This window comes from Miscanthus floridulus, chromosome 14 (assembly GCF_019320115.1).
Source record: "Miscanthus floridulus cultivar M001 chromosome 14, ASM1932011v1, whole genome shotgun sequence".
In the NCBI taxonomy this organism is placed as follows: domain Eukaryota; kingdom Viridiplantae; phylum Streptophyta; class Magnoliopsida; order Poales; family Poaceae; genus Miscanthus; species Miscanthus floridulus.
In genome coordinates, this window is record NC_089593.1 from 84,823,448 (window position 1) to 84,895,536 (window position 72,089).

Consider the following 72,089-nt stretch of genomic DNA (forward strand, 5'->3'; position numbering starts at 1 on the left):
CTAATACAATACCCACCCTTGACAATTGTAATCACATTCATATTATGTTCAGATGCAAAAGTAGAACTCACAAAGGAGTGCGAAGCACCCGAATCAAAGAGTACAACTGCAGGGTGATCATTAACAAGAAACTTACCAGCGGTGACCACTTCACCAGCAGGAATTTCCTCCACTGTAGTATAGTGAACACGCCCCTGACGGACGTTTCCTTGAGCATTCTTGGGAGGATGGGGACATCTGTTTGCCCAATGACCAGGTTGGTTACAGTTCCAGCACGGCCTGTTTGATGGTGGAACATTGGAGCTACTTTGCCCAGATGTATTCTTCGGCAAGGAAATGGTATACCCCTTGCGGAAACCGGTTTTAGCTTGGTTCTTCTTCTGCGGTGGGCGGTACCGGATATTAGCATTGGGTGGACGGTATGGGGCCTTAGATACCATTGGAGCCTTGGACTGGGAAGCACTAGCCTCAAAGTTCCTTTTCCGGTTCTTGGAAGCAGCATAAATCTTGTCATTGTTCTCCTGGGTCAGAGTGTCACTGATAAATTCATTGAAGGTGACACACTTGCAGTTGCCCATTGACTTCATCAGTTTTGGGGAAAGTCCCCTCTTGAAGCTAGCTATTCTTTTGGCGTCAGTATCGACGAACTCAGGGGCATATCTTGCCAGGTTGTTGAATGCCTGGAGGTACTCATTGAGACTCTTATTGCCTTGGGTGAGCTTCATAAACTCAGTATGCTTGATGGCCATGAGACCGGGAGGGATAAAGTGTCCCCTGAAGGCTACCTGGAACTGGTTCCAGACGATCTCAACATTAGCAGGGAAGGTGGTCCTATGATGGGTCCACCAAATACCTGCAGGGCCTTGGAGCTGATGTCCTGCATACGTAGCCTTCATGCCTTCAGTCAAACGGAGCAATCCAAATCTTTGCTCTATCGTGCTCAACCATTCATCTGCTTGTAAGGGTTCTTCTGCCTCACGAAAGACAGGAGGCTTTGTGTCCATGAAGTCCTTAAAAGTGCTATACTGATTCGGCTCGGGTCCCTGGCGGACATGCCGATCCTCACGGTTAGCCATCTGGCGCATAGCCTCAGCTAGCATGCGCTGACTTTCCACCACAGTCTGCATTAGCTCAGCTGGTGTAGGCGGTGGTGGAGGAGGTGTTTGCTCCTCATCTCCAAGGTTACGACCGCGACGAAGATTGTAAGCCATCTGCAAAATGCATAGCCAATGAGCACTGACGATGTGGAAATTTTGTAGATGAAATGTATAATTATGCCAAACTGACTCCAATGGAGAAAATGAATTCGTACTATCAACAGAGGCACAATCATCCATCACAATCACACAACTCATCAAGTGCATCAATTGACACATTAATTCGATGAACTTAACCAACAACGAGATCCATAGACCGCAAAGGTGAAATTCATCAAAAGCTCACATACGTGGAGCATAATACGTTCGATAGGTTACAGCCAAGCCATAGTGGTTTCAACTTACATTAAAAGTAACATAGGGTTCGATATTACATCCCACGATTAACTTGCTACTCGTCCATGCATGGGATCAACAAAAGACTAGATCTAGCGCATTAGCTAAGTAGTAAGCTAAACTACGCATCGTCCTCGGAGTCGGTGTCGAAGATTTCTCCTCCATCTTCATCACTAGGAGGCTCTAACTCCTCATCTTCCTCCTCATCAGGTGGAGCGTCCTCAGGTCCATTGACTTCCATGTCATCATCACTTTCAGCCATGATGACACCAGAACCCATCTCATTCTCATCATCAGGTGGCAGGATAGGGTGAAGTTGGTTGTGCAGTAGGTGAACCTCCTCATGGAGATTGTCATTGTACTCTTCTGCAGCCGCCAACTGCTGCTCTAGCACAACCTGTCTCGCTCTCAACACATTCTCCTCGTGCCAGGCTTCATTCCGTTGGTTCAGCATGTGAACCAACATACGCTCACAGTTGCGGTGAGCAACTGTCAACCTTTGAACCTCAAGGGTCTCTTGGTCCCTTTCTTGCATGACTTGCTCCAAACGCTGCTGAACTGCAGTCCTTTCAGCAGTCACCTGAGCCAGCTCTGCCCTCAGCCTTTCCGCCTCAGTAGGCTCAGGACGGGGCTCACGAGGAGCTAAACGGTGACGAGGCGCCCTACCTCCAGCGGACTTGCGAGCAGTGCGTTTCGTGCGCGCCATCTGTAGCAAAAAGTTACAACGTAAGGGGAGCATCATTTATGGGATACGAAAATTTAATTAGCCGGGACAATCATATTTTAAAGGAGGGAGTAATGCAAGAAATGCCATGTATGCTTGAACATGATGCATGCACGATCCGTACGTCCTCACCATCCTAGAAAAATTTAAAGGCTAGCGAATATACGGTGGCATACATACGTTCTCTCATATACGATAGCTAGTCGATCTACAACGATACGTTGTTAGTGTACCTGCAGAAGATTTCATTTCAGCCCAATAATTTCCCAAAAAGTATAAAAGCAAGCAGTACATTAAATACTCTCATACATACATCCCCTGATGCATATACTCTAGTATCACAGCTACCCGTCAGAGATACCCACAATTAAGTACTCTCATAGATACATGATCAAACATGTAAGTATGCGAGTAACCACAACTACTCTCCCCTAGACCGACGGTTGGACGGTCATGCCCTCACAACTCACACTTACCCAAGCGTAGAGGTATTTTGATCCATACATTACCACCCAAGCGGATGGCATCCATACAATAGCACGCCGTATGGACGACGAAACAGAAACAAGCAGGAACCCCCAAGTTAGTACTTTAATAAGCCACCTAAGAGTCCTTATTTGGGCATAAGGGATATGACCACTGGCAATACTTAGTATTTAATTTAGGATTTTTACAAATACTTTTGTTTTAAATACACAAATGACGTGTTTAGTGTCAAATCTTGCTCTGATGCCAGCTGTAACAGAACCGACCAAATCATAAGAACGTAAGTACAAAAACAATCACCGAAGCGATCAATTCCTGTACTTAAGCTCCCATAATCCCGGTAGTCCGGAAATCACGAAGGATTTCAACCAACTCTCGACATACAAACCAAGATCGTAGTGATTCAACACAACACATCATCCGTTACAACATTTCATAAGTAGCATTCGGATTACATCCATCAGAGTTCAAATAAATATTACAAACCAAGTTTGAGTGTGCGGAAGCAACATAGTTTAGTACAAAACATCATAGTTTTCAAATACATTGCCAAGATCAGAGTCATGTCCCACAAAAGCATTAACAGGTACGAGAACTAGTAGAGACCGTGCCCAACGGTCTAGTCTTCATCCCCAGCAGGGAGAAGGCAGTACTTGCAGCAACCAAAGAAGAACTGGTCATCTGCAACAGGTGGGAAATAAACCCTGAGTACGAGAAGGTACTCAGCTAGACTTACCCGTCTAAAACCAGAAATAAAAGACACCAAGGATCATGCAAGGCTTTTCAGGTGGGCTAGCTTGACACAATTGCATAAAAGAGCTTATGACTTTAGTAACCAATTTAAACTGATTATCAAGCTTATCATTAATTACCTGTCCACTAGATTAGCACCTGTACTAGAGCACTCACTTATTAGGAGCAAACAATATTAACCATAGCAGGTATAATAAGGCTGTCATCATCATATCATCATTTCCGAACCATTAAGTTATTTAGTATATCTACATTGGAGATAAGCCCGTCAAGTTCTCACTAACCGGGAGAGACGGCGATTCGAATCGAATTACAACTCAGCTGAGGGGATATTCCTAACTCTCACCCTGGCATACTTTGCAAGGGTAGCCGTGGGTCACCTTTGGAACATCTCAGGAACCAAATTCGCGGGTTCGATCAGCGCCAGCACTCTCAGGGATTACCCTTCTGCCAGGACGATCAGGACTTTTAAATCACCTGCCCTTGGACTCACGCCTACGGCTCCCTTCCGAGGCGCACTTTATACTTATCGACTCCCGGCCTGAGGTGAGCTACTCGGCTTCGTGGTCGGTCTCCAGACCCGGCCAACTAAGAGAGAGGCATGCGTTCAACATGAACAGGAAAGGCTCCAAGATCCAGTCCTTAATCGACACAGACGGAGTCACTGCAAACCGGCAAGCCTCCGTCCGGTCTTCATTTCAAATTAAGACTGGTTCTTTTCCACGATAGCAAATATAGCCAACCGTGCCACATGTATCTTCCTATATCTCGCAGGTGACAGGAAATCACCCGACTTCTACCGCGTTAAAGCAGGGCTAAGCACTACTCGAACCTGAGCTACATAGGATTCAGGGTAACAATATCTGGACAAGGAATGGGTAACAAATGCAGCAAGTGTTTGCATCCAACACCTAAACTTAATGCAACAATATATGTAATAAATAATACTGTAACTGCAGTTCGGAAAAATAGGAGGCTTAATATGCTCCGGGGCTTGCCTTTCACAAAGTTGCAAGGACGGTGGTCAGGGCACTCAACGGCGACCTCGTCTGGCACTTCTCCTGAAGGCTGCTCCTCCTGAACCTCCGGTGTCGGCTGCTGCTGCTCGTTCAGTTCCTCGAATTCCAGCAGGGTCACTCCTTCCGGTACACCTATTGCATGCCGATGCAAAAGATAAATACCATGGATGCATAAGGTATGACATGATGCTCATGATGAATGGATCGTAGTAAGTGTTTACGAACGCATTACTGGACACTCGTTTACCGAGTAAGACTAGCCCTATTCAAATCACTTTAAGCATATTTCTAACTTAACTGAAAGAACAAGATTAACTTACCTAACTTGCATAACCTAAGATAAAGATGCTCATCTTCAGTTAAGGGCCTAACACCTAGGAACAGTACCATGAACTTAGAATAGTAAAGGCATACTTAAAATAACAGTGAAAGCTTCATATGCAACAAGTAGTAACTTAATTCTATCATAACCAGAGTTCTATAACTCCAAATGACTTGCAAGAGGACATTCTGGAAAGCTTATGAAATTCTCTACAATTTATTTGTAAACATCAAAGCATGATTCTGAAGTTGACCAACTCCAATTCCAGAAAATCTAGAATCTGTCCAGAATTGACAGGTTTACTAACTTAATTATTTAATGATGATGCAAAAGCCCAATTTGACCAAACAAAGTTTACCAACTTGTTTTTCATACCTAAGAAACATCAGAAAGTATAGTGCTAACTTCTAAATAAATTATTTAATATCCTTTTCCAATTTATTTAGTTAATTAGGTGATTTAAGCAATATATATTAAAACTATTCATAAAAATCTATAAAAATTACAGTAGCTATCTCATGCTTCACATAGACTACCATAAAAATTTCAAAGCCATTGAGTAAGTATAACAGTCTACACAAAAATGATAAGGCATACTAGCTTAAAATGGCATAATTAAGAAATCCTAATGAAAAGTGTCAAGCAACAGATTTCACATTTTTCCTAGCATCATTATAGCATAATAATAGTACCCATAAAATTTTACCTTCACTAGATCTATAGAAAAATTATAAAAATTCACACAAGATCCACCTATTAATAAAAGGAAATTCTATAACTTAAAAACTACACATGCACTAGCTCTGAAATTTTTACCAGAGCTTCAAATAAACCAAAATAGAGGACCCACAAAATTTCATAATTTTTGGACCACAGAAACTCAAGATAAAATTCAAACAAGTTTGCATGCTTCTAAAAACACATTTCAAACTCCTATTTAATTCATCAAATTTTTCTAAAACATGTGCTCATATAATATTTTTGTTAAATACTAGACATGACCAGGAACTTAACAAAATTAGAACCATAGCATTTGGATCTATATACTAGGAGCTACATATTTTTCAAGATGTACATCAATCTGTGAAATAAATAAATAAAACAAAATCGGAAAAACACTCAGCCACAGCTGGGCCAGCCCACGTAACGGCGGCCCGCGAGCACACAGGCGCGGCCCAAGACACGCGCCAGCGGCCCAGGCTGGACTCCCGCCTGAGTCTCGGCGGCTGACCGCCGGGTCCCGCGTGGCAGCGAGACAAGCAGGGGAGCGGAGGAAGGCGACGGCGTATCTCGCCGTCGGTGACTTCTCCGGTGAGACCAATGGTGCCTCCGGGTTCGCCTCAACCTAGCGGACCTAAGGAAGCCCTTAGACGCAGCTATTGACGCCACTAGCGGTGGTGGCGAAGGCCACGGCGGCGCTCGGCCACGGCACGGCCGGCTCCGGCGAAGCTACGACGTCACGGCCCTAGTGACTCACTCACTGAGCTTCAGCGCCCTAAACCGAAGCTAGCGCAAGAAAGAGAAGGAGCGATAAGGGGCTTGAGCGGCACGGCCACGAGCGAGCTCGGCCGGCGGCGGTCATGGCGACCCGGTGGAGCCGCGCTCGGTGAGAGCTACCTGAGGCGAAAAACGGAGTGGCGGTGGGGTCGGGGACGTGGAGAGACTTACGAAGGAGCTGTGGTTCAGAGGAATCGAGCAATGGCGCTCGGGTTTGGGTGGAATTTGCTCGGCGGTGCTCGGTGCTCTGGTCGCCGTGCGCACGGAGGAAGGAGGAGAAATGCGAAATGGGACGGCGAGTGTGTTCGGGCAGGCGCGGGGCGGCTTCAAGGCGCGGCTGCGACGGCAGAACGCGCACGGCGCGTGGCCAGCGCGAGCAGGAGTCCGGCGACGAGTGGCGGACACGCGGCGTCGAGTCTCTGCGTCGGTCGGCCACAACGTTACTGAAGGTTTTCTGAAAACCGTGATTCAGTCGACCCTTGTCCCGACTGACAGAGCATGTTTGACGATCATCAACTCCTAATCCGTGGCGATCCAGGTTAAGCCGTAGTTAACAAAGTTGAAGACCTACATGAGTACTACAAGTTTGCTAATTGGAGCTCGAGCTAGTTCAGCTTGGTCAGTGAGATACAGTGCTCCAAACATCAGCTCATGAAACTGAAATCTGCTTGGGACTTAGAAAAATTTGCTAAGTATGAAATCAGCATGTACATCTGACTTGTGGGCCATGTTTGAGCATGTTCTAGCCATTTTCAAGAGTTGGTCATAAAACAACTTTTGTTCCTTGATAAATTAGCTACAACTTTGGTAAAGAGTGCACAGCCATGCAAAGCTTCTAAGTTGGACTTTTGAATCAGTCAAACGATGACACTCCATGGTTCAAATTAAGTCAAACTTGCACTTGAGGGCATTTTGGGCATTTTGGTCTACATGAACAATGTTCCAACAAGTAAACTAAATATAGTTAAGGCGTATTAGACCATAATCAACCACTTTACAAAATTGTTATACCACTTCTAAGGATCACATGTGATATAGAAAATAAAAACAAGCAATTCATACATATGTTTCAATACAATGTTTCATATGTATGTTTCAGGGAAAATGACATGATGAGATAGATGATGCACATGTTTATGAGACGAAATGCAATTAGTAGAAGCCAAACACCGAGGGTGTTACAGCGACCGTGTAAAGACCGTTTACCGTTTAGGAAAACATTGCAGACAATGCATTCTTGACTCAGCAACCACAAAAAATCGCTCCCAAAACAACCAAGTGCTCTATAGGTTCTGTGTAATAGAAATGATGACAATTAAACTTACGCGTAGTGACACTCCATAAAATTCCGAGCATCCAACACCAACGGATAGAAGATGTGTTGTGCCAAAATTACATGACTCTGTTAACAAAATGACCATGAGGAAATCAATGTAAAAATAGTAAAAAGACAAAGGTAGATAGAACTGAGACCACAAACTGATAAATGCAGAGTCCTAAAAATACATACACAAGAAAGCATCCAACAACTCAGGGTCAGCCTAGGGAACCAGTGTATGCAGATGCATACACCACAGAATTCAGAGGTGTACTTGCACTAATTGACACCATCATTAAACTTGGGTCCATCTTTTCCTTAAAACACAGATAACAACCTTGATAGACAAACCTGTCAGTCAAGCAAGATAAAGCTATCAGAAACATCCAATTTTACAAAGGAAAATACAAACACAGGGATCATGGCACCATGCCACAAGTACATGGCACTCAATAGTTGAAGCATACCTCCATACTACCAACACAGGTTGATATCAAATAGTACGTGTACAAAAGTACAATTTATATAACAGGAGTTAAAAACAATCACACATCTAGAGCAGAAATTAAGCAAGGAAGCTGAGAACAAAAGGAAGCTGAGAATGGACATCTTCAAAATCATCATTTTCAAAATCACTAGAGCTAGATAAATCAACTACACCACCAGGCCTTTTCCAAACCATCTAGCAAAGAAAAAAATGAACAAACAAAAACATTACTAAATCAAGCTAAAAAAGCATGGACGCGGCAGCCATCAGCCCACGGCAGCGGAAACCTGACCAGGGTGCCGCAGCTTGGCCTGCCTGCCCACTCCCAGCACAACGTTCTGCACACAGCCAAGGCAACACTCAATCAACCATACGTGCATCACTCAATCAACAAACAGACCTATGAACCGGATCTCATTACCGCATATCAACATACGCAGAACATGGAGGCAGAGAGCACCCATCCGCCCAGAATGAAAACAACGACAACAAAATCCAGAATGAGGAAGGCGCATCCACAGAACACGACGACACAGAGACCACATACGCACTGGAGCAAAACCAACCGAGCGCGACGAGGCTGGACAGACTGGAGAAGGAGTCCGGTATCATGCCCGCGAGGTCGTGATTGCCCCCGGCGCGCAGCGACTCGTGCAGGCGCAGGTCGCCGAGAGATGGCGAGAGCTCACCCAAGAGGCGGTTGTCGAAGAGGAGCAAGTCCCTGAGCGTGGGCGCGAGCGACGCGAGCTCCAGTGGGATGGGCTCGGAGAGCTGGTTGGAGTTGAGCACCAGGGTCTCGAGCGCCGGCGGGATGGGGCTCATGAGCGCGTTGCCGCTGATATCAAGCACGACGAGGCGGCGGCACCGCCACAGGTCGTCGGGGACACCGCCTGTGAGCCAAACCCTAGAGAAATCGCCAGTCGCCGCCGAGGAGAACGCGAGGAAGACGAGAGAAAATGAAAATGAGGAAAAGAGGGGAATAGACGCTCCACATTCGGGCGCGAGTCCCAAAGAAACTCAAACAGTAGCACCGATAATCAGGACCCACAACACAGAGAACCAAACAAACCACATGGCGCAGAGAGATCGGACACAAGATCGGGCGACAAAAGCAAACACCACGCGTCAGATCGGACGGCTCACAATTCATGTGCCAACAAAACACACATGTGTCCTATAGCATTTTTGTTATATTAACCATCTTTTGCAGCTCTTCTTCTGAGATGTTAATCTCACCCTTGTATAGCCTTTTTAATTTTGGGTGTAAGAATTTTGTTTCCCTGGAGCCAAGCCTACATACAGTTGTTACCTTCTGGCCATACTAGGCTCTCTTTCTTTTTTTAGCATGGACTCCTAAGTCCTAAGTACGGGGTATTTGGGATTGCTCCACTCCTGTTTTTTACAGCTCCGCTCCAGCTCTGCGTTACTAAACACCTTCAGCTCGAAGAAAAAAGTGAAGTTGAGCGCCAACTCCTCGTTTTTTCTGGAGCACCTCAAGAGTACTCTAGTTTTTGGAGGACCGCTAGTTTCCATCCATTCGACTCGCTTTCCCGTGCGCTTGACTGCGGCTAGGGAAAATATTTGTTTTCTACGTTTTTTTTGCTTCTCACGTTTTTTTCTTCCCTGTACGGAAATATTTGTTTTCTACGTTTTTTGTGCTTCCCACGTTTTTTTTTCCCGTTTTTGCCACGACGGAAAATATTTGTTTTCGCTTGCCCCATCGCTTGACTGCCGTGACTCCAGTTTTTGCTTCCCACGTTTTTTCTATCGTTTGTTTTCTATTCTTCTTAGAAAATATTAAGTGCCATTTTAATCAGGGGCATAATAGACCATTTACATGAAAACAATCTATTCCTGGAGCTGGAGTTTGGCTGTGTGCCAAACAGTATCACCTGCTCTACAAACTCCATGATAAAGCTATTTTCCATGATAGAGTTGGTGGAGCGGAGCTGCAAAAACGAAAGTGGAGCAGTCCTAAGCACCCCCTATATAAGTTGTGGTATAAACTCCACACATCGCACTCACACTACAAGCACGCACACCCTATATCTACGACCTATGCACACCGAAGCCGCACATGCCTTGTAGACCAAGGGCACGTTAGTAGTTCACGTTAGTAGTTCTCATTGTGGTGCCACACGAATATGTCCACCACCTAAAATAAAACTAGGGGGAAACCCATGCGAAAACCCGCATAGAGCTTGGCTCGAACCCGGGTAGTGAGCGCTAGCGACTAAACCACTGAGCTAACAGCTCGTTCACGGCTCTTTTATTTTTAATATAACATGTAACTATTATTTTAGTCTATTTTAAATAAAGATATGCTATCTCTCTATAAATAAAAAAAATTATCGGATGTAAAAAAGTTATGCATATCATGATCAAGCAAACATTTTTTTTCTTAATCCTCTTTTAGGGATTAAGAAAAAAAATGTTTTTGAAACATCCAACCCAATCTAGTCCAACAACGAGTTAATCTAGTCCAGTCTATTCATTCAAATAATTTCAGCCAAGACCAGTTGTTCTGGCCCTGCATGGTGCACCCAGCCGGTTGACACCTAGGCTACGACTAGAGGGATGACACCATGTATCACATCAGGGCTTGTTGGGTTAGGATAGAATACAACCAGGAATAGTTCCAGGTGATAAAGGCTATATAAATTAGTGAAACAATCTAGGCAGAAATTATTCCAGCCTAGCAATCCCTAACAACCGAACAGCTCTAGAGGATCTATAACAATTGGATGTGCACGTTCCTGGAAGGATTACTTAAGGTATCAACAAAAAAAAGAATTAACATAGTGAAACAAAGCTATAATCAGAAAAACACATGGAAGCTCAATATTTAGGGGCAAAAATACAGTACACGCTAGGAGCTAAGTACATATTCTAATTATAATTTTCAATAGAGATAGGCTAAAGTATTTAACAGAGGTAAGTTAAAGTTTTTGTTAGCAAATTGTCCAGAGAATCAGTGATGACAAGTTGGCCCATGAGGAACATCATGCTGATGAATCTGTCCTTGTTCACAAGCAAGCCTTCTTCCTTCTTCCCCTTGATACGTGATAGGAACGTCTAACTAATGGTAAAAAAACCATTATATTGCCAGAGTAAAACATCAAAAATGATTAAAAAGTAGTTTAACTAGATAGTGAACCTTGCTTCGTTGTTGTAATGCTAGCTCTTTTTATTGCTGCAATTATATCTACGATTAAATTTATTATGAAAATAGATTCCACGTCCCACCGCATGCACATTTGGGCAGACCGGAAAGGGGAAGCCATCCTCTCTGCTCAGGAATCCCTCCTATGACTATGAGGCGACGATCCCGCGCATTGGGGGGCTGTTTGGATAGTACCCTGGCCAAAGTTGCCTGGCTTGGACCCCTGCCTGGAAGTTGCCTGGACTCTGTTTGGTTGGAAGTTGGAACCCTGACTATCATTGCCTGGTGGGGGCTGCATGGACCGGTTGCCGGGCACCAGGCGTAAGAAATCGAGCGCCTGGGCCTCCCACGAACTTGCCTGGCTATAATCACGGAGCGGACCCGGTCTTATCTTTTCCCTCCTCATTTTCCCCTTTCTCTCTCCCGTAGCCACCTCTCTCTTCCCCTTTTCATATTCTCCCCGTGCTTGCATTCTTCTCAGAGAAGGCCAAAAAGCAGCAATAGAATCCATAAAGATGGGGGTGATCCTCTTGGTGCAGCAAGGATCTGGTTGCCTCCTCTCTTACTTCGTTTTTTCGTCTTGGTTGATTTCAAGATTTGTTCTCAGATCCGCAACAATGGTGGGAGCAAAATCCCTTTTGCTATTTCATTATTCTATATATGCTGGATTAGTCTTGGTTGTAGTTTACGCAATGGTCCATACAGATCTATTTTTTCTCTGCAATTATTAGTTTCCTTGGTGATATTTGATAAACAGATGTAACTTCCAATTCACTATTTTCTTGCTACACAAACAGATCGCTCTTTTGCCTTGCAGCATGTGAAATTAGGCTTACTTTTAGCATGTGCGTACTGCTATCCTGTCAGTGGAAATAGCTTCCATTATTATATTTTTACATCTTACATTTTTGGAAGAATTAGTAATTAAACGCTTGCCATCTAATAAATTTATTAAAGTAGTAACCTATCTAACAGTTGTTGTACAAAATGACAGACATGAAAAAAATCTGTACATGTGAATTTATTTCGTACATTTTTTTTCACATGATGCTCAGATGGATATAGAACCGATTCCTAGTTATGTTATCCAGCACGGAGCTCGGATGCTCAATGTCTTATCATTTATCAATATTTTTCTTTACTGTTGCTTGCTGTTTTCTTCACTGCAATCTTTTTTTTTTCTGTAGTCCACTACATGGATACAGGAGAAAGCAGCATGAATGCTAAGGGCAAGGGAGGTGAAAATGCTGCAGGATCAAATCCAAGGGCAAAAGCTACAAATTGGCCTGCAGTTATATCTGAATTTGTTACTGGTATGCATTGAGAAGAAGCTGGCGATGCCTCCAAAAACTGTTTGCAAGTCCATCGCAGCTTCCTTATCAATATGGGTCAAGAATATCTTGAGCGTTGGGTGTTTAAATATCTATCTGGCAGTGACCCTGGTTATGACTGACTATGGCTGATTGTAGCTGCATGATCTTTTGATTATGGCTGATGGGGTCTATTTTTGTTGCGCCCTTTTGAATTCAGTATGTACAGTATGACTACCTGCTAATTAGGTGCTGCCAAACTTGACAGTCAGTAGCTGACGCTGATGGAGAAGTTTCAGACTCTTGGGACAGCCTATGAGATATGCTTTTGTGTATCAGCGAATTATTATGTAATCTTAAGTTGCAATATTTGTCAGCCTATAGCTTGAAAACTCAGCGAGAGATTATGAATAGGGCTCATTGTCTGGAACATGAGTTCATGGTTTATTTGTTTCATAATAATGTGTTGTTCCCATCTGAAAATATAAACTTATTTTATATGAGATATTTGGTTTATTTATTCTCACGATGTGAAATGCTCCATATATCAACAATTACTTTATCAAAGAAATACACTTCATGTGAAAGTAATCTTTGCACTCGTACAGAATGGTGAGTATAACCCAGGCAAGCTAAACAACCAAACGATGCCTGGCTTCTTTACCAGCCCAGGCTGACTTCCAGGGCATCAACCAAACAGCGGCCTGTTTGGATACGAACTTGGACGCAAGATGCATGGCTAGGAGCTCGCCTGAAAATTGCCTGTGCAGTGTTTGGATGAAGCCCTGAGAGCTTGACTGACCCAGGCAGCCCTGCGCACGCCTAGGCGATGGAAAACGTCCGCCTGGCTTAGGCTGCGTAGTTTGCCTGGTCTAAACACATAAAGTATCTTTATTGATATGAATGGTCACTTGATTAATTCCATAAGACCATGATTACAACAGGTTCTTCCTCTCCCTTTTTCCATGTATAAACGCTAACATAGTATATAAGATACCATAAATTATTGTATATTTATACAGAAAAATATTATAGTGTAATTCGAAACTGAGCGCCTGGCTCTGGCATGAGTGTTGTCTCGCCTAATCACCATGATTAGCTAATGAAATAGGAGTCACGTAGCGACAATTTTTTTTACTTTCTAAACACAAAAATAATTTTTTGTCTTTACTTATCTCTTTCTACTATAATTAAATACATATAGAGATCTGTCATTAGAAAAAATAATAATTTTAAATTAATATTTTAACAAAGAATAGATAATTAACTTAAGTTATTTATTTAGTAAACACACAATAATAGCGTTCATTAATCATATACAAACAATAAAAAAAGTAAAATTTCACTCGCATAAGCATTCTCAGGCACAGGCATCCAACCAAACATATTTTCTCTGACCTTGCCTCACCAGGCAAAACTCATCAGCTTTATAAGCAACTTCGAGACAGCACTTTTTGCCAAACAAGTCACCCAGGTCTCCCACCATGACGCATGTTTTAGCTTTGCCTGATCGAATAGGCATTCTTGCAAATGAATACAGGCAACTCCTAGGAAGCTAACTAGCCCAGGGTCCTAAGGACGGGAATCTGGCTGTTCCTCCGCGGGTCCCGGCGGCTCCGGCATCCGGACACTCTTGTACGTGGTCGCCCACCGCCGCAGCCAACCGGCGGTCGACAGCCAGTGAGCGCGCAGACGCTACTGTACTCCGATGTCCAGTAGTCGATCCAGTCCCCTCCCCGGCGCCCTGCGTGCTATAAAAATAGCAAGGCTTGGCTAGCACAGCGCTCGGCCTCGGCGGCTTATTCGTAGTGCGTGTTTCTTTCTTTTATATAATCTCGTCTCCAGCTCCGGCCGGCCGGCTGCTGTGCCTGTGCCTGTGCCTTCCAAATAAACGAACACCGGCGTATAGATAGATATAGAGATCGAAGAAGATCAATGGGTCGCGGGCGCGGCAAGGTGGAGGTGCGCCGGATCGAGAACAGCGTGAGCCGGCAGGTGACCTTCTCGAAGCGGCGGCGCGGGCTGGCGAAGAAGGCGCGGGAGCTGGGCGTGCTGTGCGACGCCGACGTCGCGCTGCTTATCTTCTCCGACAAGGGCAGGATGCACCACTTCGCCGCGCACGGCAGGTACGTACGTACGATGCTACATACGTGCTCGCGCGCGTTCAATTCGATCGATCGCGTGCATGCAGAATGCATTGCATATATATTTGCATGGTGGTACTCCTGCAGGACTACGCCCACCATTTCTTATCTGGTAGTGGTGTGGTGTGGTGAGGTGAATCCGTGAGTGGTGGCACGTACGTACTACTACAGTCGTACACGCACGGCAGGCATCTCACTATTTGGCCGGAGGCAGGCACGGGCACCCTACGTACACGCGCTATTTATGGAAGTATAGTACACTCCTGTTCAGGGCCGTGTACGGCACTGTGCTGCCACCACCGTGCTATGTGCACTGCTAGCAAGCTCTCGAGACCAGCCACACCAGCTTTATTTAGCTCCGATCCGGGACATGCATGTCATGTTCCAAAAAAGCTCAGCTCCTGTTCAGATGAGGAAAGGTCGGTGTTGCTGTTGGGCTCTGGCCGCCTCTGGTGACCGGTGTGTGTCCGGCACAGATATGCATGCCCATTGGCCGCCATTGGACGAATTGACACCGAGATTCCGTCGACGAAAAAACATGTCCTGTTCACAAAACGTGACGCTACGGACTCGGACTGGCGCTTTGCTTTCAGCCGCGCGCATCGTTCTGTTTAGGACATTGACTTGACTAATAACGATAACAATTACTCGCTCCATCGCCGTCTAAACCATTTCTCCAAGGAAACGGCATCAATCTCTGTGAAAGTGGTGTCCAATTAACAAGCTATTGTTACGGAAGCTAGGTTGAGGTTCCGGACTCACTCTTGTTTTGCTAGTGTTAACAGCGAATGAATAAAGCCCATCAACCATGCAAAGAAACTAATCAAGAGGATGAACAACTAATCAGAAATATCTATGACCATTCGTTCATGCAAGAAAAAAAAAAGAGATTAAGAAGCTGATATGCAACGAGAGGTGAGATATTTATGGGAGAAAAGAAAAAGTTTAATTAGCTACAGTATGTAAGAAAACTAATCAGTTTAAAGAGTCTAAACAGAAACCATGCGTCGGAAACATGAGCTATAAATAAAGATTGTGCACTGCCATTGTCCCTAGCTAGTTTCTAACCAGTGCAACAAACTTTGTGGTCACCGATTTCTCCACCACGTTTGTTGTGCGCTACAATAAATTTGCCTAATACTAATAAGGTTGACGTGGCAATCTTAGGCTTCAGTGCAACCAAATAGGCCTTAAAACTCTTCTTTACTTACATATCCACATGGTGCATGTGAATGAGCTGTTTCTGGAGTCCAAAAGAACAGAGGCGTGCTTGCTAGTTATACATTTGTGGATCACTCAACCGTTGATTGATCTAATTATTGGACGTGAATTGCTTGTACTGTTACATGTACTCCATGCATTATCCATATGATAGATCTTCTGTCCACAATTTTGATCGCCAGTGATCTTTATTCCTGCATATGTGATATAATAATCCCTCCATCCCAAAACTAAAGGAGTGTAATTCTAGGTTTTTACACTAAATCATTTTTTTCCTTAAGCTTGACCACATTATAGAAAATAGTATTAATATTTATATCTTTGAATAGGTTTTAAAAAATATTTCTTGAGTTCATCTAATAATACCTATTCAGTAGTAATATCAGTACAATTTTTATAGGTTTGGACAAACTTCAAGCTGATTGACTTATGGAAAATCTAGAATTGCACTCTTTTTGGCACGAAAGGAGTGCATTATTCTATACTCTAATTAAGTGGAGAGTGTAGAACTAAAATTTATATAAATGATGTTACAGATAGAGCTCATCAAGTTAACAATTTTCTCCTTTTTGATTGAAAGATATAATATTATTAATACGATGTGTTGCACGGGATGAGGATAGAGAGAAACTTGTAAATTGATAATAGGGTGATATATTATGTATCAAATAAACATTTCCCTTTTTTCTTGTTCTTACAAATAACAGCATGGAACAAATCCTTGACCGATATGAGAGGTACTTACTATGTGAAGATAGGGATGTGACGGAGGATTACCCTGAAGAATCGCAGGTACGGAAAGTGGGAATACTGTATGAATATTTCTATGTGACTAAAAGTTTATTTAACCTATGTGGAACAGCTGTGCATTCATTGTGTTCTTGATCTTACTACCACTTTCATTTGTAACTTTTATTAGGAGAACATGAGCTATGACCACATCAAGTTGAGGTCCAAACTTGAAGCTCTACAGAAGAGCCAAAGGTAACAAGTTGCAAATATTGTCGGACAAAAAACAGCTATTAAAAACAGAAGCTCAATCAATCTGGATATATATATCAAATTAACCAAGCAATCTCTGAAAAAAAACATGTGCATTTGTCAGATAAAAACTCTTGCTCACTCGTCAGTGTTAGATAATTAGGCATTTTCATGGTCAATTTAATCCAGAAATAAAACATCAGCAGGTTCGTGACAACATATATATGTATGTGTATATCACTAACAAATGCTACGGCATGCAAGTATGACATACCGATCGATACAGTAAGTACACAAAGTACGGTAATCAGAGAGTTAAGAGTGTACCCAGCGGAGGGTCCCATGCCGAGGGCAGCGGAGGCTCCATTCGCACCAGACATAGTGCGTTGCTCGAAGTCATGGACCACAGTCGATGCAGGAAGATGTTCGTAGTGCAGTCCTATGAACGGTCACCGGGAAGAAGACACCTTGCTGTTCCGTGAGCGATCACCAGGAAGAAGACGTCTGCGACATGGACGAGCAGTCGCGGAATCGCTCCCCAAAAACCTAATCGTCGCACACCCCGTGCAAGGTTCGCAGGCGGATGAGGGTTCCGGAGGCACCTGCTCTCCCGTTGCTCCGTGCGCGCAGAGGTACGGGACGGGGAAACCCAAGGGCGGATGAGATGTGGTTTCTCAGAAGTGAAGGGAGAATTGGACTGACTAAGAATATCTAATTTATGCCTGCGGCGGGGAGAGAGAAGGCCAGCGGAGGAACTCAGGAGACGGAGACACAAAAAGACAATAATTGGCGCAATCAACTCGCTTCCACCATAAAAGAGAGAAACTCCCGTAATTATGTGGATTAAGTGACAAAACCTGGCCACGCTCGCCCGTCCGCTCGCTCGCCGCCTGCCTACCACGACCACGCTCACGACCACGGCCTCGGCCTGGCCCACGCCCACGGCCACGGCCTCGGCCTCGACTCGGCCCACGCCCACGGCCACGGCCACGGCCATGGCACGCGTGCGTGTGGCACTCTTGTGTCATTTTCTCAGATTCTCAATTAAGATGGATAATTTCCAACCAAATAAGCTGAGTCAACGTTCAGTCAAAATCTCATACGGTATTAAACCATACAACACTTAATGTTACGGACCATAGAGTTTTATTTAATTTATTAAATATTATATGGGCCAGGCCCATAATATATCCAATAATCCCCACCAAACTCTAGGGTTTGTAACAAAGTAGTCTCAGAACCACATTTCTTTTATATACCAGTGTTTCGATGGAGACTGTTAAGTTGAACATCCATCTAGAGCAATAGTTTCACTCAGTCACAACTGGACAATGGACTAAGCCTTGAATTGATAGTTTTGTGTGAGGTGAATGTCACTAAAGTCCTTAGCTGATACTAGGCTGCAAAAGGCATCCACTCTATTTGAAACATATAAGTCATACTCCAGTGCCTTTTATGAGTATTTAGAGATCACCCAAATCTCATAAACTGTGACTAGCAGTCTGACTCATATAGGTGTGTGTTCCTCAAAAGATGTTCTGTAGGACAACATCTTTGCTTTAGCAAGCCACTTGAAACACATTAAGGTAAAAACCAACCTACCTTATAGAAAGGAAAGATATGCATTAGAAATGAGTCTTACTAAGGATCTTTCATCACAATTTACTACTAGCTTGTTTCACCATCCTACTTCACGGGATCTCCGATTACATTGAACAGGTTACCGCTATAGTAAATTTCATGTGAGTCTCAAACCCATCTCTCTCGATGCACTTTCTATCACATTGCGTGACAGACCCTTAGTGAATTGATCTGCCAGATTGTTAGACGTGTGAACATAGTCCAATGCTATTACTCCGGAGTTTCTCAATTTTCTGACAGATTTTAGTCGTCTCTTAACATGCCTTATGGACTTCATGTTATCCTTAGAACTGTTAACCTTCGTAATCATAGTCTGGTTATCGCAGTTCATAGAAATTGTCGGTATGGGTTTTTCAACAACTGGTAAATCCATAAGGAGATCACGAAGCCACTCAGCCTCAGAGCCAGCGGTGTCTAATGCTGTGAGTTCTGCTTCCATTGTAGACTTCGTCAAGATAGTCTGCTTGCAAGACTTCCAGGAAACAGCATCATCTCCAAGCAAAAACACATATCCACTTGTGGCATAAAGCTCATCAGCATTAGAGATCCAGATGGCATCACAATAGCCTTCCAGCACCTTCGGGTGTCCGGTATAACGAATACCATAGCTCATAGTGCCTTTTAGATAGCGCATCACTCTCTCAAGAGCACGCAGTGATCATCTCCTGGGTTTGACACAAACTGGCTTAGCTTGCACACAGCAAATGAGATGTCAGGCCTTGCTGCACTAGCAAGATACATGAGCGAACCAATGATCTAGGAATATCTCAATTGATCCCTTGATATTCTCCGATTTTTCCTCAATAGCACACTAGGGTCATAAGGTGTAGGAGCAGGTTCACAATCACTAAACCCAAAGTGACTTAGCACCTTTTTCACATAGTGGGATTGTAACAGGGTTACCCGACCATCACTTTCTCTCAGAAGCTTGATATTAAGAATAACATCAGCCTCTCCCAAATCTTTCATTTCAAAATTATTAGATAAAAATTCCTTCACCTCCTCAATCACTTTGAGGCTGGATCCAAATATCAGTATGTCATCAACATATAAGCACAAAATAACTCCTTCACCCCCACCATACCGATAGTACACACATTTGTCAGCTTCATTCACAACAAAGCTAGCAAATGTTAGAGTTCTGTCGAACTTCTCATGCCACTGCTTAGGAGCTTATTTTAGGCCATATAATGACTTTAATAATTTACACACCTTGCCTTCTTGACCATTTGCTATAAACCCATCTGACTGATCCATATAGATTTCCTCCTCTAACTCTCCGTTTAGGAAAGCTGTTTTAACGTCCATTTGATGAACGATAAGACCATAAGAGGCTACTAGGGAAAGCAAAACTCGAATTGTAGTCAATCAGGCAATCGGTGAATAAGTATCAAAGAAATCCTCACCTTCCTTTTGAGTATAACCCTTGGCCACAAGTCTTGTCTTGTACCTCTCGATAGTACAATCAGGCCTAAGCTTTTTTTTGAACACCCATTTGCACCCTATAGGCTTGCACCCATAAGGACGATCAACTATTTCCCAAGTTCCATTAGACATAATAGAATTCATCTCACTCCGTACTGCTTTCTTCCATAAGTCAGCATCAGGAGAGGAATATGTCTCTTCAATGGTCGTTGGTGTGTCATCCACAAGGTACATAATATAGTCATCACCAAAAGACTTTGTAGTCCTATGTCTCTTACTTTTTCTAGTGACTATAGTGTCATCCTCCTTAGGATTTTGCATATAGGGTTCCTCAATTTGTTCTATCGGAGTAAAATTTTCATGCTCATGGGAATTTATAAATTCATGACCAGTCGTGCTAGGTGCATTTTTCATGGGAAATTCATTCTAAAAAATGTAGCGTCTCTAGATTCCATGATTGTATCAACAGCCATCTCAGGAACACTAGAATTTATAATTAAAAATCTATAACCCACGCTGTGAATAGCATAACCAAGAAAAACATAATCAACAGTCTTTGGTCCAAACTTTTACTTTTTATTTATTGGCGCATTCACCTTTGCCAAACAACCCCAAGTTCGCAGGTAAGAGAGATTTAATCTCTTCTTCTCTTATTCCTCAAATGGTGTAATTTCTTTGTTCTTTGTGGGCACCCTATTCAGGACATGACACGCTTTTAATATAGCCTTACTCCACCATTCCTTAGATAGTCCCGCAGTCTCTAACATGGTATTAACCAAATCAGTTAGAGTGCGATTTTTTCTCTCTGCTATCCCATTGGACTGTGGTGAGTATAATGACACCCTCTCATGAATAATTCCATGCACCGCGTAAAACTTAGAAAATTCATTTGAGAAATATTCTCTCCCGTGATCAGACCGCAAACATTTGATTTTCTTCTCAAGTTGATTTTCTACCTCAACTTTATAGACTTTAAAATAATGCAACGCTTCATCTTTAGTTTTCAATAAGTAAAGATAAGCGAAACAAGCCTCCGCAATCATAACATTTTCTAACAAATGTTCCATGTCTCGACACAACACACTTATTGGACTCAAGCACAATTTTAAAGCCATCGCGACACATTTGAGAACCGCTAACAAGATTCTTCTTGATGGAGGGGACATGTTGCACGTTCTTTAATAGCACCATCTTTCCCGAAGTAAACTTCAGAACGACTGTACCAACACCAAGAACACGCGCATACGAACCATTTCCCATCAGCAAGGCTCCAGTCCCGCCGGCCTGATAGGAATTAAATAAAGAAACATCAGCACACACATGAATATTAGCACCGCTATCCATCCACCACTCAGGTGACAGACAAACTGAAAGAATAAAAGGTAAAGAATTACCATACCCAGATGTTCCTCCTCCAGTCTCACTAATCACCATATTTGCTAATTTCTTTTCTTGCTTATATTTGCAGTCTAGGCACGCACCTGCTCAATGTTCATCACTCCCGCAAACAAAGCAACCTCCACATTTCTTGTTGTTTTTCTTCTTAAACTGAGCAGTTTGCTTAGGCTTTGTATTGTTGTTCTCTTGTATCTTCTTCTTCTTTTTATTACGGGATGCAAATGAGTTTTTCTTCTGCACCATATTGGCAGCGGAAGACTCAACTCATTTTCCACTGTTGTCTTTTGCTCTCGCCCTCTCCTCAACATCAAGAGATCCAATAAGCTCAGCCACGCTAAACTCTTGTCTCTTGTGTTTTAGAGAAGTAGCAAAATCCCTCCAAGAAGGTGGCAGCTTAGCGATTATACCGCCAGCCATAAACTTGTTGGGCAACAAACATGAAAAATGTTCTAGTTCCTTTGCTAGCGCCTGTATTTCATGAGCCTGTTCCACTACAGAACGGGTTTCAACTATTTTGTAGTCATACAGCTGTTCCATAAGGTACAACTCACTACCAGCATTAGAAACTTCAAACTTTGCCTCAAGAGCATCCCATAATTCTTTGCCTGATGTGTAAGATACATAGTTTTTCTCATACTTACTATGAAGTGCACTAATCACGGTGCCTCAAAACAGGTTATCGACAGCCAAGAATTTTTGCTCCTTTTTAGGAGTAAATTGTTCAGGCTTCCCCTGTGCTGCATGATAGCAGTTCATAGCAGCTAACCACAACACCATCTTGGCACGTCATATCATGAAATTCTTGCCATCAAAATTATTCGGCTTCAAAGCAGCAGCAAAACCACTGACAGAAAATTGCCTAAAATTATGTTTTTGGATTGTTAGATAATTAGGCATTTTTAGGATCAATTTAATCCAGAAATAAAACATCAGTAGGTTCGTGACAACATATATGTGTATGTGTATATCACTAACAAACGCTACAGCATGCAAGTATGACATACCGATCGATACAGTAAGTACGCAAAGTACGGTAATCAGAGAGTTAAGAGTGTACCCAGTGGAGGGTCCCATGCCGAGGGCATCAGAGGCTCCATTCGCACCAGACATAGTGCGTTGCTCGAAGTTGTGGACCATAGTTGATGTAGGAAGGTGTTCGTAGTGCAGTCCCACGAACGGTCACCGGGAAGAAGACACCTTGCTGTTCCACGAGCGATCACCTGGAAGAAGACGTCTACGATGTGGACGCGCAGTCGCGGAATCGCTCCCCAAAAACCTAATCGCCGCACACCCCGTGCAAGGTTCACAGGCAGACGAGGGTGCCGGAGGCAACTGCTCTCCCGTTGCTCCGTGCGCGCAGAGGTACGGGACGGGGAAACCCAAGGGCGGCTGAGATGTGGTTTCTCGAAAGCGAAGGGAGAATTGGACTGACGGAGAATATCTAATTTATGCCTGTGGCGGGGAGGGAGAAGGCCAACGGAGGAACTCAGGAGACGAAGACACGAAGAGACGGTAACTGGCGCAATCAACTCGCTTCCACCATAAAAGAGAGAAACTCCCGTAATTATGTGGATTAAGTGACAAAACCTAGCCACGCCCGCCCGTTCGCTTGCTTGCCGCTTGCCTGCCACGCCCACGCCCTGGCCCGGCCGTCGCCGGCGGCGGCGGCGCGCACGCACGTGTGGCACTCATGTGTCCTTTTTTCAGCTTCTCAATTATAATTTCCAACCAAATAAGCTGAGTCAACGTTCAGTCAAAATCCCATACAGTATTAAACCATACAACACTTAATGTTACGGACCATAGAGTTTTATTTGATTTATTAAATTTTATATGGCCAAGCCCATAATATATCCAACAATCATGTCTCATATATAAGGCCCTGTTTATTTTCTTTAGCAAAACTTTTGTCCAGCACTTTTAGCCCATGTTTTGGGCAAATGGATCTAAACAGGTGTAGCAAAAGGGGACTAAAGTTTTGACATTTGCTCCTCAAGAGGTGCAAAACTAGGCTAAAAGCATTGGGGGTGTGAAGGATACCTCATTTTGCACTTTTAGCCCAAACTTTTGCCATGGATCTAAACATCTCAAGCAAGATTAAAGTTTAACAGCAAAAATTTAGGGACTAAACTTTTGCCATGGCAAATGGAACTAAACAGGGTCTGGAGATGTGAATAATAGGGCCCTCATCTGCTGACACTTGTCATATGCATGTACTCCTGTTTCAGGAATCTCATGGGGGAGCAACTTGAGTCCCTGACATTCAGAGAGGTACAGCAGCTTGAGCACCAGATAGACAGCGCTCTGAGGAACATCAGATCCAGGAAGGTACAGTGCAGGACACATGCACGGTGATTGTACACATAATGTACTCCGTATATTACAACTGTTACTCACACGTCAGTGCTCACAGTGCCTTTTTGATGCCTACTTTATCTATTTCAGGACCACATCTTGCTCAACTCGATCGAGGAGCTCCGAAACAAGGCAAATATGCCAAATAAAGCAATTACCTTTAATTTACATCGTTAATAAAAACAACTTGTTTATTCTATCGCAAATTAAGTAGCTAGAATGTTGATCAATTTTAGATTTTTAAGTAGCTCTTCAAATTCTTTATTATTGCTTGTTTCGGTTCTCATGTTTTTATTTGTGAGAGGTGGTGGAAGTAATTGGAAGTTTTGTATTTTTAATCCCTACTTGCAGGAAGCTTTTCTGATGGAACAAAATAGCATTCTAGAGAAGGTAACAAATCTTCTTATTACACCTGTACAGCAAACAAAGCATCATTGGTTTAGTTCCTAGTTGGGTCAGTTTTCACCAAGTTGGCTATACATAGCATACATGAGCTAGTAGTGGTGTGAAGTTAATTAATTGGTCGTTGTACCAAAATTGTACAGGTGGGCGGCACGCTCTCCCTAGCCAAATGGTTTTCGGCCTTGGTTTTCACTCAGAATTAAAATTGGCCGGCACTTGGCTTTTTATTTTCTCCTTTCTAATAAAAACTGCGAAAAAAAACATCCTTGGTAGTGCAGGTAATCACATAACACACACTTTTCAGTACTCTTTTATAATCTCCAATTCCCACATGTACTTCTCAGAGTGAAACCATGCACTCTATTTCAATGGAAGTTGTCTTTGTTTTAGTTTCTCATCAGTTAATTACCTCCCAAATGCATTTTTCATGGAGTTTGAGCTCAGCGCAACTGATCTGACCTGGAAGTCCTTCTGTGTTCATGTTTGAAGGAGAAGGCTGCACTGGGGGAATCCCTGCACACCACCAACACCGCAGCTTCCTCTACTACGGCAGTAGCAGCCGCCCTTCCAAACCTGAACATCTGGTGAGCAACAGAGCATCCATCGGGTGCTTGTGCTTCGCATGTTCTTTGTTCAGTTCCTTCTTCAGCTCAAGAAAAGCTAAGTCCCCACCTGAACTTACCGGCAAAAACTGCAGTCCCGACGACTCCGACGAGCCAGGAAGCTAGGGCGGCGGCGGCGCCACCAGGAGCGGCGATCAGCTTGAAGTGGTGGATGCTCCAGCCACCTGCCGTCAGCCAACGGCACGAGCAGCACTGAACTGCATGTCTTCAGATGATGCATGCTGTTGGTTCGAGCTCGATCTAATTTCTACTACTACTAGAACTCGATTCAGATAGGACGGGGATTTGTGATCTGTCTACTGATCTACCGTTCTGCTTGGGTTGCTAGAGTTCATCCTGCCCTTTTTAGTATCTGAACCTCTGGTCTGTCGTTTGTTGTAGTTTTTGGTCGCAAATGCTCCAGTCTGCGTCTCTAGTTTGATTTGGTTTTGTAAAATCTGCTGCAGTCCTTCCTGTTATTTCAGCTGTTTTTTCCCACCCTGAGCTCTGAAGGCCAGTCAGATGATTACTTCCACTGACACTCTGACAGACAATTAGGCCCAGGGTGCCTTTGGCATATGGGTCAATTTTGGGTTCCAATGGCCCAACTTTGTATAAATTCGAACTGGACCATCTGGGTGGGCTCTCTTTTCATTCGCCTATTCATGCTGGCCCTTCCCCTTACTCATCAAAAAGAAAAGAAAAAAAAATTGCTACCGTTCCCTAAAATCCTGCCCAATGCACAGAAGTTGAAAAGAAGATGTTATTAGCTTTCCCTTTTATAAGAAAAATGAAACTTAGTATTGGACTTGTACTTTAGATTCTCACTCAATTTGTCGAGATGGACAAATAAAACCGTTTAATAATTGGGTGTTTATTTGCAGTAATACACATTGGGTTTGTTTTTATAGATGGCTTTGACCATGACCCATTTCAAGTGTGCAAGTTTTATATTTCATTTTGATAAACAACTGTCAACTGGAGCACATAAAAAGTATACAGCTAGATAACATAAAATTATACAGCTAGATCTTATAAAAATACATTTCAAATATTATTTTGCATTTTTGTAGCAATGTACTACTATGAATCCAAATTCGGACTTAGACCGGTCCTAGTTGGGCCATAGATGTCATGTCATTTTTCTATTACGAAGCTATTTTGAACCTAAAAAAACAAAACCAAGGAAAGTAGGAAACACATTGATGAATAAACTTTTAGGCCCTGTTCGGCTTACCTTATAATCCGCACTATTCAGCTTGTTTTTTCAGCTGGAACAGTGTTTTTCTCTCATAACAATTCAGTCAGAAGAGTGTTTTTCAGCCAATTCAGCCAAGTTTCAGCAAGCTGAACGAGGCCTTAGAAAGACTTCTACATCATACTCATGTAAGTACGTGGAACCCTGGGGCTATAGATGATGATAACCTAGCCTCCCTATTTTATGCTAAAGCTGCCACAATTTTGGAATTCAAATGTCCAGCTTCTAGTGCCACACATCTGACTCTTATATGAAAAAGTGCCATCATGATGCAGCTACCTAGCTCAAGAAACTCAAGGCAACTTTTGTTCAAATAATCTGTTCCCATCTTACTTACACACAAACGTGCAAAAGAAAACCACACTATCAGTATGACGGCTATCACAAATAAAGAAAAAAACACCAGTTCACGACCCGTACGTGGCGCTATCATGAGTGCACATAGCAACAAACCCAGAGCTGTGCTGGCCTTGTCGGTGATGAAACACGAACAAAGGGAATATGTGTACATATATATTGATGTAGATGGCCATGAGCCAGCAGGAAAGGACACACATTTGTCAAACACATGCCTGCATTTTGGTCACCAAATCATGCTACAATGTCAGCCTTTATGGCCAAACAAAAGGCTAGGATTTCAAGCTAGATCCACGGGCCATGATGATTGATTGACAGAATGTCCTAAATTAATAATGCCCTTTCTTTGTTCCTCTTTCCTTGGATCACCCTGTTCTTAATCAAATGCAATGATTTGTTTGATATAGGGATTACCCCCAAAGAACCATAAACAACACATGTTTGAATCTTTGAATTTAAATAACGTGTGTGATGGTAGATCTGTTAATTATGTAATATAAAATAGAAAGCGATCGAGTTAATTAACTGCATCTGGCGTTGTCTGGACATGGATATTTAATTCTTTTTTAGAAAGGACGGCAAAAGCTTTGCCGTGGATTTTATTAGACGATGAAAAGAAAAAAGGCGAAAATTACATACTCCACTTTACAAAACAAGAAAGCACACCACCTCTACTTGCACAAACTGAAAAGACAACAACTGTGCACAACTGGAACACCAAAGGCCCTGAAAAACAAAACAGGGAAAGGGAAAAAATTTGTGTGCCCTACTGTCGACTTGCTCCATCACTCCTTGGTGCCATTGCCATGCAGTATTGGAGGATATCATCTTTGCATAGGGTTGCAACTTGTCATGGACTTAGAGCTTGATGTTGGAAGTCCAGATGTTCCACCAGAAGTAAATTATGACTCTGTCAAAATTTCTTCTCAGATTTTTGTCCACCTTCATTCTGCATCTCCTCCAGAATTTATACAGAGAACCAGATGAGCTAACTGTGCTAATATCCGTTGTAACCGTGTATTGTTTTACAAGCTCACAGACCTCCTTCGCAAACAAGCAATCTTTACAGATGGGTCTGTGTTTCCTGATGACTCCCACACAATTTACAGACAGGGTCATCCGCCCATCCTCGTTTCATCAAATTGAAATTATGCTAATTCCACTGCGGTTGACTGAAATTACTATTTAACACCGCATTCATGCACCAGAAGCAACATGTCCGGTTTCGAATTTATAAGCTTCGTACCTCTGCAAGCCGTCCTGTGAAAACCAGTTCACTTCGCCTAAAATTAGGTAGGCATGAATATAGACTGATTTAGGGAATTTAAAAGCAGACATTTATGTTTAGGAGTATCTTTTTAAAACGATTCAAGCAGAAACCAAGTAGGAGTACAAATTATATTCAGATAAAGAAGAAAGTCCAGCAGAGGGAACAAATTAAGTTCGAGAACTAGAACCATATAAACATGAAAGTAAGAACTGATGCTGCAAATATTCATCATGCCCCTTTCCCATAGCCATTCATAGCCACAGACCGCCTCCACTTATACTCTCTCCGTCCTAAAATAAATTAATGCCTAGAATCATCCTAAGTTAAAGTATCTTAAGTTTGGCCAACTTTATAAGAAAAAATAGCCCGTCTTTGCTATCAAATACATACATTTCGAAAATATATTTTATAATGTACCTAGTGATACTAATTTGATGTGTGTTCTTTTCCATAAATTTGATCAAAATTAAAATAGTTTAACTTATAAATACTTTAAAAGTTGATTTAATTTGGAACGGAGAGAGTACGCAAGGTTTGACGTTCATAGAGTCACTAATCAAATTGGAGTAAGTTGTAAGAAATGTGTTTATTAATCCTCTATTTTTTTTGCGATTAGTCCATTGCTAAAACTATAGCAGTTCAATTTAAAAATTAGAAGTTCACCAGAAAGGTAAAATACATAGGATATATATAGATACTATAGGTAGAAGAAAAGAAAAAGGCGCGTGTAGGTTGCCGGCAGCCGACCTACAAAACCATCCGCATGTGCATGGGACAAGCACAACTACACAAACGCATCACTGTGAACTTTTTATGGTTTTGCCCCTACACTTCCGGTGGGACCCACATGCCAGCCAGTACTAATTGATTGTTGATCTCAAGTTCTCAACCATGCCACTCTGCCCCCTCCCTTCAGTTCACTCCTCTGAGCTCTGAATAACCTCACTCGCCCTGCAGACTGCAGCTAGAACTAGAAATAAACCCCGGCAAACGAACAACATCCCGCCATGGCCAGGCCGCTCTCTTCCTTCTGCCTCCACCGGATCAGGTCCGGCGGTACTGCGTCCACTGCCGCACCGCCGTCGATATGCGCCAACAAGGAGGCCTCCTCCGGCGACGGCGGTGAGATATGCAAGTCGCTGAAGGATGAAAAGCAGGAAGGCGATCGAGAGGAGGCTAATAAGAAGGGTGGCGTGGAGGCCGTCGTCGTGGGGAGGAAGGTGATGGTGGCGGCGGACGGCTGCAGCGAGGAGGCCCGGACGGCGCTGCAGTGGGCGCTGTCGCACGCCGTCCGGCCCTGCGACACGGTGGTCCTGCTCGACGTCGTCAGGGGCGGCGGCGGCAACGGCAAGACCCGTGCGTAAGCTGCATAATCATCTAGTATTCGCGTCCTGATTAATTACACAATTCGATCATTACGTGTTTGAAAAACTAGGAAGATGGGTTTGCCTTTCTTGTTTTGTGCATAATCATCTCAATTAAATTAGGACGCGATCCAAGAGGGAGTAGCAGTCAGCACCTGGAGGCAATGAGGAGCATCTGCCAGGCCAAGAGACCAGAGGTAACTGCAATCACAAATGATACAAAAGAAAACAGGCCATAATCGTTCTTTTTTATAGTAGTAGCTCCTCCAAGCAGCATTAATTTAGCAAGTGGAATTATATGGACAAAAGGATGAAAAGTGAACTTGATGATATATTACTACTTTCTAGTGCTTGTGCTTGTGTTGCTAATCCTGATTATTACTAAATTCTTTTGTGGGTTACTTTTGATTCAAATCGGTTGGCCTTGTTAGCTGTATTTGAACAAAGTTCTGTATCTACATCTAAACACATCATTGGCACAATCTATAACCGAACCTCAATATTTGTAAGGGGACACTAATTGCAACATTAATTTCCTCTCACAACTAACTAACTGCAACATGAAAGATTAAGATTGGCATTGATGTTGGTGTTTCAAAGGTAGAACTGGTATGGTATGCATTCAGTGTCTTAGTGATGGTCTATAAAGAGGAGTCCCTGATCTGATGCCATCCATAGCTGATAGCTCATAACTATAGCCTGGTCCTTCCTCCTAAATAATTGACATATTTGGGATGGTGCAAGTATCTGTTGAACAGGTCATCTCCTGCTGCGTTCGTGTTCTCTTTGGTACGTACATGCAACAGAATCCATTGAATGTACAATAGTAGGATTCAATTGCTCACGAAGATGCATTTTTCTGTTGTTTGCGCTGCGCCATAGATTTGTGTCTGCCGAAATGCAAAGCGCAACAGCTCATATATAATCCCCAAATTTGGTTCAATGGAAATCAAGCATGCATGTGTACGTCCCTGTGATAACAAGTGGTCTTAACAGAGATCTTATCACCCAGTAGCGTGGCTTTGACTGATGAGGCTGTTTGGAACGTAAGAATTTTATAGTGTCGGAACATTCTTTTTTTTCGCCGATAAATTCAACTTCTCTCTAAAGATACTGTCGAATTCAGTCTTCTAAACAAGGACCATTGTTTACTGATTCGTGCAATTCATGGAACATGGAAATGTCCAAAAGATTGTACCTTTCGTTGCTGGAATAATGTGAAGTGACATCACAGATTTTTCTGATGCTGTAAAACTCTTTGCCGACACCTCAGTGGTCACTCTGGCATTTTTTTTTAACCTTTGGTGGCATAGACGAAAAAGTGTCCCTCAAGCAGTGAACTAGTGATATAGATGAAAATTCCCATATAATTAATATCAGCACTCGAATAACACATACAACTGGTAGATAATCAGACAAATAAAAACAGTTCCCTGGCTACTTAAAGTCTTTCCCTTCCAACTGTCAGCACGCCCATGAGACATGGCATTCTATGTCAAACAGTGCAAAGAAACGAGGGCCCCATTACTGTCAGATCAAAGGGAAAGAAAGATGCCAACAGCACAGAGCTGCAATTGCAAGCAAAGATCACACAGCTAACAGCGGGGGTGTTGGGGCTGGGGCAGCATGTGCTGACCATCATCATCATGCATGTCGTCCCAGACAGGATCATGGCCCTCCATTTCCAGCTTGACTTTGGTGCCTCCCTCCTGCCGAATGCAAGCAGCTGACTGACGCGCGTGTAATGTGTTTGTTCTGCCAGGTGCGCGTGGAGCTTTCCCTGGCGGAGGGCGGCGGCAAGGACCGCGGGCCGGCGATAGTGGAGGCCGCGAGGAAGCAGGGCGTGTCGCTCCTCGTCGTGGGGCAGAAGAAGCGGTCGTCCGTCACGTGGCGGCTGCTGTCCATGTGGATCGCCGGCGTCAAGGGCGGGGCCGGCTGCGCCAGCGCCGCCGACTACTGCGTGCAGCACGCAGCGTGCATGGCGCTGGCCGTCCGGCGCAAGAGCCGGCGAGGCGGCGGATACCTCATCACCACCAGGAGGCAGAGGGATTTCTGGCTCCTGGCTTGAGGTCCTCAGTCGTCTAGGTGTTGTAGGTGTGCTGGTGACAATAGTGGAGTGGCACAAGAAATTAAGGTACCGAGGTTTATAGACATATTTAGGGCTCGTTCGGTTTAGCTGGAACGAGGCCAGGAACAATTCCGGCTCATGAAGCTTATACAAATTAGATAACCGATCCAGCTGGGAATCTTTCCAGGGAGTCGTTCCCTTGCAACCGAACATGCCCTTAGGGGCCGGGGAATAATGCAGTAGATTGGTGTGATGCGGATTGAGTGGGCTATCTGTTTTGTTGCTGTTTTAGAACTGACATGGAATCGTGGATTCCAATAAGAATCAAGCGGCAAGCATTTAGAGTTGTGCCATCCATCACCCTGTTCATTTCATCGTTTCTGTGGCTTATAAATTTCTGTGGCTTATAAGTCGGCTAATACGATCAAGCAAACATGGTGCATATTACTTTCCTTCTACTTGCTCAATAAGTAAGAGATCTTATAGCATCCTAACAGTCAAGGGACGAAGAATTGGATACCTTGATGAACAGCTTGCTAACTAGGTGTAGACGGGAGAACAGCTGATGAATTGTTCAACGACCAAGATTAAGTGGGAGTTTGCATGAATGAAAAACAGATAAATCTAGATTGTTCGACTTACCAAAACAAATTACATCGCTTCCAGGCTCCAGCTAAGATGAACTAATGCTGAAATAATAATATCATTATGATTCTTGCAGACCACAAGGATGATAAATAAACATGCAGGTAATTCTACCCCTGGCTATCAAGGTGGTGTCGTAATCAAGGGAAGGAGTAGAAAGGAAAACGAGACATAAACAAATTAACACGACGGTGCAGCGTGCATGGCCATATCAGACTAGCAGGAGTCAGCTGTGGCGCTCTTCTGGAGTTTATGTACAGGACATTGCTCTAACCTCAGTGCCCACTTGTACAAAACTTGAGAGGCGAACATGCTGCTACAGGTTGGGATCTAGGAGGCCGGGGGAGATTCTAGGAGGCGGTACATTGTGATCTCTTGCTGCTTGAAGTACCTCCGATCTTCCTCGTCCACAAGCACCAGATTCAGGTAATACTTGACGCTGAACTTGTTGTTTATGTTGCGGTAAGTCGGGGTCAACTCATAAGGTGTCAGGAACAGCCTCACTGGAATAGATTCACCTGCAAAGGAATTTGATTAGGTATGCAGCAAACCGACACCAACATCATTGAAACATGTTAGGACCTAGTTTGGGCAGGCTACAGGCTAGAATTAGACCAAATCCTGGTTCCATCAATGTGTAATTCAAGGACAGATCATAATTTAGTCCAATACCAGCTCAACCAAATGGTTCCAATGTGGACAGGCAGATAAGCAACAACAGCATCAGATTCAGGCTTCGAACCGTAGGTGGTATTGGACAATAACAAATCATGACAGTGAACATCTGAAGAAAAGTTGTCAATTTATGCATCATGGTCCGTTTGCCAAGATGAGCATCCATGCAGCCAGTCCTAATTCAACTGCAGACAGGACCCATATCTATAGTTCCCAGCAAAGTGGCACAAGTTGTACAAGGGACTGCTGAAGCTAACTGAGAGATCTCCAGTTATCAGCATCCACGTGACTATTTAAAACCAAGAGCACCAGTAGTAAACTCAAAATGAACTAGCTTGTCAGTTCTTCATATATGTTTCAAATTGCTCACAAGTTGAGGTATTTAGGTACTTTTTTACTTTGAAATTGAGGTATTGAGAAAGGTACAAGTGAAAAAGAGTGCACCCATGAGGTCAAGAATGGACATGAATACTCCACAACAAAGAAGGAAGCACTCACTACATTGTCTAAACTTGAGGGCACAGGACAAACATTTAGAATTTGAAAAATGAAAAAGTGGCAACAAAATGGCTATCATACCTCTCACAGGAGCACCATCCATCAACTCAAACTTTGCAAGAGTCTCAGTTTCAACATATGTGTTAGAGCCTGATCCTGTTGATTCCCGACGCCGAATCTCCAGCTCCATATTTTTTATCTTTATTCTGACAAGAAGAAAATATATCTTCCCAATAATCACATCATTGAGATGGTACCTGGACGTAAATGGGGAATATGAGTAACATGCAGGTTTCTAAAGTGACCAACTTCTCAGAATAGACGAAGCAGATAGGCAGACGGCTATGGTCTTACTTGCTTTTGCTGTATTCAAACTCAATATGTAAGCAATCTTCAATTCCTACTTCCATCTGAAAAGGGGAATATCAGTAGCATGAATTGCACAATGAAATAAATAATCATTCACCCTTTTGAGAAAGGTCATTCTTACGTAATAGTTTTACCACATCAAAGCAAAAACACATGCAGTTAAGTTTCTCTGTTTAAAATCATAACAAAGTGTCAAGTAACTCTAATGAACTTCAACACATCAGAGCAGTTCAATCTATATACTTGGAGCAATCAGATTATCAAATTAAAACCATCAGGACAGCATTGCTCATTTACATTATAACACAAGCCACAGAATAGACAGCCATATGTATATAACGATCTCAGAATCTACGATCCAATTACGTCAGAGGTCAGAATGGTAATATCATATCAGAGTATCAGACAGCTTAGTTACTTAGAGATCAAGAACTGTGTTTTCCGCAAAAAGAAAAGGACCTGGGGTGGTAACCAACAACAAGCTAATTTATCTCTTTTCTTGCTTCCAAACTTCCAAATCTGATATTTTCAAGATTTGATACCTGGATCATGTCCAAGTTAAAAAAAAAGTATCCATTCTTAAAAGGAGACAAGTGTTTATTGGGCTATGAAGTATCCCATTTTATCAAAACAAGACTGACCAAAATTCAGAGCTTTCAGAAAGAAAGAAAACGGACAGTCTTCAGGGGTTTCTAGAACCTGCTGTGACCACTGACCACAGCTAACATGAACTGTGAAAAGAAATTTTGCCAACATTGTCAAGGCCCCAAGCACACACAATGCCGTATGGGAGATTGTACCAGTTCAATCTAACATGGTCAAGTTATATGCTAAGTTGCTAGAGTATCTTACAAGCATCAAATGAAAAGTTCCCATTAATAAGAAAATAAGACCTCACCTTAATGCTGTTATTGATTGTAGGGACAGGTGAGTAGTTTCTCACCTGAAAACGAAATAGAAATCATTATTCTGAATAAACTCTGCAATTTGCTAATTGCTGGAACACATTAAATTAAGAATTGTCTTTAATGAGTTAGTTCATCTTAATGGTGGCAAAACTAGAATGGTGCACGTATATAGCATAGTGATAAACATAACAAAAAAAATCTGATAAGTATAATAGCAGTTAACAACTTACACAGAAATCCCGGTACTCGACAATATTCCCAACATAGTTTCTGCCAATTGTCACCTTCAAAATGTACCTGCAACACATAAAGGGTACTTGGTATTCACAGGTGCTTCAGTTCTTTGCTAGCATATGAACATTTTATGCAGGACATTTCAAACAAGTGAAATGACATAAGAGGGGCCCAAGTCGACAGTATACAGATGTAAAATTTATATGCGATATGGTTAACAATGGACTAGTCATCAGATCTCTGCAGCCGAAATAGACAAGTATGAGTTTGAAAAATATGATGGCTCTCTCAAATTTTAGTAGCCAAAAATTAAGTGTATTTGTAATTTACTGTAGCCTAGCATCTTTCACAGGAAGACATATGTTCTAAAACAGCAATTCAACCATGTATCCTTGTCATAGAGAAAGGCACAACCCTAATCAATGGAACTACACAAATGGCAGCACGCCACCACCCTATGTCAAGCCTGTAAAGGCGGTAAAAAGTATTAGACGTCAGATTTTCTATGAAGCTTTCCACATGTTCCAACTTATAAGTTGTTGGAAAGAAGATATTAGACATTGTGACAGACAAGATAGCAACCTCCCAATCCCACTGGTAACTAGTTTTCATACTATATACTGGGAATATAAAAATCTTGGCCTTGGAACATTTAAATAAAGATTTTAAGTGAATAACAGTATTTAGACACAGCAAATTCAAAAGTGCAATTAAATTCAACATTTCAAATTATCCATAAGATAAACCAATACCAAACATGGTCCAGGAGTTTTTGCAAAACCCAAATTTATCACTAAAATCTTTAGCAGCAGTAAAAAGTAAAACAAAACATAATAAAAGTCCAGTGCTAAATCGTAACACTTGCTTACCTCAGTCTGACATTTGTCCCATTGTAAGACTCGTATGGCATTTCAACAGTTGAAAACTCAAATGGAAATGTCTTCCTTTCATAGATTTCACCAGGAATATCTAACTCACGTACTGCACGAACAAACAGTGCATTTCAAGTCATAATAGCTTCTCACACAATAATAACATGTATGCAATCAGTAGCACTTGATCAACTTGGCACTAGCAGAACACAAAGTTGAGGACACCCTTTTGAGACATCTTAGGTACTAATCAAGATTTCTATTTGCTAGCCAAGGCAGGTGACGGTTTTACACCAGCAGTCTAACTAAAAGAAGTGGTTTTCATTTGTTTTTCTCATTGCCTTGATAAAACAAGTGGTTTTCTCATTGCCTTGATAAATCTGAACGTGTAAGCTTTCATAGAACGTGTAAGCTCCCCCAACTTGTTTGGGACTTAAAGGCTTTGTTTGTTGTTGTTGTTGTTGTGTAAGCTTTCATAGAGCTTCACTTTACTTTCAACAACAACAACAACAAAGCCTTTTAAGTCCCAAACAAGTTGGGGTAGGCTAGAGTTGAAACCCAGCAAAAGCCATCAAGGTTCAGGCACGTGAATAGCTGTTTTCCAAGCACTCCTATCTAAGGCTAAGTCTTTGGGTATATTCCATCCTTTCAAGTCTCCTTTTATTGCCTCTACCCAAGTCAACTTCAGTCTTCCTCTGCCTCTCTTCACGTTACTATCCTGGCTTAGGATTCCACTACGCACCGTTGCCTCTGGAGGTCTCCGTTGGACATGTCCAAACCATCTCAACCGGTGTTGGGCAAGTTTTTCTTCAATTGGTGCTACCCCTAATCTATCACGTATATCATCGTTCCGAACTCGATCCCTTCTTGTATGACCGCAAATCCAACGCAACATACGCATTTCCGCGACAATTATCTGTTGAACATGTCGTCTTTTGGTAGGCCAACATTCTACACCATACAACATAGCAGGTCTAATCGCCGTCCTATAAAACTTCACTTTACTTTCATTTGTTAAAAAAAGAATCAACAACTGTAAACATTTGATTAATTGACAAAAATGAATGTAAATGTTGATGTAACTTGTAAACTGTAACACCCACTTTGACTTCATAGGATTCTATTGACACATCGCAACCCCTTTGGAGGATACAATGGTTTACCTAAGAGGGCTAAAGATTTAGTCATTTAAGCATGAAGGTACAGAAGATAATGATACAGAACAAATGAAATATATAAAGCTCAGAAACTAAGGACGAGAACACAACATTTAGCAGCAAAATTGATAATAATTACTAACTAGCCTCTGTTCCCAGAAATTGAAGACCCCTATCATAAAAGAAAAGATCACAACTACAGACATTGCACACATCCAGTGTAGGAGCTATTGGCATATCATGCACCAAAAACTCACCTAACGAAGTGAAATCATAGAAGTTCCCTCGGTCGAAATACAGCTCTGTAAAAGAAATGGTCATGCATTGTAATTATCAGGGCCTAGGAGGGCAACAAGTATTAAACAGTACTCCCACCCGATTTTTAAATATATGCTTGTCCTAAACATCACATATTTAAAAACAGAGGAACTAGATGGGAAGTAATTTCGTAAATAGTCAGTAAAATGTATTCCATAAATGCACAAACATCCAGTACTTTCAACCAGGATGGAAGCCACATGTAATGCAAAAATATGTCAAGCAAAACTGAAGGCTGTAACTGGACATGTAAAGAAAACTGTATAAAGCAACATTTCAGCAACCACAAATATAAAAGCTACTGGTGCATGCAGAACAATTTCCAGTTTGCATCAGAAATTATTGGGAATGACAACCATCTAAGAGCACCATAGCAAAACACATGCAGTATGCACTACCAATGTGTGTAAGAATCATCAGAATAAACAGCATCTTAATACAATAGCCAAATGAGATAAATCCATAACAAGAAAGTAAATGCTCATGAGGAACTCAAACAAATATAACTAGCATTGTAAAGTCATATAACCTAAGCAGCATCTATAGAACTGAATACCAGTGCAACCATTGCATGTGTAGAAGAAAAACCGTTCTCTCATAAATACTTGCTGCAGAATCTGATAGAACAAGCAGCAGACAGGGTAGCATAGCATACCTATTTGTCCGAGCAACTCAATCTTGACACCTGTGTGTTCAATCCTTTTACCTGGGACTGGTGCTATTGATACCTGAAAACCATTTCACCCAAGCTGGTACTAGGCTCGATACCAAGCAAGATAGAAAAGAATAAGAGAATGAGGAAATCATACTTCTCCAGAAATAGTTTCCAGGCTCTGGAAAACAGGGACCATTGTTGTCTTCCCATTGTCCTTCTTAACCGAAACCTGTGAAATAATAACAGCAGAAACTGAACACTTGTCAGCTATAAGCAGAACTCAAGTTTGAACCCAAACTGGTAGCAGCATATAAGGATATGAAGAATTGAACCTGCTTCCTGGTCCTCGTGTCAGAGAATGTGATGGAGATGTCACATGGTGGCTTGAATGCTCCAATGATATAATTCTGAATTGGCGCACCCATAAATCACAAAAGATCAGAGGAGCATTTCCACACGGGAATACGATCAAGAGCTGAAACTTCTATATGCAGAGCATTACTATTCATGAGATAATTGTCTAGTCACAATCAATCAATTATAGAGCAATGCTAAGGAAAAACAAATTAGCATGGATATTGTCTAGGTCATAGTCAAGTATCAGGCATGCGAATGTGAGCCAAACTTTTCTATGATGCAACTGAAGTAGTTGCATTTGCAATTCAGGTACCCAGCCTAAACAACAGAACCTGAAAAAGTGAAAATCCACAACTACTTATCATCTTGAGTGAAATAGGTGAGGCCCCCTGGTGCACAAGTTGTTCCAGGATCACACATAGGGCAGAACTAAGATCAAATTTAGCAAACAAAAAGGAGCTACAGCCCACTGATGAGCGTGGGCGACCCCCACCACCGAGCAGCAGCCTCCCTTACTGAGCGGCTGGATTCAACGTAGGCCGCTGCTATCGCTGAAATCAGAGCACCAAGCATCCGAATCCAGCAGCCCGCAGCACGAGACCCGCGCTGCAATTTATCGCACCGGCCGCACCAGAACTACAGCCACTATAGGTTCGAGGTTGGACAACAAACCCCCCCATGGTCCCTGCCCATATGGAGCGAGACGGGTGGTCCCGATCGCCCCGCCGAGCCGCGGCTCTGTTGCGCCGCCCCGAGAGCCGAATTCGGTCGGCTCCGATGAAATCGCTAATCCGAGGGTGTTGGAAGTGGGCGGATAGGGCGAAGGAGGGAAGGGAGGGGTGCTGCTAACCATGGCGATTGCGGCGATGCAGCGGCGGCCGGCGAGGGGAGGAGGCGGCGGCGCTGACCGGAGGACACCGCGTCGGGGGGATCGAGATCGGATGCGGCAGAGATCGATCGCGCGCACTCACTGAGGCGAGGGGAGAGATCAGAGGTGGGCCTGCCGCCTGCCCTTTCTCTGCCATAGGAAAGTGGAGTATGAGATGCTGACTCCTGGGCCCGACTTTCTACTCCGCGATCTGAGCTGGACGGGAAGGCCAGCAGGGCAGGCCAGCGGCTGTCTGACGTGGACTTTGCACAGTCCTGATGAGTCTTCAACTCTGATTTAGGGTCTTTATGGATCTTCTAGTTTAGATTCTGGGTTCTAGATAGTGACTGTAATCTGTAAAATCTGGATTCTAGAGGAAAAAAATATGAGATGCTTAGCTCTTATTCTTATAATAATTATTCCTTTTTGCATAGTAAAAGCTCTAAATAATAGGTTTGGGGGTAGATCCCATTATTTTTCTTATATAGTATAAGAGATCCAAACTGACCATTAGCTTTACTGTGAAAAAACGCTTCCTTTTGCTCTTTCTTCTCCTTGGCACGTTTTGCATCGAATTAATGAGGAATTACTTCATTATATATATACTTGAAAAAAGATGGACAATGGAGGTGGATGATTTCTCCTCCTAGTTTGTAGGTTTCAAATTATACGTTGTTTTGATTTTTATTATAAATCAAAATTGTCTAACTTTAACAAGTTTATAAAATATACTAACACCTATAATATTAAATAAATAAAGTATTAAAAATATATTTCACATTAGTTGATATAGTTTAAATGCTACTTTCGTTCTTGGTCATCTAGTGTCAGGGTTATGATACCCAGGTATCTTAAGTCACCGATTAGATAGCCGCTCAGACGGCCCACGATACGCCAGCTAGTATAAGCCAAACGATCGAGGCCCAGCTAAGCTGAGCGGACCAGGCCAAACACTAAGGACGGGCTCTCACACGACACCTTTCCCTCTGCCTTAGCCGCACGCTACGCAATAACTCACGACCTCTCACCGTCCCGACTCCTAGGAGGAACGGGGAGAGATCGAGCCCACCAAGCACGCCTGCTCTGACAAGAGAGGGCACGCCGCACTGATCCTGCAAGGTCCGATGGACAACAGTCACCTCAGCGTAGTCAGATGCCATCCCTGCACCACGCAGTAGAGACAAGACAACATCGCCAGGCGGTGGTAGCCAGTATGGAGACCCACCGTCCAAATACGGCCCAACGAGACATACGTACGACTCCACCCACCACGGGATAGGATCCATGACGATGGCCTTGACTTAGAGGTTACCCAAGCCAGCAAGGACCATGACCCTGGAGCCTGGGATCGTGGCCAGTAACTCCACCAACAGCAAGGCGATCGCGCGACCCCGGGGCGGCTACCGACTCTTGTACGACGCCTCTAGATGATCAAGAGGCGACGACGAAGGCCACGACGAGACCATGTCGCACAGGACGGCTAGCGAAACACCACCGTGCCCACAGTGTTGCCATGACCGGCACTGTGGCACCACGTCACACCACGCTGCGACGTGGGCACAAGACCATGACGATGGTCATGCCCGGACGTGCACCACAAGACGACGTTACTTGCAAGCCAAGTTAGCTAGGCATGTTCCCTTAGCCTTACGACCCCTTGGCCGGGAGAACCTTCTTCTTTGTATATGACCTGGCCCCGGACTCTATATAAGGGTAGCCAGGGCACCCTTCTCAAGATCAACCTTGATATCTTCACACTTTTCGGGCTGTCGAAGCTTTCCTTCGGGCAGCCCGTCTCCTAGCTCTAGCTCTCCTACCTCTTCCACCATTCTTGCACCTCCTATTATAAGAACTTCATAGCATTCAAGCGAGGAACGCACACTCGATCATCTCTGAGACTAGACGTAGGGCTCTGGCCTAAATCAGTATAATTCCTTGTGTCTTTTGGATGCTACCATCGTCTTCCTAGAGCAGCGCGATATTCATATAAATTCAATAGTCGGTTTACAAAACACTAACAGTTAGCGCGCCAGGTAGGAGATAGTTGTGCACTCTTGATTGTTGAGAAGGAAGCGATGGCTCCTCGCACCATTGGTGGATTCATCCATGGAATGGCCCACAGTGGCCACATCCATCACGGGAACCCTGAACCCATCAGCGTTGAAGGGTCAGCACCCACGTCTGTCTTCGGCCATAGCCAGGTCCTCCGCCCTGGAGACCTAGACCCCGTGGCCTACAACGAACACACTCTCGGAACTGCCCTCAGTGGCTGCATTCCAGAGTTTACCTACATAGGGGGGCTAGTACCCTCTCTCATCACCGGCATTGGCTAGGTTTCCCACTAGGGAAACCACAAGCCTATGGCTCATGGCGAGCTCACCCAAGAAATGGCCCTCGGCGGCCACATCCTTTTGGGAAACCATGAGATCATCTGCATCCGTGGGTTAACACCCATCACTGGCCTCTACCACGTCCAGGCCCACCACGTGGGAGGCCTGGATCCTATAGTTCAGCCATGCCCTGAGCAACGCTGCCACCAGCAGAACATGGCAAATCAGGGCGCACACGAGCGATGAAACCACCTACCGCCACGTGGCATCGTCGCTAGTGATCAGGTGGCTATCTGGTGCCACGCCTAGCAAGGCCGATCCCAGAACTAGGGACAAATCCCTCATGACGGACTAGCCATCCATCATGTCACTATGAACTGCCAGCTTTCACATGGAGGCACGTGCATCTAAGAAAGCGCCCCCTTGAGCACACGACACACCATGCCGAGCGGGTTGAACTGTGTCACCCTTAGAACCCACTTCTGCATCGACAGGTCATGCCGGCTCTTCCTCAAGAGCGGCAATCACATCCAAAAGCGGAGACACGATGACTGTGACGTCGTCATGCCACGAGGGCTTGTGCACTAGAACGCATGAGCCCTCCCAGCCATGGACTTCAACGAGCCAGATATGAAGAAACCATCCCCCGAGGCTCGCGAGCCCGCCGAGGATGACGGGCCAGCAAGGATCAACCCAAGGCAGCCCGAGAGGTCGACCCACACTGGATATGACCACTCTGAGTGATAAAGAAGCGCCCTTACCAGCTCATGGCCCAGGGACTACAACAACTCTACCATAGGCAAGTGCTCGGGGGCTCGCCGCAACCCGAGCAACAACAGCAGGACGAACATCTACCCCCTGAATGACCACCAGTGATGTCAATCCTATCTCTCTCTTCATTACTCGATCGCATTTTCATACGCGCGTAGATACGTCAACAATCCTAAATGGCTAAAACAAAGCGTAAAATGAATGAAGGGGCACAAAATCCGCACAACTCGTTTCAAAGGCATCCACCTTTCGGATGGCCCGACCCATTTTCACACACGACCAACATCGTTGACCCATGGGGGGAGCACATGCGAGACTCCCCGCCAGCATGCATCGCCACCATAGGAAGCCATACTCGCTACTTGAGCGCCCTCATCGCTTGCACCCTAAAGCACAGCACGGCACGTGACCTCTAGCCAATGTCTATGTGTCACGAGGAATCAACCCCTAAACTAAGAGAGGGTCACATGCCTACCAACGCTGGACCAAGAGAGAGTAAGAGCGCCACATTAGCATGAATAAAAGGGAACCAAAAACCAGCAATGAGATCATCGGTAGGACACGCACATGGGCAACTTAGTCTTCACAACCTCTCCCATCGGTGAAACACATAAGCTTGCAGAGAAGGAATGCCTAGCGCAACTTAGGAAATCTAGCTACAGCAATAGAAACCACACTCCATATTCACAATTGCTGTAGAGGCTTTCGCGGCGGCGACAAGATCATCCACTAGAGCCAGCCTTCGGCCGAGCTCTGGGAACCACGCCTCGACGGTGATCCTCGCCCAAGAGGCCTTCCTAGAGACGAGCCTCCTCCACCTCATGTCAGGACGTTGTGAGCTGCTCCTTTAGAACTATAACCAAGAGGATCCCACTAAGGCCCAAGAACAAAAACCTAATAGAAGGAATTAACGGTAGTAGAAAACCTACCACATGCTCGCACTTGAGCAGCGGTAGGCAATGCTCACGCCTTGGTAACTAACGCTCATGCCTCGGCAACTTCTTCTTCTGCCACCAAGAGGGCTGCCTGGAGATAGTCTAGGTGAGCCTTTAGCTAAACTACCTCGCGAGCAGAGTTTGAGTGCAACCGGCGAGCCTTGTCCCTCTCGAGCACAAAGTTCCATACCCCCCACCGACTGGTGGAAAAGGATAGGGAACAGGGGCTCGCCGGCTCTAGAGGCGGAATAGACCCGGGGCAGGCGGCGCCGGTAGAATCTCTAATCTCCAGTGTCGCCACAGGGGAATAATCCTAAAACACATAACCATTCAATACAAACACATCTAGGTCTGGAAATAATGTAAAGTCACTTGCCCTTGATCTCGTAGGGAAGAAAGAAGGCGCGACAGCGGTCTGTCGACCTTAGGCGCCTCCTCTCGATGGCGCCTCCTATGACCCATCACCACGACCAAAAATGACAACTATAAGCTTGTGAGCAGGAAAGAAAGGAAGGCAATGCGAGAGATCAGAAGCGAATGACTCCCACTGCAAACTAACCTAGCAGATTTATAGCCGCAAAGATAACCCTAGCAAGCGATCTAGGCCCACACACGCTCTATGACCATTGCTAACCACTTTGATAATCTCGCAGAATAGGTGCAGCGACCGGACAAAAGGTAGTGCGACGGCCACTCACGCAACAACCCGAACTAGGTAAGCCCTGAGCATTCCCATTGTCCATATCATTTCAGTTTATGCACCCTTATTCAAAGGGTGCATTACTGCTCACAAGTAGGCACCGTAAACATGACATGATTAAGGAGGTCACACACCCCTGAATCCAAGCATAAAGCAACCCACCACGAACACGACCTCGTGTCATGCTTAGGAAGTTTATTCTTGGGCTGATCCTTAGATGGGCTTGAGGCCACAAAGGGATATGGGCAGTGTGAGATGGGCCCCATGGCTCTTATCGGTGGTGCAGAGCCACACGACCGCCTCTCCTTGTGTTCAAGTTGTCCACTTCGAAGTCGCTTGGGTTGACCCCCTCTAGGGGAGGCATCTTGCCCTCTGGCACTGCAGAGGTGGTTGGGGACCAACGGGTTTGAATGTCGACGATTTACGGGACATCTCTCGATGAGGCACAATTGAACTCCACGTCGATTGGGGAGGATATCAGATGCCACTCGAATTACCCATCGACCCCAACGGGGCACATAGCTCTGACCACATGGTTATGGTGGACAAGCCTCTCCCTACGTGGGGCAAAAACTAAACCTACCCATGATAAGGCAGTATGACCCCCTAGGGGTTAGAAATGGTGACATGGGGACCACGGAGCTGGGTCCAAGCGATCCCATCAACTAGGGACAAGCCACGACCAACTCTGCCTTATGTCGCAAAACCACGACCTGGAGCTAGCTCCCAGGCCTCGCATACCAAAGAGGATTGGCAATCCCCCTAGGCGAGTCCGATAGAGCGTGCGGTCAAGGTCGCACAACAACACCTTCGCGAAGCAGCACTGGATCTCGCTGTTGACGATAGTTAACAACCATCACAAACCATCAATATAATGCATGAAAGTGATCACTAACATAGGTTTAGGGGTTTAAGCTAACAAATTCCATGAGTTTTGGTGAATCTATATTTTTGCAGGGGTTATCTAGAAAACCGTTAAGGTGAACCTAATTGCCAGATTTAATTGTGCTTATCCACGATGAAACCAACTCCAGAAGACTATAGAAGACACCAGAAAGCAACTCACCGTGGCAGAGGGCAGGTGGCTGCTAGATAGGGCCAGCTGGCCCCACCTGTAGGCCGGTCGGCCCCTAGGCCCACCTGTTAGCCTCTGTTTCACTACGTCGGTTGTCCACCGCCTTAAGGATTGTATCTATGCCATTACTTTAAGTCGGTTTGATCCGAGGGCTCAAGATTGATGGTCCCCCTATATATACTAGGCCCCACCACCCCATAGGCATAACCTTGATCATTATCTCCTCTAGAAACCTAGATCAGAAGAGAAGAACCTCAGAGCTCCACAAATATTCTAGGGCATAGCTAGCTAAGTTAGATCTAGAGGGAGGCAAGCTTCGCTTGGATTCTTGATCTTGTCAAGAGCATGGCTCGATATAGCACTTGTATCCTCTCTTGTATCTTTCATATTTCATGTGTTTGCTACAATTGATATGATATTATTCTCAATATTATTCATGTTCCTAGTTATCATGTTCATCGTCTACTTTGATTATATGCTTAGTATAGCTAGATTGTCTTTATGTTCAAGCATAAGTTCGTATAGCGCTCGCTCTAAAGTACACAGGGTGAGTGGTCGACATTGTGTAAGCGTGGTGCTTATACATTGTTTACTTGTGGATGCACCCTATATTCCGGGCCATGTGGTAGATCGAGAGTGTGACACTCTTGTTGAGTCCTTTGTAGTCCACTCCTAGAATATAGGTCAAGTAGGATCTAGTTACGAAGGAAGTCATGCTCTGTTCTTGATCTTACTTAGTAATATCCCTTATGTGTAGATATGGAGTTGATCTTAGCCATGATTATTAAGTGTAATTGCACTAATCATAGTATGCTTTGACTTGTAGTTAATAATGACTTAGGAATTATTTCTCTATCGTATCTACTTAGCCATGCTAATGCCATAGAAAGGAGTACTCTGAGTGTTGAACTATTAACTATCAATGATCATTTACCATATATTTATCATACCCTGTGACTTACCCCTGTTGTGAGTAGAAGCTTGGTTATGGTTTATCTCTCCATCATATATATAAGTTATCAATATATTCCATCTGCCAGTCCTTCCCTATGGTAAAAATATAAATAACAATACCTGGAATACTCTCGGGTGAAATGCTACAATGGTAAATTATCTGTGCGCTTGCAGATCCCTTCATATACATATTTGCATTCTTTCTAGTCACAATAGAAATACTTAAGTACTTCTTAGTGTCATTCTAGAAGTGACACTAGAAAGTACCAATAAGCATTTGTGGCATTATAGCTAGGGATGACAACTTAGCAAAAGTGATGTTAAGAAATATCAACAACATTAGGTGGCTACTTAAACAAGTGACATGTTAATAAATACCAACACTCACGAAACGCGATAACAATTCAACCATGCGTGGTCAAGGCCGTTCAGGCCTTAAAAGATCGGTCCTCAACCTGATGAAGACCACCCGAACAGACATGGGGACACAATCGTCTACTTTGATTATATGCTTAGTATAGCTAGGTTGTCTTTATGTTCAAGCATAAGTTCGTATAGTGCTCACTCTAAAGTACAAGGGGTGAGTGGTCAATATTGTGTAAGCATGGTACTTATACGTTGTTTACCTACGGATGCACCCTATATTCCGGGCTGTCAGGGACCCGCCACGTTAATTTACCTAAATCGAGTGTCATCCACTTGACTAGCTCAATTTAAGCAAACCAACACCAGTGATTCCCCTAGAGATGCTATCCACATCTCCAACACCAGGATCCCGATTGAGTACCATACCACGATAGCCTCCATAACTCAAGATCACACCTTATCATCAGAGCACATAGTAATTCAGCAGAAACAAATATTACAAGTCTTGATGTATATTATGAATTAATTATACAACATTGAACTGAATGTAGTGTGAACCAAAAGACTCTCTTACCAACACCTCTATGCTACGATATACACTCTTTCTAGTAACGGGTAGTCACCTTGCCCATGGGCATCACCACCATTGCTTGGACGGCTCATGCCATTCACACACTTTGCACCAACGATGGGGTGAGATGGCCGCCACTGTCCTTTACCTACAAAACAACTTAACAGCAGCATCGTGAGTACATTGCGTATTCGCAGGACTTAATTCCAACATATAAATATCTGGTGGATGCAAAGGGATTAGTAGGCATTTGTACATATAAATACATGGGCTCTAAATTGAGTGCGGTTTGCTTCTATGGCTTTCTAGTGATGTGGGGAAGCTTCTACAAGTGATGGATGTGCCATGCATGTAGTGTGTAAAGCTCGACCCCATCCATGGTGGTGGTGGCCATGACTGAGAGGTGCAGCTTTTGGGGAAGCTTGCTAGGGTTAGGCAGGTTGAAGATGGATGTCATGGGGAGTCTCATCATGTCATGGCTGACCTCCAGTAGTAGCAGCTCGGGCTATGGTTGGTCGAGGATGGATATCAACTTGAGGGGCTCCTCCATGGCTTGAGGAAGAAGAAGGCTTGTGGAGTTCCTCCAACTCCTGCAGGACATCATGGTGTAGCTCATCACAGGCGTGCTGTTCCGGTGAAGCTCCGGTGTGGGGCTCCTCCTCTCTTCTCTTCTCCTCTTCCTCCCCTTTCTCCTTCTCTCTTCCTCTCCTTTGCTCTTCCTGGTGGCCAATGTGAAATGAGATGGGGAGTGAGGGAGAGGGGCTGATGTGTTGGTTTTATGTGTGTGTGGTGCCAATGACAAGTGGGGCTAGGCTGACATGTTGGGTCAGCGTGTGTGTGGTGTGGACAACACAACACATGCATTGGATAGGTGTTGACCGATTTGGCGGATAGTCCGCGGATGCGTCGGATAGTCCACCAGTGCCCGACTGCGTCTAACTGGCTATGCAAGGGTTTCAATGGACACTCCGCCGTGATGGCGAACACTCCGTTAGTGGATGGGTTGGCCATAGTTATTCTGAGTCTGTGAGATGTCTTGATGGACTGTCCGGTGGTGATGTCGAACGATCCGCCAAAACTGGTAGTTCTCGGTTTTGGTTGGTCTAGGCACAAGTCAATTCTAATTTGAATTAAAATGCACATGATGCTCAACAAGTTTACAGGTAACATGTAAGATTTTGATTATTGAAATTTTTAGATGCATTTTATGCTCAAGGTGCTTGTGAAAAATTGTAACAATTTTTGGGTCGTTGCAAACCTTCCCCCCTTAGAGAAATCTTGTCCTCGAGATTTGAAAAAGGCCGAGGTGAGGGAAGACATCGGTAATTTGGAGTAGGATGCATCGGTCAAGAATTCTAAAGTTGGACAAGGTGACTTTGAGAGTAGAGCTCAGTTGAACAAAGGTGTCTCTCAAAGGAGAGTGCATTAAGCCCAAAGTGGCATAGGAAATGGCAAGCAAATTTATATCATCCATGTAAGAAGGATAGCATGGACTAAATATCAAAGAATGATTTATCGGAGTCACGTATCGCATCAAGGAATATATTTGGAAGGAGCATCACTTTCATTAAGAAAGTCTATCGATGGGGTGTTACAACAGCCATGACACTTCCTTTGATACTCGGGGGCATCCATAAGCTACTCACGTGGTTGCAATCCACGTGCGGAGCCTCGGTTCCCTTGCATCCTCAAAGGAGAGATGTTCGTACCATTGTAAACACACACCATTTATAAACACCTCATTGAGAAAAGCAATGCAACTGGGTATTAGAAAAAGCAAAGATGTGATCAAGTCATACAAGGAGATATGTTGGTCACCAAGGAATTTTGGAATAGCTATGCAAGTTAGGATAGCTCACTAGTGTGGGTCCATGATGGATCATGATAACATATTCCTCGACGCCTGCGCGCACCTAGAAGCACCACCATGTGGCTAGCACACATAGGGAACTCCATGTTCCATCACGGCACCAAGGTCAGCGATCACAATACCATGATAGAGCACACCAACAAGATAATCCCAACTAGTAAGATGAACTTGGAAAGCCCAAGTAATATAGCAAGGATGTGGATATGAAGACAAGTAGTCATAAGAGAATCATCCACATAGAGGGGCTAGTAAAGCAACTTGAAGGAAAATGAGGCTCAAGCAATAGCATAAAGGGCCTCATTGGATAGGTTTGGGCAGCAAGGTAGGGAGATCAACATGTATGCTGGTTCTTTAGATTTGTGCACATGCATCAACCCATATCAAGCATAATCAAAACTCCACAATCTATATGCACAGGAAGCAATTTTTAAAGCATCATACCAACATGACCATCATATCAGGTAATTATTTTGATTAACATGAACAACAAGTTTGTAAGACATCTCAGGTGTATCAAATTAATGATTACCAAAATGGATGCAATGAGATGCACATGTATGCAATATGCTTGGATGCACAACTACACGTCATCCTCACTCAACTACTTTTCACACTGGTATTCATGGTAAAACTTTGTAAGCAATGAAACATTACTTAAGTGTGAACACCAATTGCATATGGACATAGGTTCTCCAAAATTTCAGCAAGCTAGCACGTGAATATATTGCAGAATTTTAAATACATACATTACCACTTGCACCAAATAAGCACGCACAAGTGGCACCCATGCGATTGACGCTGCATGGACAACGTTCCATACGTTGTGGCCAACGTATTCACTTCCTATACATGGTACTATACAACAGCATGGCATGATTTACTTCTAACAAGTAGGGCAAGTTACATGTTCATAATATGAAGCATGTCATTATAACACAATTTTTAAGCATGACATTGTATGATGTGTTAGGTTGGGCACGTAAATAAGTACAACAAGGCAGCAAGTCATGGTTCATATATAGCAAGTAAAACAAAACACATGTATGATGTGGAGCATGTTATTATGGTTTCACAATTTTAAACTTGTCATGATATGTGAAATTAAGCATGTTAAAAAGTACCATAATGGTAGCAAGACAGGGATATAAAGAAATTAAATCTTAGCAAGAACTCATGCTAAATCATGACAATAAACAATTAAGGTGCTTGCTGAAATCCTGGATTACAAACACCCATATGCAATCCCAAGTCATACAACATGAATCAGAGATTTTATAAAACATAGGGCTATAAACATTTCCTATTTAGCTCTCATTCTCACTCAATTCTAGCTGACTTCAACTCTCAAAACTTAGCTGACTATACCTAAACTTTGCTCCTATTTGACCCATTCCATTCCCGGTGTTAGACAAGACAAGTTGAAGAATCACTTAACAAGATTAATTAAGCAAAAGGAGAGAGTGAGAGTATTAGCTAAGTCATAATTCCAATAAGATTTTAGGTGAAATATTTCATATTTTAGTTTTTTCTTCTATCTAACTACCTATAACCTCATCTTTTAGTTAAGCTTCCGATGCTTCATGCATTCCCATGTTAAGTTGTTTCCTGAATGCGTGGCTAAAGTGTATGACAGACAACCGTATATTTTGATACTCGATGTCAGGGACCCGCCGTGTCAATTTACCTAAATCGAGTGTCATCCACTTGACTAGTTCAATTTAAGCAAACCAACACCGGTGACTCCCCTAGAGATGCTATCCACATCTCCAACACCAGGATCCCGGTTGAGTACCATACCACGATAGCCTCCATAACTCAAGATTACACCTTATCATCGGAGCACATAGTAATTCAGCAGAAACAAATATTACAAGTCTTGATGTATATTATGAATTAATTATACAACATTGAACTGAATGTAGTGTGAACCAAAAGACTCTCTTACCAACACCTCTATGCTACGATATACACTCTTTCTAGTAACGGGTAGTCGCCTTGCCCATGGGCATCACCACCATTGCTTGGACAGCTCATGCCATTCACCCACTTTGCCACCAACGACGGGGTGAGATGGCCGCCACTGTCCTTTACCTACAAAACAACTTAATAGCAGCACCATGAGTACATTGCATATTCGCAGGACTTAATTCCAACATATAAATATCTGGTGGATGCAAAGGGATTAGTAGGCATTTGTACATTTGCATAAAAGCATATGGGTTTCTTAGGTGACATGCTATGAATTCATTACTAGAAGCATTAGCATTAAAAGTTCATGATAGCAAGATAAGTGATCAACATATATAATTCATATCATCATCAAGTTTCATCATTAACACTACCATGGGTATAGAAACTAGGAACAACCGAATGGTTCCATCCTGAAGGACTTTATTCTTTCAAACTCTGCAGAGGTGTAAAATTGTACCCACATGGAGACCGGGACAAACCACCATACCCGTGCCCGGGTAAGGGTTGCCTCACTTTCTCCAACCTTTCCCTAATCGGGCCAGAATATCTGACGAAAGGCTCGACTGGTTGCCCGGTCAATGTCTCGGACATTCCCGATCGATGCCAACTCCCTTGCCAGTTTTATAGAAAAACCGATCGCAATTAGTTACTTGGCTTACCACCCGCATTCGCAGTATGTGGTCTGTACGGGTGGTTACTCAGACACACACATCCCAATAAACGGTCCTTAACTGCTCCATGAGTTACATCACTTGAGATCCCACAATCATAGTGACCTTACCCCTCGCGCGAGTAAAGAGTGAGAAGGTGACCATCAGATTATATTCATTGTTGGGGTTGGTCCCTTGAGGCAGGTTTTGGAAACCAAAGTCTTTTGTAAAACCTTTTGTTTAGTAAAACAAAATGTTTTTGGAAGGACCCTTTATTTAGTAAAACAAAATGTTTTCAGAAGTGAGTTTAAATCAAAAGGTTTTGATACTTGTTTTGAGATCGGTTTGAAATCATTCCTCTTTTGAAGGGTAAAACCTTTGCAAAGCAAAATGGGGTTTCCAAAGCATTTTCAAGATGACACCTTTTGAAACTAGGCGAGATCAAGATTTTATAAAACAAAGCCTTTTCGTAAACACTTTGTTTGATAAATCGTTTATAAATCATTTTGGAAACAAATTGATTTTTGAAGAAGGTTTAGACTCTCTTTTGAATACAGAAGGACCTGCCAAAAGGATTTATAGTTATCCTAGTCATATTTGAGCACATGTGGATCAAGTTAATACCCTTGTAAGTTTTAAGTAATTAATTATCCCAGTGAAGCTCCTACTTGCGAGAGTGAGTTCCATTCTCACACTCGGCATCTATTGTTGCTAAGCAAATAAGCAATTAAGCGTTCCAATCCCCGTTGATTAAATAAAGGCTCTAATTAGTTAATGAGTAGTTCTAACTTAGCGAAACATCATTACATTGATTAACCAAACTACAAGAGGTGCATGACTCATAATGAAACATGATAAGTATCCAAAATAGAGCTTATATTAGTGGGGTGCCTGTTTGTTGGAAGAGCGAGGTTCCCCTAGCTTGGAACATCTCTTGTCGTCTCTCCAATATCGCGTACCTATATGTATGCCCATGTATAAGACACTTTTGTATGCACGACATACATGAAGTATGCAAGAGAGACGAGAGACGCTTGATAAGTACAATGCATAAAATAAATATCATGAGTTGATATTACTTGATTATCAATTGATAACATGTATTAAGTGTTGGAGTGTAACACTATTAGGCTGTCGGTTTGAGTCATCGGATGATCTGGTGTGAAAGTCGGACCGTCCGCTAACTCAGGGACTTAGTGAAAACTGTTTTGGTCTAACTTCACGGACTCTCCATCATGGATGACGGACTCTCTAGTACCAAGTGTGTGCTCTCGAGAAACTTTACTGCCCTCTATTATAATTCATCAGACACTCCTCCAAACTTGTCGGACCCTCCGGTGAATTATAATGTGTTCTTTTTAAGTGTAGATTGAGAACATAAGTAGTTGATGGACCCTCCACCAGATGCAGTGGAGCCTCTGTCAGCTGACTGATAGTGCACAATTTATTCATTTTGAAATCCAAACCTTAACCCTAAGTGCTTGCATGTGTGTGATCTCATGTTATCATGTCCCTAAAGTGCTTAAGCGAAAAGGTAACATATCTCTAGTGTTGAGTTAACATGCAAGACACAAAGGACATGCTTAAGTAAATAAATACAATGAGATGATTCACCAAAACATATTTCATAAGCAGCACATGCTTAGAAGAAGCTAACAAAAACAAGTTTCATGATCTTCAGACACCCAGAGAATAAGTTGTCTATTTATTACACTAAAAATGCATCACTTTAAGTCAAAATTAAAATATACTTTTTGGTGTTAAATTCTTGTCTAGATGATGGAGAATAATCTAAGAAACACAACAAAACTTGTTTCACAATTTTTGGAGTTCAAATGCATCTTCTACGGATTTTATAAGTTTGGGCTGTGCTGCTGTGATACAGCGGACAGTCTACGAATTCGGGTGGATTGTCCGCCAGTGAAAACCTATGCACGTGGGGCATTTTGCTGGGATGAACACTGGTGCTGACGGACAGTCCATGAAAACGATGGACCATCCGGTAAAACGACGAATAACTCGGGTGTAAAAACGTTGGAGATGATTCCCAGGGCATCCGAGCTCTAAATCGAGTGCGGTTTGTTTCTATGGCTTTCTAGTGATGTGGGGAAGCTTCTACAAGTGATGGATGTGCCATGCATGTAGTGGGTAAAGCTCGACCCCATCCATGGTGGTGGTGGCCATGAATGAGAGGTGCAATTTTTGGGGAAGCTTGCTAGGGTTAGGCAAGTTAAAGATGGATAACATTGGGAGTCTCACCATGTCATGGGTGACCTCTAGTAGTAGCAGCTTGAGCTGGGGTTGGTCGAGGACAGAGATTGGCTTGAGGGGCTCCTTCATGGCTTGAGGAAGAAGAAGGCTTGTGGAGTTCCTCCAACTCCGCCAGGACATCGTGGTGCAGCTCATCGCAGACGTGCTGTTCCGGTGAAGCTCCGGCGTGGGGCTCCTCCTCCTCTCTTCTCTTCTCCTCTTCCTCCCCTTTCTCCTTCTCTCTTCCTCTCCTTTGCTCTTTCTGGTGGCCAATGTGAAATGAGATGGGGAGTGAGGGAGAGGGGCTGATGTGTTGGTTTTATGTGTGTGTGGTGCCAATGACAAGTGGGGCTGGGCTGACATGTGGGGTCAGTGTGTGTGTGGTGTGGACAACACAACACATGCATTGGACAGGTGTCGACTGATTTGATGGACAGTCCGCGGACACGTCGGATAGTCAGCCAGTGCCCGACCGTATCTGACAGTCTGACTGGCTGTGCAAGGGTTTTGACGGACACTCCGCCGTGATGGCAGACACTCCGTTAGTGGACGGGTTGGCCACAGTTATTCTGAGTCTGTGAGATGTCTTGACGGACTGTCCAGTGGTGATGTCGGACGATCCACCAAAAACTGGCAGTGCTCAGTTTTGGTTGGTCTAAGCACAAGTCAATTCTAATTTGAATTAAAATGCACATGATGCTCAACAAGTTTATAGGCAACATGTAAGATTTTGATTATTGAAAATTTTAGATGCATTTTATGCTCAAGGTGCTTGTGAAAAATTGTAACGATTTTTTGGGTCGTTACACGGCCATGTGGTAGATCGCACTTAGACATTGTGTCCTAAGCAAGGCTTCAATTATTATATCAAGAATCATTTTAAATCCAAATTTCGATGCCTACATGGCAACATAGTGATAAAAATAGTTCAATATGTACAACTTATTATAGAGCCATAAAATAGACATTGTGTCATAAGCAAGGCTTCAATTATTACATCAAGAATCATTCTAAATCCAAATTTCAATACCTCCATTCCCTCACCTTCTACTGCATCCCTCCCTTCGACCGCCGAACTATCACCAATCTCTTGTACGTCTCTTCCTCAGTAGGGAATCAAGGTGACTACACATCCGAAGGATGTGGTGATGACGACGAAGCAGGCATCAAAGTCATGATGGTGCTGTTGAGGTTGAACTCGCCTAGTGAGTGCATCTCACCTGGTGAGTATGCTAAAATCTCATCGTCCAAATCCGATGTCTCATCATGCTCAATGAAGTGGTTACTTGGACGAATGGTGGACTCTTCGATCTGCTAAACTAAACTAGAAGTGTCAGACCCTAGGGTCGACTCAGCTCTATTAATGGTAGGACTAGTAGGCTCGGTGGTCGCATTAGGCTCTATGATTGTTGGAGAAGCCCTAGGAGGCTCGTGTATGTGCCCCTGTGGCATCGCACGTAGTATCTGGCCCCTCGACCTAATTGGGTGGAGAAGGTCGATCAACTACCTCATGAGCTGAAGCTGAACTCTGCTTATGTTCAACTATAGTAATACTAGCATTAGCAGGTTCAGACATCTCGTTCATTGGAGAAGCCCCGAGAGGCTCTATATGTGTCTCCATGGTGGCTTGCACCTCGACCTGAGGGGGCAAAGAAGGTGGATCACCGCCTCATCAAAACCTAAAGCTGGCTTAGGTATCTCGGGCATTGGAGAAGCCTTGAGAGGCTCTATATGTGCCTCTGTGGTGACTTGCACCTCAACCTAAGGGGGTGAAGAAGGTGGATCACCGGCCTGATCAGGACCTGAAGCTAAACTCTGGTTATGTAGCATCGTCGCAATGGGTAACTCGATGTGGACAGTTGTATTATTTGGACTAGTCAGATAACCAGCAATGGGGTTGACCTAACTACCACATTGCAACTAAAGCGTCTAAAAGTCAGGGGACTTAACCCATGTGGCAATGTATAGTTGATTAAAGCAACTGGTGCACACATTGCACATCAGGTCGATTTTTTGGTCTTGTTGGTTGATGGCCTCACAAAAAGCAGATGATTACTACCTCATCTGCTCTTTGAGAAGGACCACACTCTCTGCTTTCTTATCAATACTTGCTTTCAAACACCTCTCTTATTGTTCCATATGCTTCTGGTTTTCTTCCTGGCCAACAACTAGACTAGCAAGTATCTGTCCAAGCTCTGACGGTTGCTGAAAGGACACTAGAGGCGGTGCCTACTTGGCTAACATCTCTGTAGTAGGTGGAACATCGTCCATCTATTTGTCGGCCAAACCACCTGAGGATGACCCTCTCTCATCGTGGTCATCTGATGTAGGGTCACAGTAGTCGTTGTCAACGGAGTCTGAAGCCTGCATTTGTACATTCAAGATTCCTCCAATCCTATACTAGTGCTCTACCTGCTCTAGGGCTGCACCCACCATTTCATGTCTTTCTCTATCCTATATGGGTAATAGCTCTTGAATGGACCTAAGGGCACGCTGTCCACGACGACGATTGTCTGGACTTGCTGGCATGTAGGTCATAACCTAGCAGGTTGACTCATTGTATAGTGGCCCATTCTTTTAAGAGTCAATCATGTGTAGCAGATAGCTGATGATGTGAGAGTACATGTGCTACCGTCTGGTACTGATAGCGTCAGCTATCACATCCTCGATCTCAGATAGGAAAAAGTGTAAGAAGTTGAACGGCTCGTCTCTCCATATTGATAGTAGTAGCCACTACTACAAGCTGGTCAACGACTCCCTATTGCCACCATGAGGCAGGACTGTCTTCCTCAGAGCCATGTGTGGAACATAAGCCTCTAGACACAGTCTGTCCGGTGTACGCAAGGAGCCATTGGCGAAGGGCTCCATGAAGAGCAGTCAAATCTCCTGGTTTGTAGGAAAAGTACCTCTAGCCCTACTATGATGCGGAGAAGAGCATCTCCATAGACTATTTGGTGGAGCTTCCTGTCTGAAGTGTCAACCCTGAGGAGTTGTTGTAGGCAGTTATAGGACATTCTCTCTGGCCGACCATCGAGCATAAAAGCAATGAAGTCATGCTCTGGATGAATCCACACTATTGCATAGAACTAACACACCTAGCTTATCACAATTCGATCAACCTCACTGAAAAGGTGAACGAAGCCTGGGAACCGCTCAAAGAGGGGCCAGATGGGTATATCAGCTGCTCTCTCAAGCTCATCCCAACCAAGTATCCTTTGGTCTGCTAGTGCTGTCCCTCTAGCATGGTAGCTCCTAAAGAAACTCTCCTGAGTCACAGTCTAGAACTATAATTTTGTGCCGAGCTCTTTGAGGAGTGGAAACTAGAACTCAATATCGCAGAACCTGATGCTCCGTATCTTCTTTGAGCTGTAATACCAAAAGTCATAGAACTGAACCACCTCTTTCTTTCACTCAAGGTTACTACTCCTCATAGCACCATTGGTTGACACCAAACCTCCTTGACTACTCCTCGTACCACCATTGGTAGACATCAAATTACCTCCCCAACTGCTCCTCGTACCACCAATTGTGGCAAACATCAATTTACCTCCTTGACTTCTCCTCGTACCACCAATTGTGGCACACATCGAACCTCCATGAGTGCGAGTGCGTGTGCCCCCATGAGTAGCTATAGATTTGATGCCAGCTGTAGCAGAACCATCCAATTTATAAGAGCACAAGTATAATAGCAGCCCACAAGCGGTCGCACTATCATACTTGAGCCCATATAAACCCGGTAGTCCGTCGAGTACCACGAAGGGTCTCGATTCAACCAACATACAACCAAGATCATACATGATTCAACATACATGTCACACATTACATAAAGTTCACAAATACAGTTCCATACATCAGAGTATGATTAAAAGTTATTATAAACCAAGTTCAGGTAAAATAGTAGCGGAAGCAATTAAAGTTTGAAACCAACATCTGTCATCATTGTTCAAATACGGTGCTAGCTCATGATCACAATCCCATAAAAGCATAAGAGAGGGATTAACAAGAGATGCCTTGCCAAGGGCCCTACTCCTCATCCATGGTGGGACAGAAGCAGTTCTTATAATAGCCATGATACTTGTATTTTCTACAACAATGGGAAATAAACCTTGAGTACAAGAAGGTACTTAGCTAGACTTATCCGTCATAAACCAAAAATAAAGTGACTCCAAGGATTATACAAGGCTGTATAAGTGGAGCTAGCTTGACAACATTTTGCATAAAAAGCTTACCAATTCAAGTATACAGTTATAATTTGATCTTCAAGTTAATTAGAGCTATTCATCTCTAGATTAGCAACTAACCTGTGCCAAACATGTGGTATATCATTTAGTAGCATAACAATAATAACCATAGCCGGTGTAGTAATTCCATGTTCTTCATAACCATCATTCCATAATACATTTACTACGATGTTGGGGCTAGCCAAGTTTCTCACTGTCTAGGAGAGACGGTGATTTGAATCGATTTCAACCAGCTGGGAATTTATTCCTAACACAAACCTAGGCAGACCAGATCAACGGTCACCTTAGGTCACCTTTGGTACAACTCAGGTACACATTTCATGGGTTCGACCAACGCCACACAATCAGGGACAACCAGCTACCAGGACGATCAGGACTACCCTATCCTTGGGCTCATGTCTAGCTCCCCGTACATCCTTACTACCATCTAGAGTGCGCACTCTAATAGAACGGGACCCAGCCTAAGTTGAGCTACTCAGCTTCAAAGTCGAAACAAGTTGTCCGGCCAACTAAGTGAGAGGCATGCGTTCAATCTCGACAAAAGTGCCAACAATGGTACGGTCCTTAATTGGCACAGACGGAGTCACATGAGTCAACCTACGCATAGACTCCGCCTGGCCTCCAGTTACATTATCCCATGGTTCTTTTCCATGATAGCAAATATAGCCAACTGTGCTTCGGTATTGTAAGGAAAATGGACCCTAGGCCCATTTACTTTGGATTTTGGTGTTTGATGACCAACACAACCAAATTGGACTAATGAATTTGCAAGTAATTGTTTTGTAGTTCAATAGGGTGCAATACATGACTTGGATGACAGCGACATGATGATCCCATGATCAACACCATAAGCAAGACCCTAGAAGCATAAGAGAAGACCCAAGGTATCAAGCAAAGTCTAAGCATGAAGATGGGAACCAAGCCAGACGCAAGATCGTGAAGAAACGAGCTCGGCAGAGGTGATTGGATGCGGCCCTATGAGGACCGGACACGTCCGATCAGTTGCTTGGCAATAGTAGGCTTAGCAGCTATGACCGGACGTTGAGCAAAGCAGTGACCGGAAGCACCGATGACACTGTTCTTCGTCATGATAATGTTTTCAGCGTGACTGGACATAGTGGCACTGGATGATTGGACGCATAAAGTGTAGGGTCCGATCATGTTTAGAGAGGTTCTAGAGAGGTGGAATTGCGACCAGATGTGTCCGGTCGATGATGACCAGACTTGACAGTGCGTCCGATCTCTACACGCGTACTCAGTGGTCGAGATGACCAGACGCATCTGGTTAGGACTACAACAGTGTCCGATTAGTAGCAGAAAGCTAGGTTTCATCCCCAATGGCTACTTTCTCCATGGGGCTTATAAATAGACCCCCAACCGGCCATTTGAGATGCAAAGAGCTGAGGAAACATACCAAGGGTGTTGATACACCACTTTAGTGATCTCCACTTGCATAGTGCTTAGTGATACATTCGGTGATTAGCGTAGGTGCTTTACGAAGTGCTTATGTTAGTTAGACCACCGCTTATGCGCTTGCTCTAGGTTTAGGCCTAGTGTTTAGTGAGTTTTGCACACCTCTTAACACTCGGTGCTTGTGCGCACCATTGTTGTACATTGGAGAGGCTTGTAGTCTTGTGAGATCACACCAACCATGTTTGTGATGTGGCCGCCACCGTGTACCGAAGGGAACAAGGCCCGTGGCGGTTTGGCTGGAAGCTTGATAGTGAAGACGGTGGGTAGTGGTCTGGGAGAGGCTTGCTGGAAGGCACACTAGAGACCCACTTGTGCGTGGGGAAGGCCCGAGGCTATCCATGAAGTTACCTGACCAAGAGCTTGGCCCTTGCGAGGGATTCCTTGTGAGGGGCTCCAACGAGGACTAGGGGAAGCTTACGCACTTCTTGATACCTCGGTAAAAATATCGGAGTTGTCGACGGGAGTTTGCATATCTCTACCTTACTCTTTCGCTTCCGCATTTACATTGTAATCTTGGTTTGTGCTTTACTTTCCTAGCTTAGTAATAGGCTAGTTGATAGGTTTGGAACCTAGGTTGATAACTCCTATTTGTGGTAGAGATAGCAACATACTAGCAAAACCATAGTTGCAAATTTAGATTACTTTCTTGCATAGGTTTTGACTAGGTAGAGAAAGAGGCCATAGTTTAGAGTTAGAGTTTTAAGTTGCCTAATTCACCCCCTCTTAGGCGTCACGGTCCCTTACAGGTATCCACCTATATCTCACAGGTGACAGGAAATCACCCGACTTCTACCGGTCTAAGCATGGCTAAGCATATATTTGATCCTGGACCTACACAGGGTTAAAGGTATATGTATCTAGACAAGGTAGTTCTATGCATCAAGTGTTTCCAATCAACTCTTACAACCTAATGCATCAAACATAAAGGACTCAAGTGATAGTTTGTAAAACATAGGAGGCTTAAAATGCTCCGGGGCTTGCCTTTGATAAAAGAAGTTGGCCTATGGTCTGGGCACTTGGGTAAGTCTTCAAGAGTTTGATCCTCTCCTTCTAGAGCTATGGGCTAAGGTGCCTCCTATTGTTCCTTTGGCTCTTCGTCGAATTCCAATAGAGTTACCCCCTCGGACAATCCTATATGCATGAGCAGGAAATAAGGTATCATGGATGCAAATATAATGACATGTATAATATGATATGATGGAATGAATGCATCCTCATAAGTGTTCTCAGCAGCATTGCATTAAGGTTATAACAAGTTACATTTTTTTACTGAGTAGGTGTATATCTCTTCTCTAGTAATTAAACAAATTCTCACCTAAGCAATTTTCTGGACTGCAAGACAGTAGCCACTTGTTTTTACCATAACTAGAGTTATACATATCTAAATAATATGGCTGTGGACTTTCTGCAAAGATTATGAAATTGCCTACAACTTTATTTTAATCATCTTAAGGTGATTCAGTAGTTATCTAGGTCAAACAATTCAATCTTTCAGATCTATTCAGAGAACAAGTCATTTCTGATAGCAGACTTCTAACAGCTATAATTCTTAAACCATTAGGCCTACGACTATGAAAATTTAACACAAGGTAGATGAGTAAATTATCTACAACTTTGTTATTAACAAGTTCTACAGAAAAGATCATTATCATCATGAATTTATCACCACAACAAAAACTATACATGCAGCCATCTAGTTGAATTATAAAGCAATAATTAACTAGTTGTCTATAACCAATTACTTCTAAGCCTAACTAATAGCATCCACAGATTATATGCATCACAAACACCACAGAAAACATAATGGTTAAGCCTAACTAATTTATTTATATTTATTTATTAATTTCCTCATATAATAAGGTGATTTAAAGGATAATTATTTTTGGTGCTCAATAAATTCTGACAAAATTACAGTAACCTACAAGTGATCCCAATAGTCTAATGTACAAATTTCATGCCATTTGGATAAGTATAGCCACCTCTAATAAAATGACAATTTACATATGCTTATTTTAGCAAAAATAGTTTAGCCTAGTGAAAAGTGTTAAACAACAGATTTAATATTTTTCCTACTTTCCTCCTAACATAAGAATACTGTGTAAAAATTTGCATGATCATATGTTATGTATTTTTACTCCATTTAATTTCACTAGAAACTAGCAATTAATCAAGATTAAATAGGAAGACCATATTTCAAATATGCCTACTATAGGTTTAGTATTTTTACTAGCTAGAGCATGCCAACACAAAACCATCAAAATTGGAATCACAATTTTATCATCTCCCTAGCTCTAGTTATGCAATTTACAAGATATAAACATATTTAGAAGCACTTAACTTGCTCAATTTAATTCTCCTAGAAAAATACTCTAAGAAGTAGATTTCATATTTTTAACAAATAGTACACTTTAAGATGAATCCAACAAAATTTGGTTCACCACATTTGGATACTCCTAGCTCTAGATATGAATTTTTGAAGTTTGTATTCAAATCTGTGAAAATAATTAAAAAACAACTAAACCCTAACTGCTAGGTGCACTCGGTCCATACACCATAGAAGCGCTGACAACTGGGCCCCGTGGGTCAATTGACCCCACATGTCAGTGAATCCGAGCAGAGCACTGGCTTTGACCGGCGAGAACTCGCCATCGGTAAGGTCACCGGCGACGAGGTCGGCACCAACGTGTTCCCCATCCTATTCCGCACCTACAGGTACCCTCAGTTTGCTTGGAGGATCACTGGAGCTAGCTCGCCGGTGAGCATGGCAGCATGGCGGTGGTGCATGGTGGTGCTCTGGCCATCCCCAACGATGGCATGGCTAGGTGAGCGCGGCTACGACATCTACAAACCCTAGCGAAGCTCTACGACGTGGAGGTCAAGGTGGAGCGGCAGCGAAGCTTGGCTGCATGCATGGCGGCACGACGGCGCGAGCACAGTGGTGCGCAGCCGTGTTCCAACACCGGTGTGCCAGTGTTAGCTCAACGGCCAGTGGTGTGACCTAGACCTAACCCTAGGCTAACCCTAATGATAGGAACGCAGGAGCGAGATAGCCGGTGGAGCACGGCCACGACAAGCGCAAGCTCAGCGGTGCTTCGACGAGGGCGCAACAATGGTGAACTCGCTCGTAGGCCTTTACCTTGGCTCGATTGGCACAGATAATAGGTCCACGAGGTGGAGGAGGTGATGGCCGAGTGGTGTGTGCAAGCAATCACACAATGGCGCAGTGGCGGTGGCGTGCGAGCAGGGCAAGGGTGCGGCGGCGACAGTGTAGTGCTACGGTTCGCTCGGCGAGCATGAGAGTGAAAGAGGGAGGCAAGGCAGAGGTGAGTAAGCGTGTGAGAAAGAGTAGGAGGGAGTGGTGCGCTTATTTGCCCACGCCGGCCTGACAGGTGGGGCTGATGCCGGCTTACGACCACCACGTGGCGGCCGCGGCCCGACACCGGTCGACCACGATGCGTGTGCACAGCGCTGATTCAGTCCACCCTGAACCTGACTAACAACGCATCTTCAAGCGATTAGTACTCCTAATCTGTGGTGAATTAGTGCAAGCTTCATTAATAAAATTTGTAGAGCTACGTGAACACTACAAAAATGCTTAAAGGAGTTGGGCCTAATTCACAACGGTTTTCAAACTATAGTGCTCCAAAGCAAGGTACTTTGAAACTAAAAACAGCTTCAACACTTAGAAAAATTCTTAAGTCACCAAACAACATTTTGTTGATACATGTGAGCTCCATTTGACCATGTTAGACACTGATTCAGCTCATGACCATTAAATAAAGTTTGTTACCCTCGATGTAAACTACAACTTTTAATTAGGTCATATAGCCATGCAAACACTCTAAGCTACTGTTCAACTTTGGTCAAACTAGCATCATGAAAATGACATTTCAAAGTACACCAACACTTAGAAGCAAAATTGGTTCATGTCATGAATACAAAAGTTGTTCCATCCACCATTCAAGATGTGTCTAAGGTATTGTTGTGACCTTACCACCATTTAATACATTGGTCATACATGATTGCAAGCATAAGCATATATATACAATCAACATTTCATGTGATAAGGTATAAGAACGAGATGAAATTTCATATGCTCATGTTCATGAATGCTTGGATGATGCTTGTGCTCATGAAATGCAAGTGCCAAATGCAGTGCTTAACACTAGGGTGTTACACAAGAAGGTGCAAAGCGACTGGTCTGTTTTTTGGAGTGGAACTAGGTCATTTGCTGTAGTTGTTCCTCAGTGAGCTCCTCCTCCTTGAGTTCCATTTCAACACTCTCCTCACGCTATTGTTGTCGGCAGGCCATTTGAGTTCACCTACGAGAATTCCCAGAGTCCAGGGCTTGCATAGCTTTGGTTGCTTCTTCCTCTGCCTCTTAGATATTGTCCACCTTCCTCTGCCTCTTATTAGGCTGTGGTGGTGCTTGTTCCTCTGCTTTTGGGACACTATGAGCCTTCCTCTGGCTCTTTTTGGGCTGTGGGGGTGCCTGTTCCTCTGCTTCTTAGAGAATGGTTTCCTGCCTCTAGCTCTTTCTACAATGGGGTAGTTCTACCCGCTTTGATTTAACTCGGGCCATCTGCTACAATTAGAAAAAAATTACACATGCGTTTCATCAAACACCATAAATTCTTGAAGAAAAAAGGGGAGATCATAGACAGCCTCACCGTGCCAAGGTGAGAAGGCGATCTCGACCAGCTTGCTCGCTAGAGGAGTGGTGCACTGATAGATGGCGGTGCAATAGATTGCCGCAGCACAGTAGATCCCCATGGCGTGGAAGGATCTAGGCAAGAGGTTTTGATGTGCGAGGGGGAAGGGGGTGGGTGGAGGGAAGAGGGGGGAGGTGGGAGGTGGCGCAAGGTGGGTGGCACTAGAGGGTGCGAACGACAACAGAAACAACGCGCAAAAGAGGGAAAGATGGATACTAATTAGAGAATGCCTTTAGTAGCAGACTATCCCATGTGTTGTTTAATTGCATCATGGACACATAAATGCTGTTAAGAGTAGCCATCCATCGAAATGTAGGGAGTCCACTAAAACTTGGGGGATTAATATTGGTGATCCGATGGTTAATACACATTAGTGTATTACTCCATATGTATCATCACCATTCGTCATATAAAATTCGGTCTCTGCTCACAAGATGCCAGACGGCACGGTGATCTGTCTGCATGAAAATTTCATTTTGAGCGAAAATGAAATCCCCGCGCCCAGCACTGCCGCCAACACAAACCAAAAATTAGATCTCTCTCTTTTGCCCTCATGGAAAATTGGTTTACCATGCCATCAATTTTAGACAAGGATATTTGCAGTATTGTGATGGCCACAAAAAAGTGCAAGGAGTCATCGTCTCTGCCTCCATCTCCATTCTCCAGCCAGACCAACCGCACCATCTCTCTTCCTGCTCCAAAGCCTAGCCCCCTCTTCCACCCCACTTTGAACCCTAGCTAGGCGCATTGGCACAGTAGCTTGACTCTCGCTCCACTCTCTAGCTGCACCCTCTCTCATACCTTTCGGACCCTAGCTAGAGCCAGAGCTAGATCTGGATCCGATCCCCTTCATCGATAGTAGGTCCACTTGATCTATTGCAAGCTGCCAAGTTTGCCTCAGAGGCATGTGTAGTAGTCAGGTCTCAAGTACCAATTTTCCCACACTGGATACATTATAAGCAACAGATCAAACTTCTCAATGGATTTGTGGCCAAGCTATCTGTAAGTATGTATATCCTCTATTGACATTCAACTCTGCCTTGAGCAACTTAGTAATGGATTTAATTTGCATTCACACTTATATAGTTGAGGCTGGCCATTGATGATAATGATGAAGCAACAACAGAAGCATGCATGAGTGTATTACAGGTTCAAGCAATCTTACTTCAACGGCATCCTCATTGATGAAATCAGAAAGACCTCTCCTATGTCTTACATGAATGACACATAGTGGTGTGCACTTGTCCACATATGGTTAAGTTCCGAGAACAAGGGTGTGTGTGTGTGTGAACTCATTTATTTCTTGTCTAGTCTTTATATGGTCTACTTGTTCTGTAGTCTAACACAATTGTGGTTATAGGCAGTCTCAAAGTAGAACAAGTGAAACCATGCAAAAATCAAGTGCCACCAGGTTATAGGATCTCGCTCCTATATTGCCCACATGTAAGCATATGTAAGTGATGGTTCTGTTACTCTTTTTATATCAAATATGCAATGCTTTTTGTGTCAATAGGAAGACATGTGCAATTTTAATAGAAGGACAAAAATAGAAAGGATGCTGGACATGATCAAGAAGTGCTCGTTGAAGAACATGATCAACCTCATGAAGATGTTGATGTAGTGAGAATCTTCAACAACTTCCATACCAGTAGCAACACGGGACTGAGTCATGCTACAAGAGAAGCAGTGGTAAGTACCTTCATTTGCTTTCCATGAAATCTGCTGAAGCCATTGGCATAAAAGAAGGAAAAGTAGGAGCCTAAAGTGGCACTATCATTTTGAAGTTGTAATATTACAACAATTAATATGTTACCTATGCATTATGCTTATGAATCTCTATCAATAGTAGGCTAAGGAAGACCTATGCATTACTTGTACTAAAATAATCTCTTGGTTCTGCAATTTAAGTCCTCTTCCTAATGTTTACTCCTTGGTTTTCGCAGGAAGCTATGGAAACTATACGAGCAGAGCCTGTTGCAGATGTTGTTTTGAAGGTCCTCTCCTAGTCTAGCCGCAACACCTTTTCTTTGAAGAATGTTGGTATTAGGACAAGCTACTCCAGACTTCAGGAATGGCTTGCTCCTCATCAGTAAAGTTTAGCCATCCTCGACGAACAAGTGGATCTACTAAAGAGGAAGGTAGAAAACACTGATAGGGAGTTTGAGAAGTTCAAGAAACAACAATAGAAGGAGTACAATAAGCTCCATGAGCATATCATGCTCTTAAATGCTGGTAACTCTCAGTCTTGTTAATGCAGTGAACATGTGGTTTGTTTGATGTTTTGATGTGAAATTTTGGTGGCTTGATATGTGAACTCTGTCAGTGGTTTGTTACTGAGCTGAACTGCTGTTATTTGATTCAGGTTCAATATAATTATACATGTAGTCATTTTGTGCAGTAGTGTAGATCTAAAATTATTTTCTCTGATGTAATGATTGGTGTGAATGTGGTAGATTTAGCACAAGCACGTTGTTAAATAAGAATCTGACACGTGGACAAACCAGTTAATGACACATGTAACAACCATGACATGGCATGTGGGACAATACAAACAAAATACATGGTACACATCCATCCTACCACATGGTCGAATTAGAAAAAGAAACATGGGTAGCTCAGGGCATGACATGTGGCCTAATAAAATACTAATACACGGATGTACAGTATCAAAACATGTGGGGTATTGTGGTCACGCCATGTGGACCAATAAAAATATGACACTTGGTCCAATGAAGAAGTGACATGAACTACAACACGACACGTGTGCCAATAGAAACTGACATGTGAAACAATAGGGTCCCGACACATGGACCAGTAAGAACCTAAAACGTGCAAGAACTAGAGATGGCTGCATTCTGCAATAAGAAGGTGACACATACTCGAACCATCTCCAATGGAACTGGCTATAGCATGTACACGTGGAAAGCATCTCCAATGGAAGCACCCGCCAGCGTGGCTGCCCCTTGCCACACATGCTGAAGCAGTTCTATGTTGATCAATTTTTGTCATAGATCAATCCAATTCTATGACAATTTTAGAATGATGCGACTTCTATGATGAACCATTTTGTGTCATAAATTTATCATAAAACTGAAATTATGATGAATTTTGCTCCTTTAGTGATGAAAGCTGATTGTCATAGAAGTAGATATTCCTAGTAGTTTAAGGGCATCCCCAATGGTTCACAAATAGCTAGTATAGGAAGAATTCCATTGGCTATCAAGGAGAGAGATCAAATAGCTATTATCAAATTTGATCGGCCCGGACGCTTGGATTGGACTGCACTATTGTGACTGCTTGGATTGGACCACACTATATACTTCACAGCAAGCATACAGAAGGTTTGCCCTATGTATACATAAAGCCTGGCCTCGCTCCCATTGTTTGATTCCACCTTGCATTGCGCAAAAAACCCTCACCTCACTTTGCAAAGTCCTAAACTACGCCTCCCAGTCGCTTGCCACTAAGGCCATGCCCATGAAGAGCTACTTGAGGAAGGTTCATTCGGCTCCGGTCCCTGCTTCTTCCAGTGTACTAGTTCTCCCCACTTCAAAGGAGGCGAGACCGATGGTGCGCCCTACTTCGGTGTCGGTGGAGGTAGCGTCAACATCCAGTCATGGGAGACCAGCGTTCCCATCGTGCTCCTGCCTACCGTCTCCTACACTGCCATTGCTCTCCCCGTCTCCTTCGACGACGACGCTGGCGCCAGTGGCACTGGTGGTTCCCTCACCACCGCCACTCTCGGCGCATTCCACTTCACTGTCGTCGTAGGCTACGTGGCCTCCTCTATTCTTGCTGGCCCACATCATGAGTGGGTCTCATGCATCCTCATGCTCCCGCTCGCTGTCCACCGAGGACATGTTCGAGAGCTCTCTGGGCTGCATTATGATGGACTCAGAGGACGATCATCGGCCTAAGTACGCAACTCCCATCCCCAAGAGTGTTGGTATTTCTTAACACACACAGAAAGATTCTGCAAGCGCATAGAATTACCATTGTAACTTTCACCCAGAAGTATTCAGGGTATCATATTTCTACAGGGAATAGAGGTACTTCTTCTAGCTAATCCGTCCAAGGACAACATAAGGGGTAAAGTTGGAAAGGGTAGAGATGGACTCCTATGGCTTTTGGGTCTTATGGAAAGATAAACTCTACTTTCACTTGTTTACTTCGTGCACTGGGTTGCAACTGGTCTGCCAGTTGATGCCGGTCTATAGCTCTACACTGTACCCAAACATGGGGAGAGGGATGGATGGGGCTATCACTACCAGCCTCCTACCCCTCAACCATAGGATATGAGGCAAACAAAGGTAGCCTCTAGCCTAGACACCACGTCTATGCTATTGACTACTACTCTAGCATTGCGTAGGGTTATCCGTCTTCATCAGGGCCTTCTACTAGAGTATTCATCATAGGGACGAACAATGAACCCGCAAACAAGTAAGAGTAAAGCTTAACTAATCAAAAGACTATTCCATAAGAAACCCGAACACGTACTTAGCGAATATTCCATCGAGGTACAAGTGTTCGCCGAGGTACAAGTTCAGGAAGACACCAACAAGTCTAGCTCTTCTCCGTACTCTCCCTCACATCTCTCCCAAACCAAGTCTACTAGCTAGCTAGGGTCAGCCCCTTCGAATGATGCTCTTGTGGAGTAGCTCTTTCTTCATGGATGTTGTTGTCCTAGTGTGAGGAGAAGGAGCCTCCTTTTATAGGTGGAGAGGAGGGAATATGCTTGCTCCCTACATGGAAGGTACCAAACCAACCCTAAACTACCATCTAGGTACATTGAACCTAGCAAGCACCTATGTAACCGTTATTGCAAAGGCGGCATCTACCAACCGTCCAAAGCTTGGTCTAATCAGGGCTAGTGGGGGGTGTGGCCGCACCATGGTTGGGCTGGATAAAGCCCATTTTTGGTGGGTGAACTTCTATGATCGTTTGGACTTGGCCAAAGATGGTTTCACTCGGAGTTAAGTTGGTTATGTTGGAATTTGGCCTTGTTCTCCACTCCTTCGGGCCCTATTTCTCCTGGTAAGTGGGCTATCTCCCCTTGGGCTCATATCGAATGTCTATAATGTTGCATTTCTTGTATACTTTAGGCTCTTTTTCTATGTAATCCCAACATGTCATCCTGCAAATAAATAATCACCAAAGCTCATGGAACTGATTAGTTATAAGTCCTAATTCTAAGTTTGGTGTTTGTTTTAGCAGTTTTTATATAAATGTTGGCGGTGAAAAATGTGAGTTAAGGACCACCAATAAACTCCCCCACACTTAGTCCTTTACTCATCCTCGAGCAAATTTTAAGGACTAAGATGGGTCATCTCCTTGATAGGATATCTGCATACAAGTTATTTGAATCTTCACCAGAACCTGTGACTTTGGAGTGTCTATCACATTATCTTGGGTAATTGAATAATGGAACAACATGGATTCAAATCCCCTTGCATCAATTAGTTTAGAAACTTGGGTTTTCATTTGATTTTGAAAATGTAACCATAGCTTGATTCTCTCGGATCACTCGTACATGTGTTTGGTTCCTCACCAAGGCATATCATAGTGTTGCCTTCTTTCTTTCCTACTTCTAAAAATCTTATTTGGATCTTTGGGTAGGGAAAGATACGAAGGCATACTTACTCTGCATATTTTGTTAAGTCAAATCTTGAATCCAAGGAGAAAAGATGTCATACCCTTTGATCAAGAAGTGCAAGTGTGTGGATAAAACAATTCTAAATCTATACTCACTACTAGAAATCTCCACTTCTATGATGAAAATCTTAATGACGGATCCAAAACCATCATAGAAGATCGCTTTTTATGATGAATATTTCTATTTTGTCATAGATCAGTGGTGACGATCCTACAACCCTCCTTTTCTATGATGAAATTAGGCATCATCACAAAAATCATCACAGAAGAGCGCAGGGTTTCATCATAGATCACTTGTGCGACTCATCTATGACGATCTCCTTGAAAACTGTGACGAACAGGGATTTGTCATTGAACTAATTACCCATCTATGATGAAAAATATTTGATCTGTAACGAATGGCTTCATCATAGATCTCCACACGGTACTTTCTCCATCCGATGTGTACCTGTGGGACCTATAGTTACTCATCCGTGATGCTTGCAATTTGTCATAAAAGTCTCCACTTGATCCTTTCTCCATGCGATGTGTACCTGTGGGACCCATCTCCATCCGACGTGTACCTATGGGACCTGTATTTACTCATCTATGACGCTTGCAATTCAGCATAAAAGTCTCTATTCGGTCCTTTCTCCATCCGACATGTACCTGCGGGACCCTTTAGCATCTGACCTATGGGACCCGACGGCTTACGTGTCACGTGTACCTATGGGGCCATTCTACATCTCCATCTGACTTGTGGGACATGATGGCTTGCATGTCATGTGTACCTATGGGACCATCCGACTCATGTGTCACATGTACCTATGGGACCTTTCTCCATCTCCATCCAACCTGTGGGACCCGACGTCTTGCGTGTCACTTGTACCATTTGTGCCACCTGGGTCTAATAAATTCAAAAAAACCTCAATGCCTGGGAGTCAAACCCGAGACCCAGAGGAAAGAATGCACGGCTAGATGCCTGGTTGTATTGGCATATCTTTGGAGTCTTTATAGTATTATATTCTCTATGTGGATGACCTACAAGTTGACCTAAATTAGATATTTCCCCTTCAAGTGGAAACAAATCTGTGTCCGTTAGACTAGCGACGGCGGCGGAGGATCCCTGGTGTGCTATGGTGGCTCCAACGTCCTTTTGGAGGCTAGGCGGTGGGGCTTGCTGGTGGAGCATGGTGGCATTGGCGTCCATGTTTGTTGTGTGCCACGACAGATTTGATAGATCTGATCCGTAGGTATCCTTTCTTGCCTTTTCTTGTTCGCTTCACTATTTTGGTCCTTGCTTGAACATGAGGTATACAAGAAATATTCTAGCGTTGGAGATCTGGTTAGGCCAATGATATGATGATGAAAAGAACTAGGATGTGGCACTGGCTAGTTTTCTGCTAATGTCTTGGTTTTCTGCATATGTTCAGTTTTGTTACTGTAAATGCCTGTGTGCAACTAGGCCTATTAATTGTCAAGTGCTTGCTTGATTATACCTATCTGTCTAGGCAAAGAAACATGCCCATTGCTTCTGCCTTCAAAACTATTGTAATTATTGTCCTCTTAATCTTTGTCTACGTCCTAAGCTCTGAGCTCGTGTACTGATTGTAAGTGTGATGGATAGACTTGATTTAGCTAGAATGGTAATGGTTATAGGTCCATTAACTTCACTGTTGGACTTTGGTATGAGTTGTGGACTTCATTGTTCGATTATTTTCCTCTTCAGTGATCTCATTACTGAGCAAACTCTCATCCTACTGCACATAGACAAAATGGAGGAGGCCCCCAAGAAGAGGAATGCACTGGCTAGCCTCACGGACGTTACCGTTGTTGAGATCCTCTCCCACCTCCACACCCGCTCCTTGTTCTGCTACAAATGTGTCTGTCGCTCCTTGAACTGCCTCATCAAGGAGTACAACAACCATAAGGTGCTGCCTCGAACTCTAGCAGGCTTCTTCTACGACACCGGCTGGGGCTATTGATTCTACACCAGAGTCACCGGTGAACACCCCTCCTTGTCCTTCTTGCCCTTCACCTTAGCTAATGTAGTTATCTTAGATATCTACAACGACCTCATCCTATGCTGGTGCTGAGGGGCTGACACATCATACTGCTATTCATCTACAATCTAACAACTAAGGAGTTCAAGAAACTACCGCCTAGCATCCATTCTGTTGGTGAGGCTCGATTGGGGTTTGATCTGAAAGCCTCCTCGCACTTCCATGTGATTGGATATATACAAGAGTCGCCGTTTGATCGGTGTAGGGGTGTGGACATCTACTCATCTCAAACTACAGCATGGATCTGTAAGGAATCTAAATGGGGCAGGAATACTTGTGTGATAATTGAGAGATCAGAAGAGAGATCATAAAAAATGGTGTATCTTAACGGTTGTCTACACATTATGGGGTACTCAGGGTTTTACCCTTAGATACTTGCTGTGGATATGGAGGGAGAGACATGGAAGAAAATTCCTTGCCTACGTCATTCTAAAGGTTCGATCCATCAAGCTCAGGGTCACTTGTTTGTGGTCATGATATGCCCAAGCTCAACATCTGGATCCTTGAAGACTATGGTACTAATAAATGGACATTGAAGCATACTGTTAGCACTCTAGACATGTTTGTAGTGACTAACATTGAATTTGGTTAGTGGGATGTTGATCAGTACTACTCAACAGTTCACCTAGAATGGAATTTGCTTCTCTTTGTTGGGGTTGGAGAGGAAAATGACATCGTCACATATAACATGGATAGCAGAAAAGTTCATGTCATTGCTATAGGTTATAGTGCGTTTTTCAGACGGTATGTCCTACCACAAAACATCTGTAGACCTTGCTATCTTCCGTATGTTCCCTTGTTCTCGGAGTTAGTGTCATTAGCAGAGGAGTAAGTAAAGTTCCATGATGCATCTCTCTGTCATGACATGTTTAAATGAATCAATGTTATTTGATTGTCTATGCATATGTTCAG

The 72,089-nt window shown here is 43.6% G+C and overlaps 3 protein-coding genes across 3 annotated transcripts; 2 read left to right on the forward strand and 1 right to left on the reverse strand.

The window, feature by feature from the left end:
• Positions 1-14,400: 14,400 nt before the first annotated feature.
• On the forward strand, positions 14,401-24,877 carry LOC136502613 (MADS-box transcription factor 20-like). The gene is made up of 8 exons (XM_066497872.1): positions 14,401-14,698; positions 16,645-16,729; positions 16,857-16,921; positions 23,611-23,710; positions 23,828-23,869; positions 24,089-24,127; positions 24,629-24,723; positions 24,837-24,877. The coding sequence occupies exons 1-8, from the start codon at positions 14,508-14,510 to the stop codon at positions 24,865-24,867; spliced, it is 648 nt and encodes a 215-aa protein (XP_066353969.1). The 5' UTR covers positions 14,401-14,507; the 3' UTR covers positions 24,868-24,877.
• A 3,670-nt stretch (positions 24,878-28,547) lies between these two features.
• On the forward strand, positions 28,548-31,621 carry LOC136505140 (universal stress protein PHOS32-like). Its single transcript, XM_066500244.1, has 3 exons — positions 28,548-28,982; positions 29,114-29,187; positions 30,753-31,621. The coding sequence occupies exons 1-3, from the start codon at positions 28,634-28,636 to the stop codon at positions 31,056-31,058; spliced, it is 729 nt and encodes a 242-aa protein (XP_066356341.1). The 5' UTR covers positions 28,548-28,633; the 3' UTR covers positions 31,059-31,621.
• Positions 31,622-31,644: 23 nt separating this feature from the next.
• LOC136505138 (vacuolar protein sorting-associated protein 26A-like) lies at positions 31,645-38,763 on the reverse strand. Its single transcript, XM_066500243.1, has 11 exons — positions 38,597-38,763; positions 37,722-37,796; positions 37,544-37,618; positions 37,390-37,462; positions 36,674-36,718; positions 35,257-35,368; positions 34,384-34,450; positions 34,144-34,188; positions 33,231-33,286; positions 32,958-33,133; positions 31,645-32,221 (listed from the first exon to the last, which is right to left on the reverse strand). Exons 1-11 carry the CDS (start codon positions 38,597-38,599, stop codon positions 32,034-32,036), a joined length of 915 nt encoding a protein of 304 aa, XP_066356340.1. The 5' UTR covers positions 38,600-38,763; the 3' UTR covers positions 31,645-32,033.
• Between the last annotated feature and the right edge of the window lie 33,326 nt (positions 38,764-72,089).

Bases quoted from the DNA above. Each gene is read 5' to 3' on its own strand.
- LOC136502613 (XM_066497872.1), top strand. From the start codon at position 14,508: ATGGGTCGCGGGCGCGGCAAGGTGGAGGTGCGCCGGATCGAGAACAGC. The intron at 23,870-24,088 runs GCAAATATGCCA...CCCTACTTGCAG, and splicing joins TCGAGGAGCTCCGAAACAAG to GAAGCTTTTCTGATGGAACA. The intron at 24,128-24,628 runs GTAACAAATCTT...TCATGTTTGAAG, and splicing joins AAAATAGCATTCTAGAGAAG to GAGAAGGCTGCACTGGGGGA.
- LOC136505138 (XM_066500243.1), bottom strand. The intron at 37,463-37,543 runs GTATGATTTCCT...AATGGTTTTCAG, and splicing joins TGGAAACTATTTCTGGAGAA to GTATCAATAGCACCAGTCCC. The intron at 34,189-34,383 runs GTAAGTTGTTAA...TTTCGTTTTCAG, and splicing joins TCGAGTACCGGGATTTCTGT to GTGAGAAACTACTCACCTGT.
- LOC136505140 (XM_066500244.1), top strand. From the start codon at position 28,634: ATGGCCAGGCCGCTCTCTTCCTTCTGCCTCCACCGGATCAGGTCCGGC. The intron at 28,983-29,113 runs GTGCGTAAGCTG...CAATTAAATTAG, and splicing joins CGGCGGCAACGGCAAGACCC to GACGCGATCCAAGAGGGAGT. The intron at 29,188-30,752 runs GTAACTGCAATC...TTGTTCTGCCAG, and splicing joins GCCAGGCCAAGAGACCAGAG to GTGCGCGTGGAGCTTTCCCT.